Genomic DNA, 72,089 nt, shown 5'->3' with positions numbered 1-72,089 from the left:
ACTCGATCTCGTTAAGTTAACGAAACGAAGCAAGGAAAATACAGAGCGAAATAGAATTAATATAAGGGTTAATTCCAAAAGAAACCCCTCGTGGTTACACAGTTTTGCATATTAATAGCTGCAATACTTTTTTTTTTATCAAAACGAGGATTGTGCTTGTCAAAATTTGCAAATCAAGGCCTTTTGGATTGACATTGCCAAATTTGACTCTAACGACCTCAAAATGATTTTTTTTAAAAAAATTAAAGTTTTTTAGTATCACATTTACTATGGAACTAAATTTTTTATTTTTCAAAATCATCATTTTAAGATTTCTCTCTCTAAACATTAACTTTCTCTCTCCTCGTTAAACAACACCACCTAAATGACCTTAAAAAATTAAAGAATTAAATTCTTGAAAAATTTCATTTTGAGGTCGTTAATGGCCAAATTTAACAATATCAACCCAAAAGTTTCCAATTTGTAAATATTGACAAGCATAGACCTCGTTTTGACAAAACAAAATACCATAGACCTTGATGCATATTTTACATATACGTGCATATGAAGGCAAGTGCACCTTAATCGTGTATCAAGTAATAAAGTGAAACTAGAATATCGTTCCCACAAGGATGGTGATCGTAATTACTAGTCTTTTTACTCACTATCTATTATTTAAACAATAAAAAATTAGAATTTGTTGGGTAACCAAATTAAGATTTATTTAACAAGTGAGATGAAAATTACACAAATCGAGAGAGATTACTTATAATGGAAAAAACTAAGGCTTTTAGCATCATTTAACCCCTTTGTTTAAAATAAAATAAAACAAAAAAAACACAAACAAAAATCAAAATTTTCACAATCAGAAATATAGAATGAAATAGGGACTGTATACAGTTATCCCCTTAGCGATCCGTTATGTTAGGGATTAACCGTTTGGATTTCAGTCAATGGAACAAGCAACTTGACAGAGTAAAGAAAAGGGAACCACAATTGAAAATTAAGCTGCACAAGCTTACAAAATATAGCATTCTAGTTTAAGTATACATATGTTGTCAAAAGTCCAGCCTCCTAGAAGAAGGAGATAATCAATCCACGATAGAATAATAAAGAATCTTGATACCATGTGAAATGCTTTTATTGAATCAACTCAATTAACAGGAGTTACAACCAATGCAATTTATATCAAGATCAGGAAGTTAGCTCATGCTCTTCATGACTGAATCAATTCCCGCTCAAATCAATTTAGTTGTTAAGTCTACAACTAGCTAAGTACAATAGGAGAGTGAGAGTGAAACCGCAACAACTTGCATTTTCCACACATTTCACATTAGATTATCCAAACAAAAGAGAAGAAGAAAAAGTAAACAAATAACCGTTTATAAAAGATCTGTTCATTAACCAATCGGCACACTAATCTCAAAACCCACAAAATTAAAGTGCATAAGAACAACAATAGGATCTGAAATAAATCTCCTTGGATTCATCCATAGCTTAGCTACGGTGCATTATCAACCTCATTGCAGCATGGTCTTTTTTGTGAATTAACCAAATTAATTGCAGCAACTAAGAATAAGATGGTAATAGGAAAAACTAATGAGTAATATATTGGCAAAAAGAAAAAAAAAATTTGAGAAAAAGATTACCATTAGCGAATTGAGAATGAGAACTATCATTCTAGAAATGTCCTACAGTATGCTGTTAAGGTAATTACCAATAGTTCAAGTAATTTTGTTCCAAGTGGACCGCAAATAAAATCAATCGGCCGCAATTGCTGATTCTCTTGCATGCAGGTGCAGATCTGCATAATGCAAGAGAAATGAAAATCAATACTATACATTCAAATGGAGAAATAAAATTAAAAAAATCAAAGGCTCTAACCTTGACGAAACCTCAGGAGCGACTTTGGATAGGTAGAGATAGTGATAACCACAGATCAGAAACGCGAGAACTAAACAGATTTTGGCTAAGAGAGGAGTTATAAAGGTAGTTCATTCTCTGATTAAAGAAATTGGGTAAATAACACTGAAAGCAAAGAAATAGAGGAAGAAATTGACTCATTATGAATAACACGAAAAAACAAATAACAATAATTTTTAAATAATTTCAAAAGGCTGACAAAATTACACATCAACATTAGTCTTCCTGATTTAATATAGATATATTTTGAACCCCTGCAAGTGGACAAAGATAGCCATAAATCAATTCCAACCTCATCTAGTGTCATCTTCTAAATTTTTATCATTACAGAACTCTGATGATCATTTTGGGCAGCAGCAATGAGCACGGATTAACAAATGCAGTATCCATCCATAAACTTTGCACAATCCTTTGACAGTCAAGCTGCTCGGAAAATAAACATGAAATTAGTTGTTTCAATTTACAATTTAGGTCAAATTTCAAGACAAAAAAAGGACATAATAAATTTACCACAATTTCTCAATATCCAAACGATCTTAATGGAAATACAAGAATCGTCTATAGTACCTCAATATTTTTTCTTAAACATTGGCAGTTGACTTCTTTTCAGCTCCACTCCTATGCTTACCAGTAGTCATTGCAAGAACAGAAACCATCTTTGAAATGATGAAAACGAGTAGCATCTCTCACAATAATTTCTCTACCAGCAAGTTTGGAGATATATTTAATAGCTGAATGACAATCATTACAGACTCTGAGATTCTTCATAATTCTCAATGTACTGTTTCCTGGGGTACTTATTAGCCCAAATGCAATGGCAAGTTTCTCGCTGTGATATCTAAGCATTTTATCCTTTACCTCTATCTCAAGGTCATGTAATACAGATTCAAAATGTGGAACAAAACCCATCTTTTTTATCTCCATCCACATCTTGTCCATCATTTTATAGATTTCCGATTTCAGTGGATGAAGATTATCTTCAGCTCCAAAGACATGAACTTTGTTCTGGATCTGAACCCAACTATATCCTTGCTCTTTCTTAACTCCTCTATCCTTCATTAACTTCCTAATTTTAGCAGCATCTTCCCATTTTCCACAAGCTGAATATACATTAGCAAGGGCAGAGTATGCTCCACTATTGCCAGGTTCAATAAGAAGTAATCTCTCTGCTGCAAATTTTGCCATATCTGCATTTTTATAAATCCTACAAGAAGATAATAGTGAACCCCAGCCTATAACATCCGGTTCAATAGGCATACTTTCTATAAAATCAAATGCTTCTTGGAACAACCCAGCACGACCAAACAGGTCAATCATGCATGCATAATGGCTCAGAGTTGGCTCAATTTTGTGCACACTAGCCATCAGATGGAAATAATTGCGGCCTTGCTCAACGAATCCCACATGTGTACAAGCAGAGAGGACACCAACATAAGTTATATGGTCAGGCTGAATACCCAGCATCAACATATTCTCAAACAGCTCTATAGCTTCTTTTCCGAGACCATGTTGAGCTAAAGCTATAATCATAGATGTCCAGGAGACAGTATCCGTATTTGAGCATATGAGATTAAAAACCTGGCGTGCAGTAGTTATACTTCCAGCTTTTGCATACATTGTAATCAGTGCATTCCCCACAGAAGTAGATGAACCTTCCCCTGATCTTATAGCACTTGCATGAATTTGCTTCCCATGATTCAAAGAAGCCAGACTTGAACAAACACTCAACATGGCTGCTAGAGTAAAACTGTTCGGTCGTGGTCCTTTTCTAGCCATTGTTCTGAAAAGCTCCATGGCATCATTATTTAAGTTATTTTGTACATAACCTACTATCATAGCTGTCCAAGATACCACATCCCGGTCTCTTAATGTGTCAAAAATCTGTCTGGCTGGGGTTATATTCCCAAGTTTGACATATCCATCTAATAGAGCTGTAAATGCTATAACATCAAGATCTGAAATCCCACTTTTCTCTACAATCCTTCGAGCAATTTCAACACCTCCAGACTTCGAATACATTGAGATTAAAGCATTTTGAACTACCCCAGTTATAGCAAACTCTGTCCTAATAATATAATTATGAATTTGTTTTCCAAGATTCAAGTTCTCAAGATTGGCACAAGCTGATAAAATACTTGCTAAGGTGAACCTATCAGGTCTTAGAGAACAATCCAACAACATGCTAGGAAAAAGTTCTAGTGCTTTCTTCTGAAAACCATGTTGATTATATCCTGCTATCATTGAATTCCATGTAACTATATCCCGTTCACTCATTTGCTGAAATAAAGTGAGGGCATGATCAACTCTACCACATTTCATATGCAATGAAATCATTATGTTCCAGCTTGAAGTGTTCTTCAATCTCATCCTTTTAAAAACAATATTAGCCATTAAAAACTCTCCCGATTTTGCATACATATTCAGAAGTGAATTTGCTACAGGAACATTCCCACTAAGACCTAATTTCACAGCAAAAGAATGGACCTTTTTACCAATGCTTAAAGCCCCTAAAGCAGCACATGAAGAAAGGACATTCGTAAGTGTAAACTGCGTAGGTGGAACTTTATCCTTCACCATCTCTACAAACAATTTTATTGCACTCTCAAAATGGCCCATTTGATTATAGCTGGCAATCATTGTAGTCCATGAAACAGAATCGCGATAAGGTATTTCATGAAACACTTGATGGGCTTTGTCTATCATTCCCTGTTTTGCATATCCAGAGAGAATTGTATTCCATGAGAATGTGGTTTTTGCAGGCATTTCATTGAATACATTATGGGCATCAATAATATACCCGGATTTTGCGTACAAGTTGATGAGGTTGTTTGCTAAATAGACACTGAAGCGAAGGCCTAACTTAATCATGTGGGCATGGATTAGTTTACCCATTGATTGGTTCTTGGATTTGATGCTTGCTTGTAGAAGAAAGGAATAAAAAACTGAACCAAAAGAGAAAGAAAGCAAAATCTCTGTCAGCGACCAGATTATGAAAAAACACCAGGAGTGATTAAAGGAATCAATTTCACAGAATTTCTGAAAATTGAACGCATTGGCACTTTACAAGGGATGGTGCGTCATGTCTAATATATACTAATACACTACAAATAGTCAGATTTTTTTGGTTTTTTGGATGGAACAAATAGTCAGATTTAAAATCCTGCGTGTAAGGAAAAGCCGATAGGAATAAGATTTCCATTTCTTAAAAGAGAAGTCTGTATTGGAGTGTTAAGAAATGACACAATTCATCGATTCTTCATAAGGCTTTATTTCTTGGGAGAGAACTAGGCTTCCTCATGGTTCTTCTGTACAAGTTTGCACATGTGCATAGTCATCCATTTTGGCCACATCAATTAGTCTAATAGAATTCTAAGAACATGCTAGCATTTAAATAACTGAATATATCTGCTGATATATTTTTTAAGTAGCAAATGCTAATCTAGATATTAGAATATGTTAAAAGCATAAAATTTAGTTCGCTGGGTCTCGACTGGAAACAATTTGGAAGATGCAAAATGTTCGACGGCAATGCACACATACTCAGAAGTACAGGGAGAAATCTTTACTTAATCTCTCTATCCTAATGCGGCAGATATCATAAGAAAAGAAAACGAACAGAGTTTTCATTCAGAAAGGCAAGTTCATGGAAAATTACTGTCATTTCGTTGCTGCACTGCTTTCGAGCAACCAATCAAGTGGGATCCAACATTAGCCAAATGTGGATGATGCTTATTTGTTTCAAGTACCTTCAGCACTGCAAGTTTCCCACCACAATCGGCAGGATTCCGACTATATGTATTAAATTGAATTTGCTTAGCCATCATAGTTGCTCTATCTGAAGAACAAATTGCCAATTCCATGAAAGATGCTACCTGTAATAAGTTCTAAGTTTATTGAAGATACCCAAGATCAAATATGACATATTTTAATGCATATAACGGAATTGAAGTAATTAATCCTCACGAATATGAAAAATTGAAATTGAACTGTGAATAAGGCTGAGGAGAAGAAAAGAAAAAACCTTTGCCATGTCAGCTATGTGAGGAATGACTCCAAGTATCTGAAAATGCTAATAATCACTTTCCGTGCTACCAAATCTAGCTTGGACTCCATTAGTAATGCGGTTTCAACCTTGCGATCGATGTCATGACCCATTTTCAAGTTTCCAGCACTGGATTTAAGCATAGACAAGGCACTATCGGCCTCCCTGTCCAAGAGGTGTCTACACGAAGAGGCGGCCAAATCACAAGAATTTTTCTTTTCAAAATTAGGCCTAGGGATTTCAGCTAAGAGCATCTTTAACGCTGGAGTGTTTTTACCATGCATCACCAAATAAAACAATCTTTTCCCATTAAAAAAAGAAAAAAGAAGTAAGGTACCAAAATAAACTTTGATTGAATTGTTGGAAGTATCAATTTAGCTCTATGTAAAATTGTATTAATATAAGTTTAACGTTTAAAAAAAAAAAACCAATTTAGATCTCGATAACGAAACATGATATGTCATTCATATTTAGTGGCCAATCCAGGATTTGAGGGAGGGGGTCAAAACTCTATGTAAAATTTTTTTTGACAAAATACATTAATTGAAAAAAGGGTCCTGATATTTACAGCCCTAAGGGCTGTAAATAAGAACCCACTAATTACTATTATTAGTGTTAATTTTGTTTTTTAAGATAATTTTATAATAAAATTTATTGATACTTTATTAAATACTCATAAAAACTAGTAAAGTAATTATATTTCCAATGCAAATAAATGCTTTGGAATTAAGATTTTGATTTTATTTTATTGAAAACATATGGAGAATTAATGCTTATATACAACCCTTAGGGTTGTATATATCATTTGCCTTGAAAAAAATATACTTTAATACATAATTGCTATTCGATACAAAATGTCTTAAAATAAAAATAAAAACGTCTAATGCTAAGTAGATTGATGAACGAACTGAATTTCGGTATGCTCAAGCTCATCTCATTTAAGAATCGAGCCTCGAAATCGTGCTCAAGCTCAACTCATTTATAAATAGAGCTGCATATGGTCGAGCTTCTATCAGCCGAGCTCGCCTCATTTACATCCTATTCTTCTCAACATATGAGCTATTCTAAACTAGAATTGCAAGAAACTAAGGACATGTTTGGTTCGAATGAACTGTTTACAAGTTAAAATAACAGCTAATTCATCAATAGTCAACATAAACAAAATGAAAAACCTATTTACAAGCTAAAATAACAACTAATTCATCAATAATCAACATAAACAAAATGAAAAACCTATGAAATGGAGCCCAGAAAATTACCCAAAAAACCTAATGGGAAACCCAGAGCAACACAGAAACTATTTGGAGTAAAATTAGGTTGAATCTCATTCCAACACAGAAACTATTTTGCAGGAATTTCATTTGTGGCCCAGAAAAATTCCCCAAAAAACCCATAAATTTAGAAAGTATCAATTCATTCATATGAGCTACTCTAAACTAAACTGGAATTGCAAGAAACTCATCAATTCAACCCACAAAAATCTCTCCCATAATTCCATAGAACAACCGCAAATTGAGAACAATTAGGTTTGCAATTGAATTCAATTGCTCTCATAGAACATGATAAAATTACAGGATAATAGAAATTGGAAGGAAAATCAAGCTTTCAATCACGAAGAAACAACAAATCATCAAAATTAGCATCGATTACAGAAAGAAAACAGTGAAAAAATAGGAAATATTACCTAATAGCTGAATCGAGGTAGAAATCGAGAAGAGCAGATAGAGAACTCGGTCGGTCGGAGAAGGAAGACGGCCGGACGGAGAGAAAGGAGGAGTTCAATCAAAGCTTCGAGGAGGAGAGGATGGAGCGTCGACTGCTGGCTGTCGGTCGATCGCACCTGCTGCTGTTGCCTAATACGGCTTGTGTTTTAAATTAAAAATCACAAAACAAAACGACGTTGTTTTGAGGGGAACCAAAACGACGTCGTTTTGGAGTTAAAAAAAATTTTTTTTTTTGGATGAAGAGGGGGGGGGGGGGGGTGGGCAAATGCCCCCTTTGACCCCCCCTAAATCCGCCCATGTTCATATTACTCTGTTAAGATCTTTCAATTGCAGAGAAACCATAACTTAACGGATTAATATGAATAGCGTATCACATTTCATTATCGAATCTAAATTTGTATTTTTTAAAAATGTTAAACATGTATTAGTGTTATTCTGTACGTGGAGCCTAAATTGATACTTCTATAAAAAAAACATTACACTTATTTTATTGCATTATCCCACAAAAAAATCTCACTTTTTTATTATAGCACTTCTAGTGGATGGTACGAGCGCCATGTTGGCCATTGAATTTAGATAGTTATTTTAAAATGGTCACTCAACTTCAATTCGTATTAATAAAATCACTTAATTTTGAGTTTTGACTCAATTAGGATCGAAATGATGATATGAGTGACGCATCAATATGAGTCAACTGAGATATTTGATCGAAACGACACATGTCATCCATTTATACACCACCTGGCAGCTACATATCATTTAATTTTATGAAAAAAACACAATTTAGTTTTTTTTATAAAAATAACTGACATATGACTGTCACGTATCGTTTTGGTTAGACATCTGAGTTAACTCACGCTCACGTGTCACCATGATATCATTCTGATGAATTTTAACCACTGAAATTATTGGAGATATCTAATTGAGACAAAACTTAAAATTGAATTATTTTATTGTGACAAATTGAAATTGAACGACCATTCTAAAACAAACATCTAAATTTAGTGATTAACTTTACATTTAACCTGTTACGAACTTGTTATAAAAAACAAACTTGTAACGCCCGACATTGGATTTCAAAACTTGTTATCTTAGTGTTCCATATTTAATTTAAGTAAGTTACATATTGTAGATATAAAATGTAACACCCCTTTTTAAAAACCCTAAATATATAGACAAAAATAAATTTCTATTCAATTTATCATCAAATTGATGCTCACAAACCAATAAAATCCTTTATGAAATAAAAGAATACACTTAAGAACTGATGACTCTACATACTGGTCGATCCAAACGAGCATCACGAAGCATTTAATGACATTAACCTGAAAAGAAAACTGGTGGAGAGTGGGGTGAGCTTGGGAGGCTCAGTAAGATAGTTAACTATATACAAAGTACAACCACACGTGCATACAATTCAGTTTACATGCATTTAATAATTATTAGTTATCAAGCAACACATCCAATAATTAATGAATTACTATTAATTTATTCAAGGGCCCTGCTTACTCTAGTCCAGTAATACTCAATGGTTGCTTGGCCATAATATCCATATCATGGGATACTCTGTCGTAACAAATACCCGGTATCCCGTTTTCTATCTCTAGGTACCCTATCGTAACAAATACTCGGTACCTTAACACCATGTCGTAACAAATACCCGGTGTTTATATTCATTTTTCTCATTTCAATCGCAACCATTGAATATACTATCCCAGTTAAGCTTTCTTAATCTCTTACATTTTCCATAATCAAAATTTCACATCTCATATCATTATCATCATCATTCTCAATATATTTATACCAACATGACTATTGTCAATGTACCAAATACACATGTTAAACACGAAGATCAAACCAATAGACAATTTATCTCAACAAATCAACACGACAACAAACATACAATTAACTCACATTCATTACAAGTATAACAGACAATTAAATAGATATATGAACAAGCAAACAAGGAACTTTGTATATAATTAACTACTTACTTGATATTTACATAATCGAAAACAATTATCAAGCCATGTCCGCTACCTTCAACTCTATCACTACGTATGACAATCTCTGTAAATTCTCTCTTCTAAAAAGGGTAGGCGGCTATCCTTTTTTTTGTTGAAGGAATAATATCTTTCTTATATATAATGCATTTAGGGTTGAGTAAAATCAAGGTTTTATTTAATTATTATTATTTGTTTAAACATGGCATTAATATATGCAAACACAATTTTAAGTATGATTATATTTCGTACTATGTTTGAAAGACTCCTCAGGAAGTAGATAATAGAAAAAAAAATTATTTTAAATATTAAATTAAAAGAAAGAAAACGGTTTTTCAAAAAAAAAAATAATTAAATAATTAAATAAAAGAGACCATAAAAATTAAATAAGGTACATCATCTTCCAAACGAAATTGACAAACAATTGTAATTAATTACAAAAACTAGTAACCAAATAGATCCACATCTCTTTTTGTTATCAAATAATATATTTAAAACTATTAATTACTAATATTAATAAATTATTTCAATTTGAAGCTGAAAAAAAAATCACCTACATACTATCCTGAATATAATTTTTTTTTATAAAATAGTATATCATTTATTTCTTTTGACCTCCTAATTATAATTTAGATAAAACAACATAATATTTAATATTTATAATTTATAATTTATTTTTTTTTATCTCAACCTTTACTACTTCTAACAACTTATTTTATATCTTTAATTAATTATTTTAAGATTCCAAATTTAAAGATTTATGAAAATATAATGAAACCCAAAAGAAAAAAATACGGGCGTTACAGTTCTTTCCCCCTAAAAAGAATTTCGTCCTCGAAATTTATAAATGTTGTTTATATCCACAATTCATATATATAGATATGAAGAAAAAAAAATATACTACCAAGCATTCTACGGTAAAGAGATGAAACAGAAGAAGAAATCTCTAATATTGAACTTAAGAAAGAAAATGCACAAAAGAAGTAACACTATAGTTTATTTATTTTTTATATAATTCAATATGCACATTGATAATCATATAATACATTTATTTATTTAGTAAATCAAAATTTAGTAAATAAATAAGAAATGGAAAATATACACACAAAAATAAAAATCTTGTCTCAAGACCCATAAATGGTTATTAAGATCAGTTAGGCAAACAAACCTCAAATAATGACATAATTAAGTATTATTATATATACTAGGAAAAAACTAAACATCTCATTAACTCCATTACTCAACATAACTTATATTTATATAATTACTATTACTATAAATTTGTAGTTATTCTCTTTTTATTCTGAAATTCAACATACTACACATCACATTAACTATAATTAATAATATTTATCTATCATGTTTCCGTTATGCTATTCTGACAGTATTACATCATACTAACGTTCTATTAGATGCACAGCTAGTACAATCCTTCTTATGAATTATTCATATGTTTTAAAACCCACACATGTAAATACTCGTGCCATTTTCTAATTTCCAAGAATACCACAACACTTCTTAATACTTCATTTTGATACTATAATTGTGTACAATATCTTATAGGTTGAAACCTATTACTAGAACAAAATCAAAATTAAATAAATAGTTTTAAATTGAAAGTCTTATCCTTTTATCACGTAAATAGTTTCGGCTCATCCCAATTTTTTTTTTAGAGGAAGAAAGAAAAGAAAAAAAAAGAACATGTATGTACTCTAATAAATGGCCAACCCTAGTTATATTAGTAACAGAGTCCTGTTTCTTTTTCAAGCAAATCCCCTTTTATCATTATTATAAATAAATCATCGGAAATTATGAAGTAAAAAAATAATAATTAAATAAATAAAAGAAATTCTATAGAATATTATAACACTATCTAATTCCATGTGGTCATATATACAATGATGCAAACTTCTCTAAAATAAAATTTACTATTTACACTTATTAAAATTTAAAATAAATTTTCATGATTTGTTAACCATCCTAATTAATTATTTTAGGAACATCATTTGTAAAGATAACTTCGCAATTATTATTTTTTTTACATATAATTAAATGTCTATAGAAATTACTTTGCGAATGTTACGGTTCTTTTCTAAAAGAAAAATAAAAATTATGTCCTTGAAATTCACAAACATAATATATATCTTATGATAAAATAAAAACATTCACTTTAAACCCTCGGTTAGTATGTGTCTTTTTTTTTACGTGATCCTTGTAGTGTATGACACTAATACTAATGTAATAAATAAATTGACATTTCGTATCCTTAACCCAAAATTAAAAAGAATAAGTTATATTGGATTTATGATCAAATAAACTAATTTTGTCCCAAAACATAACTAACTCAGAGGAAAATTTCGTCTAAACTTATGAAAATACAACTATCAACTACAATAAGTTGTGTCTACCCCATTCCACTTAACCTACCTTACATTTCTATTATCTTACATTTCTATTATTATTCTTATAATAAATTTATGAGTTGCTATAGTGTTTTACTCGGGAAAAACAAAATTGGACCTTGAAATTCACAAACAATATATAGTTATACTATGGACAGTCCCCTTCTTTTTGTCAATATCTATTATATTCTATCTCCTAATGCTAGTATTATAACAACAATTAATGCTAGTCCAATGCATTTGATAACACATCATCCATCCCTAGAATCGTAGACCCGCTCTGATACCATTAATGTAACACCCCTTTTTAAAAACCCTAAATATATAGACAAAAATAAATTTTTATTCAATTTATGATGCTCACAAACCATAAAATCCTTTATGAAATAAAAGAATACACTTAAGAACTGATGACTCTACATACTGGTCGATCCAAACGAGCATCACGAAGCATTTAATGACATTAACCTGAAAAGAAAACTGGTGGAGAGTGGGGTGAGCTTGGGAGGCTCAGTAAGATAGTTAACTATATACAAAGTACAACCACACGCGCATACAATTCAGTTTACATGCATTTAATAATTATTAGTTATCAAGCAACACATCCAATACTTAATGAATTACTATTAATTTATTCAAGGGCCCTGCTTACTCTAGTCCAGTAATACTCAATGGTTGATTGGCCATAATATCCATATCATGGGATACACTGTAGTAACAAATACCCGGTATCCCGTTTTCTATCTCTAGGTACCCTATCGTAATAAATACCCGGTACCTTAACACCCTGTCGTAATAAATACCCGGTGTTTATATTCATTTTTCTCATTTCAATCGCAACCATTGAATATACTATCCTAGTTAAGCTTTCTTAATCTCTTACATTTTCCATAATCAAAATTTCACATCTCATATCATTATCATCATCATTCTCAATATATTTATACCAACATGACTATTGTCAATGTACCAAATACACATGTTAAACACGAAGATCAAACCAATAGACAATTTATCTCAACAAATCAACACGACAACAAACATACAATTAACTCACATTCATTACAAGTATAACAGACAATTAAATAGATATATGAACAAGCAAACAAGGAACTTTGTATATAATTAACTACTTACTTGATATTTACATAATCGAAAACAATTATCAAGCCATGTCCGCTACCTTCAACTCTCTCACTACGTATGACAATCTCTGTAAATTCTCTCTTCTAAAAAGGGTAGGCGGCTATCCTTTTTTTTGTTGAAGGAATAATATCTTTCTTATATATAATGCATTTAGGGTTAAGTAAAATTAAGGTTTTATTTAATTATTATTATTTGTTTAAACATGGCATTAATATATGCAAACACAATTTTAAGTATGATTATATTTCGTACTATGTTTGAAAGACTCCTCAGGAAGTAGGTAATAGAAAAAAAAATTATTTTAAATATTAAATTAAAAGAAAGAAAACGGTTTTTCAAAAAAAAAATAATTAAATAATTAAATAAAAGAGACCATAAAAATTAAATAAGGTACATCATCTTCCAAACGAAATTGACAAACAATTGTAATTAATTACAAAAACTAGTAACCAAATAGATCCACATCTCTTTTTGTTATCAAATAATATATTTAAAACTATTAATTACTAATATTAATAAATTATTTCAATTTGAAGCTGAAAAAAAAATCACCTACATACTATCCTGAATATAATTTTTTTTTATAAAATAGTATATCATTTATTTCTTTTGGCCTCCTAATTATAATTTAGATAAAACAACATAATATTTAATATTTATAATTTATAATTTTTTTTTTATCTCAACCTTTACTACTTCTAACAACTTATTTTATATCTTTAATTAATTATTTTAAGCTTCCAAATTTAAAGATTTATGAAAATATAATGAAACTCAAAAGAAAAAAATACGGGCGTTACATAAAAACCTTTTTTTAATTAGAAAAAACAAATAGAGAGAATCTGTCACACCCGACCCTAAACGACATCAATCGGCATCGGGCGTGAAATAGAAAGATCAGAATTAATACCTATAAGTCTCCAAATTATCCAAATATTATAAATTTCAAACTTTTTCAGAATTCCTCTCAAATACATTTAGACTATATACATAATTCTATTACATTTAAGTGCCAACAACATAACCAAATCTCCAAATTACTGCAAAGATAATTGTCCTAACTAATGACAAAACTGATGACTTGATACTTCAACCTTGTTTATCAACCAGTGACTTCTCCTATACCTTGCTCTTTCTCGCCTAAAACATTAAACCATTTAAAAAGATGAGATAGAAATCTCAGTAAGCAATTATCAACTACATAAAATACTTATACTCAAAATAACTATATATATACTTTAATTTCCAAAATGTATCATATAAAATTCATGTTCTTAAAGATGAACATTTTATGGATTAAACCATAATAAAATACTCAAAATAATACTTTTAACCGAATATGCAATTTAAAATATCATAAACTTGTTATAAACATTATTTCTCAAAATACCACACATTGTCCAAAACGTAAATCATTGTATTAAACACTTAATACCAAAACTTATGTTCAAAATAGTTATATATATATTTATTTGTTTAAAATCTCAACCAAACAAAATAAATAGGTTTGCAATTAACCATTTACTCAAATCATTCGTAAATCAATAATTACTTCATAAACTGTATCTCAATAAATACTTCACAAATCGCATATCAATATATTCTTCACAAATCGTATCCATCCGAGAGATAATCCCCGTATGTATCAATCCCCACAATATAATAGAACCGAGATATCTCATAATTTGCCTAGCCCGCATGGTCTTACTCAACACTTCTTTGCCATACCCGATAGGTCTTTCAACTGTGTACACATGCCGTATTTCTCACTAAATACGGACTTTAATTAAAGCCACCTATCCGGATTACCCTTGATGGATACTAAAAATATTACAATTTCATAATATAATTTAAAATCAGAAATATATATATATATATATATATATATATATATATATATATATATATATATAACTCATAAATCAACACCATAGAATTTCTCAAGTACACTTCTCAATTAATTTTTCCAAAATATTCAACCATAAATCATCATTGTACTAAAATCGGCAATAATTAATGTAAAAATATACTTCAATACTAACTTCAATTTCTAAAAATAAGCACATAAATCATCATATATAAAAGCTTTATTTTATAAATCTTAAGTTATCAAAACCACTAATTTAACCATCTCAAAATCAAATATTCACTTTAAGAAATAAAATTTTACCAAGATCATTTAACATATATGTATATATATTCAAAATCATAAAAGGGTAGTTGATAAATTACTTACTTCGGTAATTAATCGATGGAAAACACAACCCGAGTCTCAAATCTGTCTAATATATATACAACCCCGTCTTAAAGACTTTGCACTCCGATCTTCACCATTTCAACTATGAAATAAAGTGTCTTGGTATTCTTAATCAACTCAATTTACTACTCTTATAAAAAAAAAACTCAATTTACTACTAACTTTTTCTTATTCCTACTCTTAATTTCATTTTCTTAGGCTCTCTCTCTCCCTCCTTTCTTTTGTTTTCCTGAATGAAATAATATTTAGATAGGGATATCTTTTTCTTATTTTTTTCAAATAAATTTTTATATATACTAACCTTTTTTTTCTTTGTATGCATGAATGACACATCTCATCATGCATGACATATTTTTTTATTATAAAAATTTGCATGCATGACACATTTCATTATGCATGATATTTATTTATTTATTTTTATTATTCAAAATTTATGCATGAAATTCACAACCTCATTAATTTAAAATATATATCATAATAACAATTTATAAAAAGTTTAGTAATTACTTATTTTTGAAATAAAATTTAGAATTTACTATATTTTCTTTTTATTTTCATAATATAAAATTCTAAAATAAAATATTGCTTAGAGAAAAAAAAATGGCATAATCCAATATCTTAAATCAAAATCATTATTTCTATGAAAATAAAATAATATATATATATATATATATATTAAATAAATACTAAATATTTAAATGCATAATAATAATAATAAAACATTTATTTACATGTGGCAACTTTAGATATATACATACATAATAGAAAGCATGCATGTTGAACACTTGTCAAGTCTTAACTTCATGTAAATATTGATTTTTATTTTGCATTTTTTTTATATAACAATAATATGACATTTTGGTAAAAAAAATTCACATTTTGCTAACCATTAAATTAACTATGAAAACACAAATCTTGATTTGTGTTATTGATCTTCCCAATAAGGGAAATAGTCCATTTTGGTCCTTCTAAACCTTGACTTCTTTTAAAACTTACACTAAACTTTTTAATTTTACACTTAAAGTGTGAAATTGACCTCCAAACTATATCTATAATACCCAATTAAGTCTCCAATCAATAAATAAATATAATATAACCTAATACTAGGATATAATAACTAACATTAAGGACACGGATGTGACAGAATCTCAATGATCACTTTATTATTTTATTATTTTTTATTCTATTATTCTATTTTTTTCGTTTTTTATTATATGACGTTTTATACTTTTCAATTTGTTCATTTTTATATATTATTTTGTATTACCAATGCACTTTTATCATGTTTTCTCTAATCTACCCTTATTTATGGTAAGAGAGATCAACTATTATTACAAATAATCTTAATTAAGCCATAAAAGTTAAAAAGAAAGAGAAGTTTTGCATAGAAATTAGAGATTTAAGAGATAAATATTAAGAGTAAATTAGTCACTTTAATACTCTCATTCATATTGCAATGGTTTTGATGAAAAACCTTAAACGACGTATAAAAAAAAGAATGGAGGGAGTATATATAAGTATTGAATGAATTTTATAAAATTTTAAAATAACAAAGGATTATAATGATGTGTTATTTGGAGGTGTTTACCTGTGTCTATGTTGCACCAAATTGTAACAATAGTTTGTTAAACCATTGTGGGAGTATGTTGGGGTTTAGTGTCCTATAGACAATTGTTCCAGGATATAAACCTACTGTAAATGAATTGTTCTTTATGTCATTTGTTTTAATAAGATATGGTTTCATAACTGTATAAAGACAACCACTTTTAAAGAACTAAATAAGTCTAAATGAAAGGAAATCCCTAAGTTTATTTAAAGTGATTATAAAGTGTTTATACAAGCATGAAGTGAGACAAAACATTATAATAAACTAATAAACTTAAAACCACCCCAAGTCAAGTGATATGTTTTGACTTGCATGTAACAATGTTTTCTATCGAGACAAAGAGCTGATCTCACAAGCTTCAGATATGTAGATATCTGGACAGTTGCATGGATCCAACGAAAGGGTTCATTAGGATTGGGGGCCCGACTTGAGATAACAGGATGAGTAGATTTATCCTTGTCACCTGTTCATCTCATTGGTATTAATAGGTATAATCCTCAGACTCAAAGGAATGTTAATTAGTGATTTTGGATTATGGAATGTGATGCTTTGATCCTTTTCTAACACGATCCATAACAGGGATGACTTTGGGGTGTGTTCGGCAGACGTTGGGTATCACATGAAGTAATTGCAGGGTAGTTAACATTTGATTGAGTATTTGTCACTCCTGATAAATGGGAGATACGTCCAAGGATCGCTTGTGGAAGACTTGACTCTAAATCCTTGCAAGGTGATAGCTTAAGACTTGAAATAGAGATTTCACTTAACCTATCTAATTGGAGTTAACTCGGCCTGTACAAGTAAAACGAACGTCTCGCTATATGTGACTTGACATAATCCATAGTCATAAGATTCTGTTCAAGGATGTAGTTGATAAAGGATCGAATTATACTGTAACTAATACGTAAAGGTCAACGACGGAATCAACCTGTCTTCTTATATCTCTGGGGGAATGTTTCGGATCTGCCAATCACAGTTCGCGTACTCATTCCGTTATACAAAGATTGAATGTAATTTTGAAAAATTAATTTAATGGTTGTATACGGCTAGAAGCAATAAGAACCTAATGGGTCACACATAAGACTTGGAACCCAAAAGAGAAACAAATGTTAATTAATTGACGGAAGCCCAACTGAGTCCACTAAGGCCCAATTATAGAGGTGGGCGATTTTTATGTGTAGGGACACATAAGAAATTAATTTAATTTCAGACAATTATAATTAGATTACGATTATGAATTAAATTAATTATAGGATAAATAAGTTAGGAGGTTTATTGAGATTAAATTGCTTCTAATTATTATCCTATTAATAAGTTATTATTATCTTTATATTTAGATATAATTATAGATAATAATAATAAGAGTATTATTCCGAATATAACTCTTATTCAATAACCTAATTCTATCTAACTAGGGTTTAGATACGAGAGGCTATATAAACCCCCTACTACTGAGAATTTCGGCCATGCTATCTGTTGAAACACCTTTCCACATGATTTTGATTTGACAAAATTATTTAAGTTAATCCCATGATTAAGACAATTAAATTTAAGTGCTTTGATTTAATTGTACTAATGTGTTTGTTCAATGTTGAGTATATTAACAAATGAGAACAGGAATAAAAAGTAAGACAGAACAAAGTCAGCATGAGCCATATAAGCTGAGTAGAACACAACTCAGCATCATAGAAGAAAAGTCTTCTTCAGAACAAACGCTTGAAGACGAAGCTGACCGAAGAAGATGAGTAGAACTTAACTCAGCCTCGTCAAAGGAGATCTAAAAAAGCAACGTCAATTAAGTCAAGCTGAGTGTTCGTCAAGACAGCACCTATGATCCGTTGACTAGAAGACAAAGTCCGACAAAGGTCTGCACCAATTCAGAAGCCTCGAAATTATGCCAAGAGACCTTTTCGAGACGCATGGATCACCTGGCGTTTGGTAAGAAGACAAACCTGTCGCTAGAAGACGAAACATGGCGCAAGAAGACGAAACTGGCAAGCCTGGCGCCTGCTAAATTCAGACGACAGGATTGGCCTGCAATTACTGAACGCTGACCTATCAATGACGAAAGAAGATCGTTTGAATTCAACGGATATGTCCGAATTCAAATCATTGGAGCTTCAGAAATTGGTATAAAAGCAAAAGTTCATCACTTGGATCCTTTGCCGAAAAACAAGAAAGCACAGACAGAAAAATAAATCTTCACAAGAGTGAAAATCCAAAAGAGAAGCTGTCTAAATAGAAAAAGCAAGTTCTTACACCTAAATCCAATCTCTGTGGAAAAGTCTATAGTGAATTTGTATTCATCTAAAGTGTTCTTCATCTAGAAAGAACAAATCTTATATCAATTGTAAAGGTTGAGAGAGTGAAGCTGAGTACTCGGTTTTAGTACTCAGCGGTAGAGAAAATCTGAGTGTTCGGTTATAGCGTTCAGTAGGATTGAGTAGACGAATAGAGGACGGTACTCTTGCATACTCAATTGCTTTGTAAACGCTTTGTGCTCTACCTTTAAAGAGCTCAGTAGTGGATTGAAAAATCCCGGAAGGACTCTAGGGACTGGACGTAGGCGGTGAGGCCGAACCAAGATAAGACTGTTGAGTAATCTCTAACCCTTCTCTTGATATATATGTATGCGTTGCTTGCTTAAATTACTCAGTATATAATTTGTATAAGCCGTCGCTCAGTAATCAGAGTGCTGAGTTGGAAGCTGACCTTAAGTGTTATTTCCCAACTCACAAGTGAAACAGTTCTAGTCAGCCTCTGACTAAAGTTGTCTTACATCACGCTCAGCCTTGCTGACCAAAACTGAGTGAAGTTATTTAAACAATTAATTAAGTCAGCATAATTAAGCGAAAAAGTTACATTAGTTCCTAACCCCCCCTTGGAACTAATCCTATTACATTACACGGGACCAACAAGTGGTATCAGAGCTTAGTAGCTCACTACTCAAAGATAAAACTATCTTGAGCTGATCCCTGTAAATGGCTGAGAACAGCACTCGTTTCCTTCCAGGAATCAAACAACACAGATACTCCCTGAGGGATTATCTATTAGTCGGCCTCCCTTGTTCTTCGGGTCAAATTATACATTTTGGAAGAACAGGATGAAAAATTTTATTCAGGCAACAAACATGAGTGCATGGATTGCAATAGTCCAAGGCCCGTTTGTTCCTTACAAAATTGTAAACAACGAGAAAGTTGTTAAGAGTGAGACTGAGTGGTCAGAAGATGACCTTAAAAAATTACAGAATAATGCTTCGGCTATCAATATGCTTTACTGTGCTTTAGATGCTGCAGAGTACAACAAAATCTCAGGTTGTGAGTCAGCACAGGAAATATGGAAAAAGCTAGAGGTGGCCTATGAAGGTACTAGCAAGGTCAATGAGTCCAAGGTGAATTAACACATGAGACTATACGAGCTGCTCGAGATGAATGAAAATGAAGACATCTCTGAGATGAACTCAAGGTTCACTAAAATCATCAATGAGCTTAAGAGAGTCGGCAAGAACTTCACAGAAGAAGAACATGTGAAGAAAATCTTGAGAAGTCTCCTTAAGAGCTGGCAAGCTAAGAAGACAGCTGTGGAAGAAGCTCAAGACCTGACCCCATACAAATATGATGAGCTCATAGGATCTCTGCTGACCCACGAGATCTCCATGAAGAATTTTGAAGCTAAAGAAAAGTTAGAGGATAAGAAGCAAAAATCTCTGGTCGTGAAAGCTGACTCAACAGGGAAGATAAGTCAGCCTACCGAAGATGACCCATGCTCAGCTTCCGCTGACCAAAATCGAGCCACTGAGTCATTACCACACGGGCTGACCAAAGGTAAAAACGAACCTGAAATTACCTTTGCTGACCAATCTAAAACTGCAGAGATTGTTGAAACACCTGCTCCTGATAACTCAACAATGCCCAAAGAGATCAAAATTCCAAGAGGACACTCAGAAAAGTCCATTCTTGATGCTGCTGAGAACAACATGATGATAAGAAATCAGCTCAGGAGATATCTGATGCGTCCCCACCTGGGTTAGAGATGGGAACTCACTAAGGGATAAGTGTACCCCGTCGTTATCAAGTAATAAATTTCTGGGTTTAAGTCCAGGTTATCGTCCACAGGATTTATTTCTGCAAGTACCGAATTACTAAGTCTCGGATGTTATCTAAGCTTAAGGGGTTTGAGTTGGTTTTGTTTAATTAATCTACTCCTAGGTTGGATTGCACTAATCCTAACTAGATTATCTAATTCTGACTAAGTTATTCTAACCCTAACTAAATTACTCTACCCCTAATTAAGTTAAACTACTCCTAAGTGATCTTTTGTCAATACAATTATCTAAAGGATCATGGAGGGATACGATGATAATGGAAATAGATTGTTTAAACAATTGAATTAAAACCTAAGTCACTTGTGTTCGAGGCGATTAACCCGACCTATCCTCCTAAAGTTCCTAGTTCGTGATTCCCTTGTAAGGCCGAAACTAGCTCTAAGGCTCAGTAATTTAGGCTTAATCTTTTATAGGGTCGTCAATCCTATAGGCACTGACTAGGTCAGATTCAGCTCGCAATATGTGCCAACTTGATTTTGGGATTATCGAATGAGTTAAACCAATCAAACAAAGCGTAAGACAAAGATTCAAAGCATTAAAACAATTGAAGTAACAAAACTATTATATTAATCAAAGATGGAGAACATTGTCACGAAGTTACAATAAGCCTAAGATTCATAGCATGTATCATAGGATAAACAAGTTATAAAAGAAGAAAAATCCCTTTCAGGGAACCTGTCAACCAATGCAGGCGTCTTCCTAGGACTTAAGGATGGAGCTCGAGCAATCCTCGGTGAATGGAGCTTCGGAGGCGTCTTCAATGGAGGTTTGAAGGTTTTTGGAGGAGGTGGAGAGGATTTCTCGAGGTGGAAGATAAGAAAATTACAAAAACAAAAGATATCTAATTTACAATTGGAAATTCCTATTTATAGCCGCGTCTCGGGTCTCGTTTTGACCTAATTTCGTGTCCTTGTTGGTGTAGGAAGATGTGGGGCCGAACGTGGCTTCGTGGGGGCGGAATTGGTCTTTTTGACCAATTCCCGCAGGTCTGCTCGCTGAGCAGGAAAGGCTGCTCGTCGAGCAGGATTGCGGCGAGCAGGCCTCTGGCGGCCTGCTCGGCGAGCAGAAATGGCCCGGGAGGCCCTGCTCGCCGAGCGTTTTCGCCCGAAGCGCGCTCGATCCGTGCCGGATGACTTCCAAACCCTTTTTCGTCCGAACTTACACCTGCACACGCATAAAAACTCCAGAAAACATTAGTCCAAAAGCCAAATTGATCCGTCAATCGCTTATTTTGAGCAAACGCTTCGTTTGGTGCGACTTTTGACGGACCAATTAGCTTCAAAAGATAACGGAATTCTAATATGCATGTTATTTCAGCCGTATTTGCCTAAATTGATCACAAAACGAGCCTAAACGACGAAAAGTAAATAGAATGTTTCCAATTTCTAACTAACTCACACAAAAGCATTTAAATGCGAGAATTGCTCGCTTATTAGCCAAATAAACCTAAAAACCATCCTAAAACCGTACCCAAAGATAGGGGTTTTTGACCCCTACCAAACCTCCTCGCACTTAAAACTTTACTTGTCCCCGAGTAAACTAAAAAAAACTAAACTCGCCATCACAAGCTAGCTAGAAAACTTCCCAGTTTGAATAAGTGCTTGACACAATTTCGAGCATCTGTAATTACATGCATTCGGAAATACAAAGTAGAGACACGATATCCAAAAGCCGCATTTCAATTACAATAGGTCATAGTTTTAAGTAAAGGGACACATGTTCAATTAAACGAGCTTGAGGGGATCGCTAAGTAAAACACCTCACCATAGGTAGTTCACTCATTCACACAATTTTTTGGTGGCTAAGGTGTTTACTCTCGGCTTATATTCTTGCTTAGGACTACGTTGATTTTGCACGTTCATCCGAGTTCCTCTACTATGCTATATGACTCCGATGATATCAAAAACAGCCTCTAATTGGGGTTGTAATGTGGTTAGAGGGTTAAAGGTACAACAATGGTTAAAACGTTCTAGCGTTATAAAAACAGAGTTTAAATGGCTTTAGCAAATATGAAGTGACTGAGCTTTTTATTCATCCCTTATTTTGGATTTCTTTTTGAGACGTTTAAATTTTTAGGAACTGGGGAATGAAGTTCTTCCCTTTTGTTCGTCTCTTTTCTTTTCTTTTCTCCCCCTTTTTTTTCTTTTTCTGTTTTTCCTTTCTCTTTTTTTTTCTTTTGGGATAGTGATGCTCATTCACTTCTTAGCCTTTTGGCTTGCTACTATAATGCCATAAACAATGATAAAACGCTAGAAGAAAACAAAGGCTCAGTTCGAGCTTTGCAAAAACAAGGGTTAAGTGGCGAACCAAGTTGTGGTTCGCAAAAACGGGTTAGAACGAAAGAAAAATCTACAAACTACAAAAATATCGGCTCAAAGGGGCTTTCTAGAGTGGATGAAAAAGAAAAACAAGGTAAAGAAAAGGGTTAATTCTAATGAGGCTGATTCATCGTTTATCATCTCAAATCATCGCATGTAGGTTTAACACAGTATTAGGTGCAAAATCTGTAATCTTCCACAAGTCAAAGCATTCACACAAAAATGTCAAGAAAAAGAGCTTTTTGATGTTCGCTCTTAGGCTCAAATTCAACTCACAATTCTTTGGGTTTCAATTTTGTGTTTACTAGTTTTCCCCAAACTCAAGTTTAATATCACATGCCTTCAATTCTTAAGTTATCTACCTAAGTAATGATTTTAGCATTTCTTCAAAAGTAGGGTCTAAATGCAAACTGTAGCTCATGCTTTTACAGATACAAGAGTTGTGTCCTACGCCTAAACTAGTTGTCATGCAATTTTAGATTCGGTTTTCAGCCCTCAAAGACAAATAACGAAGTTTAGATTCGAAGGAGGTTCACGGTTTTAGGTCCTAAACATGCAAAAACATAAGTAAAGCAGAAATAAAACACCAAAACGCAAACCTAAACTAGACACGACGCAACAAAAATTTAAAAATTTGTACAATTTTTGTAAGTTTGTCTACCCCTCCTCCTCACACTTAAAATATGCAATAAGTTCCAACATTGCATCATAGATCATGAAATACGAGTGTAAAAAGTTAGGGTGGAGAAGACAACTTACTGGTCGGCCGGGGGGTAAGGCCAAGGCATGTTGTAGCGCTCGCAGTAATCAGCCGCTACGTATTCAAGACCCGAAAGCCTTCGGTCCATATTCTGCTCAAAGTTGGTGAACCGTTGGTCCATCTGTTGAACAGTGTTAAAGGTCCGAAGGTTAAGATCCCGCATTTCTGCCATCATGGTGTTGATGGCTTGGAACTGGGCCTCCGTCCCCAGCGATTGGTGTTCCCTTTGGTCTCCTGCCATTGCAGGTTCTTCTTCCTCAGGTTCTTCATCCCTTCTCTGTTGTGGAACTCGTGCTCTCTTTCTTCCTCCTCTGCTGGAGCTTGCTCCTCCAGTTGGGTTCCTGTTTAAAACTTCTTGAAAAGTAGATTTCCCCAAAAACTTGGAGTTTAGCAGAGTAGGATAAATAGCAATCTCGGGATTATCTAAGTTCTTGAATTGGCTCTCAAGTAGGTTGGTAACTAGATGCCCAAGACCTAGGGAACCACGTTTTCTACTTGTTTGGCTTGAGAAGCCTTCAAATATGGCTTTGACAGTGTCCACGGGTTTGTGGTTGGCCACACACCATAATATGAGCAATTCCGTCTTTGAGACTTTATTGCTCTCGTTTTTACCCAACAAGTTATGGGCCACAAACTTGTGGACGAGATTGAGAAGTGGGTCTAGGAGAGCGCCTGGGCTAGCAGTCTGGGAGTTAAAGCTTGATATGCCTGTGAGTTGCTCCCAAGCTATATCTTTTGTTAGAGGCAATTCAAAGTCTGAGATTGCCTCTGGGTGATTATAAACCCCCATTAAGGCTGCTAGTGTGGTAGCATCAATGCGGTAAGGTTTACCGTTTAGCCTAAAGGAATGCTTCCCACCGCCCAAGGGTAGCTCCTTTTTCCAAGTTGTCAAGAATTCTATGGTAAAATTGTGATAAACCGGAGTCTGGGTTGTGGCTAGTCTATACCAGCCGTGGAATTTGAGGATTTCATTGAAATCCTTCTTTAAACCTAGACTCGATAGATAGGTTTGATCGACAATTATATGTGTAGCAAGGTCTTGCTTGGAAAACCTATCATACAAAAGACCCTCACGCTCATCAATAAGGCCAAAGGGTGGATCATACTTAGCTTGGAGGCTCTCGTCGAACTCGACCTCCGATTCGGCTTCGTTCTCGACGACGATCTTAGCTTTTCCTTTCCGACCCATATTTCCTGAGGAATAGACCAAAAATGGGAGAGTTAGAAAATATTTACAAGCTTCAACATAAACCCCCCCATTAAATCATTCATAGGCATAATCATAGCTTTAGGCACTTAGGGACTAAATCATAAGCATTTGGTCCCTAAGTGTTTTACCCGAAATTCACAAAATTTATGCAAAATTAGAGATACCCAATGACTAAAACACAAAAAGAATGTAATTCCCAACCTTTTTGACAAGTTTCTAACTATAAATTGAATAGTTGAACTTTGAGCTAAAATGGGGATTTTGCCCAAATTGAGCAATTTCTCCAAATATTCACAAATTGGGAATAGAAATCACACCCAAACTATAGATTAATCATTATGTTAACATAAATTGCAAGGAAATCAAGAATTTAGAAGCAAACAAGACATTAATTGGAGAAAAGGAAAAAAAAAAATCAAAACTTAGGTTTTTCTCAAATCTCAAAAATTATCACCCTAAGCTAAAATCTAAGCCTATAAACATGTTAGAAATCAAAAATAGGTAAAGATTCATACCTTATATCTTGAATTCGGGTTAGAATTAAGGATTTGGGGGGTTAGGTTTTGAAGAAGCAAAAGAGAAGGAGAAGAGAAGAAAAGAAAAAAAATTGTGATAAAAAGAAAAGAAAGAAGAGAGAAGGGAAGAAGAAGGTGGGGAAGGGGATGATGAGTCATCCCCCCCCCCCCCATTTTTTCTCTTTTTTTTTTTTATTCTTTTCCTTCTTTCATTTATTTTTGGCTCGGGATTTTTGAAATCCCGAACAACCCTTGTTGGCTGAGCCGGCTGGCTCGGCCGACTAACCCGGTGAGTTGGGCAGTGCCCAACTCGCCTAGGCTGGGCGAAATTCTCTTTTTTTTTTTTTTTATAGAGTGCGGGGGAACAAAGTTTGACAGTAAAAACAAACGAGATCAAAATTTAATTAACCAAAAATAATAAAAGGAAATAAGAGCAAAAGATAAAAACGAGGAAAGAAAATGCAGAATCAAATTGTTCAAACTTTGGATTAAAACCGAGGGGAACCCGATTTCTCCCCCTTACTCAATCCTTTCTCAGGATCTTTGGATTCTTCTCCGTTGTGCTCGGGAGAGAACCATGTGGCCTTTCCTGCCTGTCCCTATTAATATGAGCCACCTGATTGCTCAAGTCCTTGCAGAAGGCTTCGTTGTTGGCAAGCCTAGCTGAGATCTCCTTCAGAAGAGTGATCACTTCGTCAGATTCCTTAGGGTGTTGCATTGGCCCTTGATTTTGCTGTTGGTATGGGGGCATGCCAAGCCCTTGCTCTCTATGCTCTTGAACAAATCCGTTAGGAGGTCGGAGCACATTCTGATTTGAATTCCCGTGAGAGAGGTTCGGGTGTTGAGGCCTCCTGTAGTTGCCATTGTTGTTGTAGGAGTTGTAGTTGTTGGGGTTACCGTTGTTGTAATTCTGATTGTATCTTGGTTGCCCCCCAACATAATTTACCATCTCCACCCCATCTCCAGCGAAAGGGCTACCTGCTTGACAATCCTTACCATTATGGTCACCGCCACAGTGCACACAGGTGGGAGGTCGGCTAAGCGTAGCCAACAGTACATCCATCTTCCTACTCAAATCTGCAACAACTGGATTTTGCTCCTGTTCTTCCACAGCAAATACCCGCTGCCTAGTAGGGCCGGCGAGCTTCTGTTCTTGCCACTGCACACTCTTTCTGGCCAGCTCATTGATCATGTCATATGCCTCTGCTGCTGTCTTTCTAAACAAATCTCCACCCGCTGCGGAGTCAACAATGGCTCTGTTGGTGGGTGTCAGTCCGTGATAGAAGACGCTCACTAATTGATGCTTGGGTATGTCATGATGAGGGCACATGCGTAGCATTTTCCTGAATCGAGTCCAAGATGTGTGGAGCGCCTCATGTTCAGGTTGGTGGAAGGATGTGATCTCACCCCTGAGCATTGCTGTTTTTGAGGGAGGGAAGTAGTAGGACAAGAATTCCTTCTCCAACCCTGCCCATGTTGTGATTGAACCAGGCTCCAATGTTCTCATCCATTCCAAAGCTTGCCCCGTCAGAGAGAATGGGAAAAGTTTCAGTCTAGCAGCATCTTGGGGGACCCCGTTGGTCCTTGCAGTGTCTGCGCACATTAGGAAGCGATCCAGATGATCATTCGGGCTTTTATGTGCTTCTCCTCCAAACAATCCAGTCTGTTGGATCAAGTGAATTATACCAGACTTGATTTCGTATGTGTTTGCCGGAATGTTTGGAGCAGCAATGCCTGACAGATGCTGATGTCGGTGGGGTGCCAGGATCTCACTCATCAGACGAGTGTCGCTCTCTGGTCCGGTGTTCTCATTGTTCCGTTCATTGTCAGTCATCTTGACGGGCTCGATAGGCTCGATGATCTCGTCTTGCTTCAGCTTTCCGATCTGTTTGCTCCTGTGAAGAGTACGTTCAAGTTCAGGGTTAAGAGGGACAACCGGTATTTTTGCTGATCTCGTAGGCATACGCTGAGAAAAGATAAATACAGAAATAAATGAAAGCTGAAAGAAAATCATACAAATCATACAGTTTTGTACAAGTATAAGAATGGTACAGATAAACATATACAGACACGTATAGGTGAAGTTGATAGCTATATATTCGTACAAACGAATATACACAAGCGTAAGTATAAATAAGGATGGCTATCATAAATGAGTATATATAAATAAGTGTATACAAACAAATATAATCGGTATAGGTATGTAGTACAAAGAATCATGATTATAAACAAGTATATATGATATTAACAAGGAAAGTATTCACAAAGAATGCCTAAACTAACAAGTTGACCTTTGGTTCGATATTGCAGAAGAAATAAATCCCCGGCAACGGCGCCAAAAACTTGATGCGTCCCCACCTGGGTTAGAGATGGGAACTCATTAAGGGATAAGTGTACCCCGTCGTTATCAAGTAATAAATTTCTGGGTTTAAGTCCAGGTTATCGTCCACAGGATTTATTTCTGCAAGTACCAAATTACTAAGTCTCGGATGTTATCTAAGCTTAAGGGGTTTGAGTTGGTTTTGTTTAATTAATCTACTCCTAGGTTGGATTGCACTAATCCTAACTAGATTATCTAATTCTGACTAAGTTATTCTAACCCTAACTAAATTACTCTACCCCTAATTAAGTTAAACTACTCCTAAGTGATCTTTTGTCAATACAATTATCTAAAGGATCATGGAGGGATACGATGATAATGGAAATAGATTGTTTAAACAATTGAATTAAAACCTAAGTCACTTGTGTTCGAGGCGATTAACCCGACCTATCCTCCTAAAGTTCCTAGTTCGTGATTCCCTTGTAAGGCCGAAACTAGCTCTAAGGCTCAGTAATTTAGGCTTAATCTTTTATAGGGTCGTCAATCCTATAGGCACTGACTAGGTCAGATTCAGCTCGCAATATGTGCCAACTTGATTTTGGGATTATCGAATGAGTTAAACCAATCAAACAAAGCGTAAGACAAAGATTCAAAGCATTAAAACAATTGAAGTAACAAAACTATTATATTAATCAAAGATGGAGAACATTGTCACGAAGTTACAATAAGCCTAAGATTCATAGCATGTATCATAGGATAAACAAGTTATAAAAGAAGAAAAATCCCTTTCAGGGAACCTGTCAACCAATGTAGGCGTCTTCCTAGGACTTAAGGATGGAGCTCGAGCAATCCTCGGTGAATGGAGCTTCGGAGGCGTCTTCAATGGAGGTTTGAAGGTTTTTGGAGGAGGTGGAGAGGATTTCTCGAGGTGGAAGATAAGAAAATTACAAAAACAAAAGATATCTAATTTACAATTGGAAATTCCTATTTATAGCCACGTCTCGGGTCTCGTTTTGACCTAATTTCGTGTCCTTATTGGTGTAGGAAGATGTGGGGCCGAACGTGACTTCGTGGGGGCGGAATTGGTCTTTTTGACCAATTCCCGCAGGTCTGCTCGCCGAGCAGGAAAGGCTGCTCGCCGAGCAGGATTGCGACGAGCAGCCCCTGCTCGCCGAGCAGGCGCCTGGTGGCCTGCTCGGCGAGCAGGCTCCTGCTCGGCGAGCAGAAATGGCCCGGGGGGCCCTGCTCGCCGAGCGTTTTCGCCCGAAGCGCGCTCGATCCGTGCCGGATGACTTCCAAACCCTTTTTCGTCCGAACTTACACCTGCACACGCATAAAAACTCCAGAAAACATTAGTCCAAAAGCCAAATTGATCTGTCAATCGCTTATTTTGAGCAAACGCTTCGTTTGGTGCGACTTTTGACGGACCAATTAGCTTCAAAAGATAACGGAATTCTAATATGCATGTTATTTCGGCCGTATTTGCCTAAATTGATCACAAAACGAGCCTAAACGACGAAAAGTAAATAGAATGTTTCCAATTTCTAACTAACTCACACAAAAGCATTTAAATGCGAGAATTGCTCGTTTATTAGCCAAATAAACCTAAAAACCGTCCTAAAACCGTACCCAAAGATAGGGTTTTTTGACCCCTATCAATATCTCAGTAATGTTGCATTCGTCTCAGTTCATGAACCAAAGAACTTCACCGAAGCTGAGCACGATGAATTCTGGATCAATGTGATGCAAGAAGAGCTTGATCAATTCAAGAGAAATGAGGTATAGGATTTAGTGCCAAAACCTAGGAATCAAAAGACCATAGGAACTAAATGGGTCTTTCGAAATAAGCTAGATGAACAAGGTAATGTAGTCAGGAACAAAGCCAGACTCGTAGCTCAGGGCTACAGTCAGCAAGAAGGCACTGACTATGGTGAGACCTTTGCACCCGTAGCTAGGTTAGAGGCCATAAGAATATTGTGTGCATACGTTAGCTTCATGAACTTTAAACTATTCCAAATGGATGTCAAGAGTGCATTTCTTAATGGAGTTATAAATGAAGAGGTATATGTTAGTCAGCCTCTAGGGTTTGAAGATCCAAAATTTCCAAACCACATTTATAAACTCAAAAAGGCACTGTACGGCCTGAAACAAGCACCACGTGATTGGTACGAAAGGTTGACTAGTTTCCTGCTGACTAGGAACTATGTCAGAGGTAAAGCTGACACAACCTTATTCATTAAGAAAAAGGGTAAAAGATACCCTGCTGGCACAAATATACGTAGATGATATTATCTTTGGTGCTACTAATGAATCTATGTGCAAGGAATTTAGTAAGCAGATGCAAACTAAGTTCGAGATGTCAATGATGGGCGAACTCAACTTCTTTCTTGGACTTCAAATTAAGCAAGGGAAGAATGGCATCTTCATTAGTCAGTCTAAGTATGCCAAAGAAATATTGAAAAAATTCGATATGGAAGAATGTAAGCCCATATCTACCCCAATGGGTACTGACACTATGCTTTGCACTGACGAGAAAGGTAAGTCAGTAGACAGTAAGTTATATCGAGGTATGATTGGCTCTCTACTTTATCTAACTGCTTGTAGGCTAGACATTCAGTACTCAGTATGTTACCGTGCGAGATATCAAGCTGACCCCAGGGAATCTCACTATATAGCTGTAAAAAGAATTTTTAGATATTTGCAGAGCTCAGTTAATGCATGTTTATGGTATCCAAACACAAATGACTTCACACTCATTGGATACACTAACGTTGACTATGGACGAGACAAGCTGGAACGTAAAAGCACCTCATGAGGATGTCACTTCCTTGGAAGCTGTCTAGTGTCTTGGTTCAGTAAGAAGCAATTGTCAGTGGCCCTGTCAACAACTGAAGCTGAGTACATTGCTGCAGGAAGCTATGTGGCACAAGTCCTATGGATTAAGCAACAGCTGGAGGATTATGGAGTGCAAACAGAAACAATCGAAGTCAAATGCGACAACAAGAGTGCCATTGACTTATCCAAAAATCCAATCCAACACAGCAGGATGAAGCATGCCAGCATTAGGCATCACTTCATCAGAGACCATGTACTCAAGGGTGAGATCAAGTTGGCCTATGTTCCAACAGACGAACAGCTTGCAGATATCTTTACGAAGCCATTGGCTCCTGAGCAGTTTAACATACTAAGGGAAGCTATCGGTATGTCTAATACTCTTCAATAGATTTCTGCGCCTAAATGAATGTTGAGTGATTATTACATGCTGAGTGACTATTAAATGTTGAGTGATTATTACATGATATGCTTAACTGACATGAATAAAATCACCTTATGCTGAGTAAGACATACATACTGAGTGATTACTATGAGCTGAGTTACTAAGCATGCTAAAATCCCTTCTACGAAAAACTGAGCACTCATAACTTCAAACGTTTAGTATTCTAGATACTGAGTAAAGCCACTTGCACAATAAATGCTAGCACGTGCATTAAGTAGCCACCTAGGATGACGTAAGCATAATAAATAGAAAACACATGCGCCGAATGTGTCATAAATGTCAGAGATAACGGTCGATTGATCAACTCGAGGTGAAACCGCCATTCCGACCTATCAGAATAACTCAAAACGACTATAAATAGTGGACGATTTCCCACTAACTTCTCTCTACACTTGAAATATTTGGCACTCGATTTCTCTCTCTCTTAAAATCCCAAAACTTCGGCACTTCTCTAATTCTTAAGAAAATCATGTCTAGCGATTCCCAGAACCATTCCGGTCAAGAATACGATGACAATCGCTCCGATCTGAATCCTCCGTCTCCTGCTGAGCAGGACTATCAAGAGACTTCCACTGAGTCTCAAGAACAAACCCACGGTTAGCATGACTAATCTGTCACCAAGGTCAGCATGAACCCTAAAGCTGATCGGGCAACTCCGTCGAAAAATAAGGAGAAAACCAAAGAAAAGGTGTTCCTCCCAGTCTACAAAAGCGTGAAAATTTTTAAAGTCTTCCATTCCCGTTGGTTCTCCAAAGGATTCGTAGAAGCTGAGAAAACTCCAAAAACGGTTGAACCGAACTCTTCAAACTCCCCGGTACCACTTACCCGTAGCTAGTAAGAGAATTTTACTCAAATCTAAGGGTTGCCGAAGATGATGTTGACCACCTAGTTACCAAGGTCAAAAACAAGGACATCACCATCACTCCGTCCTACCTCGCTAAACTGTTAAAATTGACGACAAAAGGATCAGAACTCAGATCCACAAACGATTACTTGCGCGTTGATTACCCTGTTGAGTTCTGTAAACCAAAGAACCATAAGGGCGAAATCGCCAACACCTGCATGGGTCAGCCTCAGAAAATGGGCCACTATATTCTAACCAATTTCCTATTCCCCAAGATCAACGCCTCCTCCTCAGCTTCCCATGTTGAGCGGTGCTTCATCTGGCACATGCTGAACTACAAGCCGCTCAATATGCCCGTTTTTCTCATCGGCGCCTTCCAACGCAGTACCGGGACACTCAGGATGGGTTCTCTCTGTTGGTCCCGTGTGATTAGTTCCAAGGGGGGGTTAGGAACTAATATAACTTTTTTGTTTAATTATGTTGACTTAATTAATTCGTTGAATTACTTGACTCAATTTTGATCAGCACGGTCGAGAGATGTAAGATAGCTTTAATCAAAGGCTGACTAAAACTGTTTTACTTGTGAGTTGGGAATTAACACTTAAGGACAGCTTCCAACTCAGCACTCTGATTACTTAGTGTCAGCTTATGCAATTTATATCCTGAGTAATTTAAGCAAACAGCACATACATATATATTGAGAGAAAGGGTTATAAATTACTTAGCAGATTTATCCTGGTTCGGCCTCACCGCCTACGTCTAGTCCCCAGAGTCCTTCCGGGCTTTTTCAATCCAATACTGAGCTCTTCAAAGGTAGAGCACAAACCGTTTACAAGGCAGTTGAATATGCAAGAGTACCTTCCTCTATTCGTCTACTCAACTCCTACTGAGCGCTATAACCGAACACTCAGATTTTTCTCTACCGCTGAGTACTAAAACCGAGTACTCAACACCACTCTCTCAATTTTTACAATTGTTACAAACTTGTTCTTTCTAGATGAAGAACACTTTAGATGAATACAAATTCAATCTAGCTTTTACACAGAGATAGAAATTTGGTGTAAGATTGTTTGAATGTGCTTTGTATGTATGCTCTTTTTCTCTTGTATTTTCGGCCTAGGATCCAAGAGATGCTTCTCGTTCTTTTATAGTTGATTCTGAAGCTCTAATCATTTGAATCTGGAAGTATCCGTTGGATTCAAATGGCTCTCTTGCGTCACACGCTTGGTCAGCATTCAGAATTCGCAGTCCAATCCCGTCTTCTGAAATTGGCAGGCGTCAGGCTTGTCTTCTTCCGCCAGGTTCATCTTCTAGCGCCAGTTTCGTCTTTTAGCCAAATGCCAGTTGTACCATGCATCTCGAAATTGACTCTATGCATAATTCCAAGGCTTCTGTATTTGGCGCAGACGTTGTCGGATCTTGTCTTTTAGCAAACGGATCATTCGTGCTGTCCTGACGAACACTCAGCTTGAACTTATAGACGTTGCCTTTGATCTTTTATCTTTGGCCAGGCTAAGTCATGTTCCACTCAGTTTCTTTGATCAGCTTCATCTTCAAGCGTTTGATTCTGAGGAAGACTTTTCTTCTAATATGCTGAGTTGTGTTCTACTCAGCTTCTTTGGTCAGCTTCATCTTCAAGCGTTTGTTCTGAAGACGGCTTTTCTTCTATTACGCTGAGTTACACTCAACTCATCTTGTGCTGTGTTCTCATGCTGACTTCGTCCTGTCTTACTTTTTATTTCTGTTTTCATTTATACTTACACTTAACATTGAACAAGCATATTAGTACAATTAAAATCAAAGCACTTAAATTTAATTACCCCTTAATCATGGATTAACTTTAAATAATTTTGTCAAATCAAAATCATGTGGAAAGGTGTTTCAACACTCTCATCACAAGGATACTGCAGGTTCACAAGGTCAGCATGGTAGAGGAAATTGAGATTTCGGGTACGGAAATCACCACAGCAGTACTGTTCGGCTTAGCCTACAACCAACCGATAAAACCTAAGAAAGGAAAGGGGACTACGGTTGAAGAAGAACCCCCTGAGGAAGACATAGAAGGGGATAATATGGTTGAAGCAGCACAGGATGCACTGACCAATAAATGGAAGAAAGTGATGGGTGATAAAGAACCCGCTGACCGTACTAGGCAGGACAAAAAGTGGAAAGCTGACCAATCCGCAAAAGACATTAACACAGCCCCGAGGAAGCTTCGGATAATCTCTAGTGCAAAGAAAGCTGCTGCTAAGCAAGCTCAAGGGGAACCTAAGTCAGTGGAGAAACAGAAAAGGCAAGTTGAGCCTGAGGAAGAAAGTGAGGAGACACCTGATCAGCCCCTGAAGAGGAAGAAAACCTCTGGGTTGAAGCCGATTGAAGCTGACCCACTTGACTTCGTGATTACAAAGGAATCACACTTCGTACGGAGTTAAAAAATTGATCTGGAGAAAACTCCCTATGATCAGAAGGAAGAACTGGGTAATACTGAGGGACAACCTCCAGCTAATAAGATGGGTCATGCTGAGCAACGTAAACCAGTTGATGCTGAGCAAGCTGAGAACCCCGCTGAGTCACTAGTGAAGGACAAGGTTGTGGAAGGCCTTGATGCTGACTTAGGACTCAATTCTTCTTCCGAATCCCACGACTCCATTGCTGCTGACCCCTCTCCACCAGCCAAAACTCCCAAGGACAGTGCAGAAAAGAGCCCAAAAACCCAACCTCATCGATTTGTTGGATGACTCCCACTAAGAGATCCAATCACTGACTTAACCGGGCTTCAGTTCCAGTTCTTCACCACCATTGTTGAACCCTCTCTTGACCAAGTGAAGGAAAAACAAGCCTCTGTTTCTCACGCTGAGGAACAAGCTGACCCGAAAGCTCCTAAGGGTCCAATCTCTGCCGACACCTCTGCTCAACCTTCCACTGAGCAAGTGCTCGAAGTCCATGCTGCTCAACCAAACGAGCTAGCAAAGGAAACTCCTGCTCAAGACTGTTCTGAGTTGCCTCAACCTCCAAAATCTACTCAACTTCAGACTGACACTAAGCAGGTTAATAACTCTGCTGATCCACCTCTTCCTACTCCTACAAAGCAGAAAGAAAATCAGTCAGCACCTGCTGCTGACCTGAATACAAGTGCAGCTGCTGACCAAGCTGGCACCTCGACTTCCCAGCACCAAACACCTCCTCCATCCGGTGCTGACAAGATTCCGGCCCTTGAGCAAAACATCGATGATTCCTATGCCTATCTGAATGCTTCTGAGTCTGGAAGAAAAATCATCGACTCAGCTCAAGCTCTACTTCAGGATATTCATCAAACTCACGCCGATGCTGCTGGGCCTGTTCCTACTGAGCCAACTCAAATATCCTCTGTCACTCAACTTCTGACCGAAATCAAGGGTCTCAAAGATTTGATGAGTGTCATGACATCTTTTGTATCTCAACAGCCCAAGCAAGAGTCTATAGTGAAGCTGGCTGAACTCCAGCTGATGATGGTAAATCATATGAACTCCATTCAAGGTCAACTCAATACCTTATCAGTTGTGAACTCAATATATGCAACATCTGTTGATGTTAATCAACTCTTCTCCCAGCTGACCTCTGAGCTGACTAGAGCTCGTGACTTTATCTCCTTCTCCTCTCAATGCTCCATCGAACACATTGGTGAAGCCATTCGCCTACTCAACCTGAGCAAAGAGGAAATGGACACTGACCAGGTCAAGACAAATGAGATTCTTCAATGCATGCAAAACACACTTGTGCAAGTCCGGCACATAAATGCTCAGCATCAAACATACGATACTGCGCTACTCAAGATGTATCATCAATCCTATGCCCGGATGACAGAATCAATTACTTGGATCGAGAAATCTCAAGAGTATCTACTAAGTATGCTCAGTGCCAACATTAAAATCCCCACTTCAAGTATGGCCGATGGTATGCAGGTCTTCCAAGGTCTACGAGAGAGTACGAGTCAACTGCAACTGTACTCATCCAAACTGACTCGTGCTGTTCAACAGGGAATCTTCTATGCTCTTTCTCCTCCATCTCATGATGCTGACAAAACGGGGGAGAAAGAACGACCAAAGCAAGCTGCTGGAACTCAGCAGAAAACGGGGGAGATATCTAAGCCAGCTGCCGAAACTCAGCAGAAGCCTGGTTCAACTTCTGCTAACCCGAGCACCCACACTCAGCAATAACGAACTGCCCAAACCAAACCTAAGAAATAGTGCTAGCAATAGTCTACATAGTCTTTGCTTGTAATTTATATTGTATGGCATGTTCTTGTTAAGCTGAGTAATATTATTTATAATCATCCTTTATCCACACTGACTTTATATATGCGATGCTTACTTGTTGTGCTTATATGCTGATCTGTCATACTTAACTACTCATTGAACAACAAATTAAAACTTGTGAACATAAGGAATATACAAGTAAATCATACTCATCATAAACTCTGATATCTATATTTGACATTGAGTAATAATTATATGTTCCAAATATTGACCCTCTTCTGAAAGCTGACCTAGGCTCATCTGAATTAGATCTTGGAAGGTCTAGAATTGAACTAAGTCAGTAAAGGCATGTCTTAATTTCACTCGATTAGATCTTAGAAGGTTTAGAGTTAAATTAAGTCAATAGATGCAACCCTTACGGGGGAGTAACTTCAGAAGTATAAAAGGTAAAACAATCATGGGGAACCTCAATGCTGAGTTCCATAATTAAATACTTTTGCCAACATCAAAATGGGGGAGTTTGTTGAAACACCTTTCCACATGATTTTGATTTGACAAAATTATTTAAATTAATCCCATGATTAAGACAATTAAATTTAAGTGCTTTGATTTAATTGTACTAATGTGTTTGTTCAATGTTGAGTATATTAACAAATGAGAACATGAATAAAAAGTAAGACAAAACGAAGTCAGCATGAGCCACAGAAGCTGAGTAGAACACAACTCAGCATCATAGAAGAAAAGTCTTCTTCAGAACAAACGCTTGAAGACGAAGCTGACCGAAGAAGCTGAGTAGAACTTAACTCAGCCTCGTCAAAGGAGATCTTAAAAAGCAACGTCAATTAAGTCAAGCTGAGTGTTCGTCAGGACAACACCAATGATCCGTTGACTAGAAGACAAAGTCCGACAAAGGTCTGCACCAATTCAGAAGCCTCGGAATTACGCCAAGAGACCTTTTCGAGACGCATGGATCACCTGGCATTTGGCAAGAAGACAAACTTGGCGCTAGAAGACGAAACCTGGCGCAAGAAGATGAAACTGGCAAGCCTGGCGCCTGCAAAATTCAGACGACAGGATTGGCCTACAATTACTGAACGCTGACCTATCAATGATGAAAGAAGACCGTTTGAATTCAACGAATATGTCCGAATTCAAATCATTGGAGCTTCAGAAATTGGTATAAAAGGACAAGTTCATCACTTGGATCCTTTGTCGAAAAACAAGAAAGCACAAACAGAAAAACAAATCTTCACAAGAGTGAAAATCCAAAAGAGAAGCTGTCTAAATAGAAAAAACAAGTTCTTACACCCAAATCCAATCTTTATGTAAAAGTCTAGAGTGAATTTGTATTCATCTAAAGTGTTCTTCATCTAGAAAGAACAAATCTTGTATCAATTGTAAAGGTTGAGAGAGTGAAGCTGAGTACTCGGTTTTAGTACTCAGCGGTAGAGAAAATCTGAGTGTTTGGTTATAACGCTCAGTAGGATTGAATAGACGAATAGAGGACGGTACTCTTGCATACTCAATTGATTTGTAAACGGTTTATGCTCTACCTTTAAAGAGCTCAGTAGTGGATTGAAAAAGCCCGGAAGGACTCTGGGGACTAGACGTAGGCGGTGAGGCCGAACCAGGATAAGACTGCTGAGTAATCTCCAACCCTTCTCTTGATATATATGTATGTGTTGCTTGCTTAAATTACTCAGTATATAATTTGTATAAACCGACGCTGAGTAATCAGAGTGCTGAGTTGGAAGCTGACCTTAAGTGTTATTTCCCAACTCACAAGTGAAACAGTTCTAGTCAGCCTCTGACTAAAGCTGTCTTACATCACGCTCAGCCTTGCTGACCAAAACTGAGTGAAGTTATTTAAACAATTAATTAAGTCAGCATAATTAAGTGAAAAAGTTACATTAGTTCCTAACCCCCCCCTTGGAACTAATCCTATTACATTACACGTGACCAACACTATCTATCCCGGAGAGTGCAAATTTCGACCCCCAACTGTTGTGGATCGTTTTCTCACCGCTTGCTTCCGAATCAATTGATTTCATCTCTTTCTTTTATTCCTTGATCTTGTGTTGATTAATTAGAGGCAATCTATCTTGATTGCTATTATTCGGTTGAGTTCTAATATCGTTTGATTTGTGTTTTTGTTTTGTGCTCGTGGACTCGGATTAAGAGTTGAGGGCACTTCGCTAGCAACGGTAGATAGTTCGTCAAAAGGTATTTCCTTCTATCCCTCTTTATATGAAATAACGATTAACAAATCTTAGTTTAAAGGAAATAGGTTAAAAAATTTATATTTCCGTTGCCAAACGTTTGCCTATTTTCCTTTACGTGAATATACCAAAAAAGCATAACATGTGTTAATATAACTTGAAAAAATACAAAAAATTAAGTACGGGTGGTGTTTCGGCCCTATTTTAAGGGAAACGGACAGGCCACTCGTTTCATCATAGACAGGAACGGGCAGCTTACGCCCGTTCGGCCTATGGAACGGGCAGCATGCGCCACCCGTTCAGGCAAAAATCATGAATTTTTTTTTAAATTTCAGATTTCGAATTATTTTTGAAATGTAGGATCGTAATATTACCTCGTGTTCGAAATCATCTACTTCGGGAATGCTCGGTTCCATTTTCGTAAAATTCGAATTTTTGGCTCGGGAGAGAGATGATTTTGAGTTTTGGATGCAAAATAATGAGAAGGGCGGAAAGGTAAAAGAGGGAGCGGTAATAAATAATTTGGGGGTGGTGAATAGTAAAACCCGGAAATATATTATAGTTTGAGGCTGATTTGACCATGGTTAATCTTACCCTTTATGCAACTTCAAGAACTGCATTTATACTCAGATTTAGGAGTTCTTATATTAAGTATGTGGTCTATCATGTCATTCGGAGGACCTCAATTCTTATTTGGACACGTGTATAGTGACCACGTAATAACTAAAATAGTGTAACCTCTTATAATATTTATGGATCCATACTATAAGTGTCAAAATATATATGGAAGATCCTTTATTTAAAATGGACAACCGGATGCTTCTAATAATTTGATGATTCTAATAATTTGACCTGATCTAGGCTAAATTGAACCTTAATGCCCACTGGAGGGCCAATTTAACCCTTTTATTCTGTAGAAGAACTGATGGTAAACGTTTGAGAGAGAGCCTCTCTGATAGGCTGCGATTAGGGGTTTGATTTCCCAACCCAATCTTCTACTTTGCCATCCCGACTGCGATTTGCTTGCTTCCTATTCTTCTTATCTCTTGCGGTTTGCTTCCTTTGCTTTGAGTCGCGATTTTCTTCTCTTCCCTCCCCTTGCTGTCTGGTCTGGATTCCCGTGCGGTGCGGTGCGGTGCGGTGCTGCTCCTGCTTCCTTTCGATTTGCTTCCCGTGTGCTGCTTCTCCTCCATTGCTGTCTAGTAAGTAATCTTTGCATTTTAATTTATTATTTAATTTCTTAACTTTTTCAATAGATTAAGATGAGTTAAGTAGTTTTAGTGTTTGCTATACTATTACTGTTTTTTTGCATTTGATTTTATTTTAAAGGAGTTATTTTTTTTATTTACATTGAATTTGAATTGAATTGAATTGATATGTGTGGAAGCTCTATTGATCTGAGACTACTTGAAGATCCCTGGGTTCCTTCCTTAGGAAGTCGATGATTACACCACTTAGATATGGATTGAGAAGACGGCCCCGCCCCAAGCTAACAATTGAACTCTTAGATAAGAGCCCAGGCACAAATGATGATATCTTCCTTGGTCAGTTTACCGAAGAAAGAAACTTTGTTCCTCTACGAGACAAAACAGGATTCGTCCTAAACTAAACAGAATCTGGTTGTTACCACCAACACTAACCTCTTAGACATGACAGAGGGGGACTATAGGGCTTAGACCAGTAGGATAGCTCCTTAACGTCTTACACCGGTCAATAAAGTACTTAGACCAGAAACCATAGCTCTTACACCAGAAAGAGTAACCTGCAAAACCATCACTAAGGTCTAGCTCCGTAACCTCTTACTGGCACCCCGTAACCATCACTATACCATAGCTCCGGAACCTATTACAGTCAGTGCTGGGGAAGCAAAGAATGGAATGTCTGTTCTGTAACAAGCTTGATTGACTCATATACAAAGTAATTTTTTTTTTATTATTGCATACGTCAATTAGAGATGATCTCAGAAGGTTGGAAAAGAGTTAGAAAATGAAGTATATCAACATAGAGACAGCTCTTTAGTGGTTTAGAACAATTTCGATTTTGTTTAGCACATTTTGAAGTTTTATTCTTAACTATTTTATTTTTTTTATCATTGCCTATTAATAAAATTAGACCTAGGTGTTTTGGGGGGTTCGTTTGGGGGTGCAACCTAGTTCGGATGCCCGACAACCTCTGTTTCATCTAGGTTCTCGTCTTTTAACTTTTAAGGATTTTTTTTTTTTTAGAATTGTGTATGAAAGGGCCCAAATTTATTATCTCGCCCCGGGCCTACAAAAGGTCAGGAACGGCCCTGGTAGGGCATACGCCTTTTCCCATTATTGACCATCAAGGATCATAAATTTTTGGCTCTTTGGATGATGATTTTAATGATTTTGGTATACTCTTTCAGATTGTTGTAATTCTTTCTTCTGTTTTCTGTACGTTTCTTTGCAGTTACATATCTTGGTTTTGTATTATTTGAATTAGTTCTTAATCATCGAACGTTGTGTAGTCTGTTCAGTTATAATTCCTTCTGAAAGTAAGAAATAACGAGAAAAAGAAATTAGCTGACAGACGCTAGTGCAATCCTTGCCAGTACACAAATTTCAAATTGGTGATTTTTTTTTAGGTTACAAAGAGAAAAAAAGTTCACGTACAATACTTGTATGAGATTAAGTTCTACAATTCCTTTTTTTTTTGTAGCTTTAGGGGGGTCTATTTTCTAGGTAAATTTATCACACTCTTCTTGGATTCTTATTTTAAATGCTGTTTTAATTGTCATTATGTACCTCTAAGAGTCCCTTGAGTTTAACTATGGAGATATACAGTTTAAGCTTTAGTCTCATTTCTCCCCATCTTTTCTCCTTTGTCTTTTTACATGCTATCCTACATCCACTTCACAAGGTAAATTATTTCATTCATTAATATTAAGCCCTTCCTTTTTTTTGTTAGGTTTTTTTTTGCCTCCGATTTACATTTCTCGGGTTAGATCTGTGCTCTGGTTGCTCATTTGATTTGGTTAACAGCCAACATGCCCCGGTATGAGCTTCTTCTTATTTTTTGATGTTCAGCACCCTTTTGCCCTTCATATTGATGGATTGCTTATTTGTTTGGTTATATTTCTGGCTCAATATTGCAGGTACTACTGTGATTATTGTGACACTTATTTGACCCACGATTCTGTAAGTATTTCTGTTTATTTTTGTTCAATCCTTGTTATTTTCGTATGGCATTATCCATGTTTACATTGCTTAGGATTTCACTTGGTAAGTTAAAGTTTTGAAAAAACATAACTTCTTTATCCCTGTTTAATCTGATACTTGCATATTTGCAGCCTTGCAGGTGAGTTATTTTTATCCTATTGTTTGATAATTTAAAGATGTAGAAAATGTTTTTCCGTGTAGCAATCTCCTTTTGCGATTATCTTCTATTTGTTCATAAAATTTTGAAAGGAATTTTGTTCCATGGATGAATTTGGGACCAACCAAAAAGTTTGTACTTTCCTGTTCAAATTCCAATGCTGAACTTAGTCCAAACAAAGGGTTGTGAGTTTCCATTCTCAAATTGTAATCTTCACTTCTTCTTTTGGCAGTACAGAATTACTTTGTTGAAATGCATAGTATTACAATTAGTGGCAATCACATGATATTTTTTTTCTTAAAGAAGGGTTGTCATTTGAAGTTCCAGCTTTACTAAAACTGTAGATACTTCTTTTCAACTTACAAAGGCTACCCATATTGATGAAAATCAAGTTCCTATGTCATCATTGCTTTGTTTTTTACTGCTCATAGTTATATTCCACTTTTTAAACAATCTTTTTTGTTAAAATCTCTAAATTTGTCAATGCTTCTTTTACCGTTATCCCTTGGCCAGAGACAAGAAAAATCCCATCAGTACGATGTCCAAGTCTTCAAGTTGTAATACAACTTCTTGCACTGGACTCTTAGGTCCCAAAAGTACGATGGATAGTGATTAATTGATTACTATTTATTAAATAATGCTTATGGCTAATTCTATGAATCCATTTCTTTTGTTGATAATTTCCTACTTAAAAATTGGCTTGTTATAGAAATCAGTACCCACTACAGGCTACAGCTCATGTTCCAGATAGATCAGATGACTATCTCTCCTCGATATAGGCTTGCAAAGAAATTTTTGAAGGATGAGTGACCAGATAAGACTGCGAAAATTGAAGAACAACTTATTTTCTTAGCTCTTCAGACCTTCTGAAGATTTAGAGTTTGGAGAAAGGATTTGGAGTAGTAGAAGGAAGATTATTAAGTTTTAAGGCTTACATATAGGTTTTAGTACAAATTACGAAACCTTATTTTTTCAGTCCGAGCAACCTAAATGAAGCAGATTTTTGTTCGTATGCTTTAATCACCTTCAAACCATTTGCTGCATATATTCTGGTTCACTTGCCTATTTTCTTTCACCATTGATAATGCAGTTATCGAGGGTAGGACTACAATATACCTGTGCTTTGAGTAGATTAATGGATGCTGGATGGCTCACTTGTATGTTACCAAGTTTCATTAATGCATAAGGACCATCAAGTGTAAAGTCCTTGACATCACAATTTGAAAGAAATGCAGTTGTTATGTTAATGGATAATGTGATAGCTGTGAGTTTTGGTTTATAAACCACTAGAAGAAATAAGCAGTGGTCATCCTATTATTTAATTTCTAGTGTATTACACAATGGAATGTTTTTGTATTTGTTTTATTCAACAGATCTCTTTCTCTCTCTCATGCATAAACAAACATATTAGTCCTGTGAGCAATTATTTGTTGCTTCACGTTTGAAGAATTTGTAATCTTAGAATAATTACAGTCTCCTTTTATATATTTAAATGAATTGTTAAAGAGTGAATGACAGTAGTTGCTTGGATGTATGTATATTTCCATGTTCAAAGAACTAACAATATTAAAGTGAGCCTTCGATGTTACTGATGGTTTTCTTTTAAATATTTCAGCCATCTGTTAGAAAGCAACACAATGCAGGTTACAAGCACAAGGTGATTTATACATTTGATCTTAGTTTATTATTTATTATGATTACTATCAATGATATCAAGGGTTGACTGAAAATCAAATGCTGGTTTTTGTGCATAGGCAAATGTAAGATCATACTACCAACAGTTTGAGGAGCAACAAACTCAAAGTCTAATTGACCAAAGAATTAAGGAACATCTTGGCCAACATCTTGGCCAAACTGCAACATTCCAGCAGGTTGGAGCTGCATACAATCAGCATTTGATGGTGCAGAGGCCTCGCCTTCCTGTTCTGCCAACACCTTTAATGCCTGGGATGAGGCCTCCGCTATTACGACCTATTCCTGGTGCTCCAGGTAAAGTGCAGCATAGAAACTGCATTTTCTTTTGCATGCAACAATATCATTTGCTCGACTGCTTTATGTTATTATTGTATTCCTTTCCGTTATAAGCTTGTTCTGCAACTGTATTCATTTTGTTCTGTTTGTTTACGGTAGGTTATATGTCTGCTCTACCAATGCCACCAATGATGGCACCTCCTGGTGCTCCTTCCTTGCCTGGTCAAGTAAATGGTGTTTCAAGGCCTCCGATGGCTCTTCCCCCAACTACTGTTCCTGGAAGTACTGTAGCACCCCCTCCTTCAAGTGGTGGCTCGGGCATGGTTCCACCTGCTAACTATCCAGCACCACCCACAAGTGGAGGTTTTGATAGCTACAGTAATGCCCCTGCTCCTGAAGCTAATCACTAGTTGGTTGTTTCTGTTTCTCAGTGTAGAATAGAAGTTGACATCTGAAAGAAAGAGCTCAGAAGTGTGTTTTTGGGTAGAATGCTTGGTAAAAAGAAGCCTATATTTTGCCGAATTAGAATTTTTTTATTGGTGATTTATTTGAACTTTTGCACTATCCCCTCAATATCAACTTGTTAGAGGAACTGAGAAAAGATATATAATGCATTTCGAAACCTTAAATTTCCACTACCCTCATCATTCAAATGCTGAACTTTGAAATTTCTCTCTTCATTTTCTTAAAATTTCCATTTAAAATTAGGTTTGTTTTTTGAGATTCCCAGTCTAATAATCACTTACAAAAGGGATGATGCCAAGGTTTATAACTTCGCAAACTGGTTTCTAATTCTAGCTCCATTTGATTTGTGTTGCTTGCTTGAGTCATGGATGATGGATGTGGTTTATGTTCATGTTAGCGATATTTTGCGAATTTGTGAATAATGCTAATTTTCAACCTTGTTACGTGTGGTTAGGATGTGGGCGTGCTAGAGAAATTGCTTCTGAAAAATGGGTTAAGTTTATAGAATTTGCGCGTCAAAACTTGAAATCTAAATGAAATGATTGACGAGGGATGCAAGTATTGAAAAAGTCCATCTTGGGCCTCTAGTGCCGTTATAAACGTTATAAAAACTTGATTTAATTTTATTTAAGGCTGTAATGAATAAATTAAAGATGAGTAAAATAAAGAAAATAGAAGTGCCAGATTGGTGTGAGATTTAAAAAAAAAAGTATTTATTGATATAAATGTAAGTCGGAATACATATAGTTAAATCAATTGTTTTTTTTGAAACCAGAGAGAACTTTATTAAACTTCGAATGCCATGTCTCTTACAATAGCTTCACCGATCCAACTCAGTTCAGAAAAAGAAAAATAATCGTTAGCTAAGGAACCAACCTGTCTCGCCATCGCGTGAGCAGCTGCAATCGCTAACCGAGGAGTAAAATAGACGAAGAAACCCAGATTTGAAAACAAAATATCCCTACAGTCTTGAACTATGCATCCAAACACAGAAAAATCTTCATTGTTGTTGAGAATACTAGAGACAACTCCTTGGGCATCTGACTCAAAAATAACTCTCTCCCATCCTTCATTTGCTATCCATACCAGCGCTTTCATGATTGCCAGAATTTCTACCATGCGTGGTTCTGTTATTCCAACAACCTTTGAACTACAAGCTGCTACCCCTTTTCCTTGACTATCCCGCATCACACATCCCAGGCCACCAGACATCTGCTCACGGAATACAGCACCGTCCGTGTTACATTTCAGTGAGCCTGAAGGGGGCGGACACCACCGGGCCTGGGGCCGAGGCGCAGTATCAACAGTAGATTGTGCAGGCGATTTGCATGATTTCCACTCCTCATAATAACTCAGGTTATGCATCCAGCATACTGCAGGTTGTTGAACAACTCCTTTCCACATTAGCAAATTTCGTTGCTGCCAAATGGTGTAAAAAACCACTACGGTTTTAACAAGATCAACTATAGAGGTCGAGACGCATAAGTCGAGGAACCACTCAGCTGTTGTGTCATAAAGACCACTCGGAGCGGCGACTCGAGCCTCATTCCAGCTGTGAATTGCGAAAGGGCATGCTGCGAATAAATGCCAGCTGTGTTCGATATCTGTCAGACACAGACAACACTCAGTTGGAATAGCCATTCTCCTAGAGTGTAACGTATACCTCAGTGGTAAACAACCCGAGCAAAACTTCCATAGAACATGCTTCACTTTTGGAGGTAAATTGAGCTGCCAAGCTCTTCACCAACCCGGAGAATCGACTACGTTTATACACGAAGCTTCGAGCGCTTTATACCCAGATTTTGGAGAATAACTTCCATTTTTAGTATGCATCCATATCATCCTATCCTCCATATCTCGAATACATATGAATTGAAATGCACTAATAAAAAATGAAATCAACGATAAACTCGGTGTCACAATAGCTATCTTGGCGAGGCATTGGATTTGATGTCGGTTTGAGATCCACGAGCATCGCGGTAGGTTGGCAAAGACGAAATTGATCTAGCAAATTTCTGATTGTAGTAGGTAAGTATGTGACAGATTTGACATCGACTTTGGAGGACTAGTATGAGAGCTTATGAACACGGAATTGAGTAAAGTAAAAGGCCAAAATCAAGTCATGGAGCCAAGAATGAGCTCATATGAAAATCTGGGACAGGAACGAACTGTAGATGCTCGGAAACATAAAAATGAAAAATGAGGCAGATTGTGATGAAAAGCTGGAAACAGAAATTGTAAAAAGATTTGAGGTGTAAAGATCGGTTTGTAAACTGAGTTTCTGGATACGAAATCGAGTAAAACGAAAGACACAATTTAACTTCAGGAAATCAGAAACAAACAATTAAAAGCAATCGAGAGCAAAAACGGACTTTAAATGGGCTGAAATGGGTTTGGAAAATTACTGGACAGATTATTATGAAAACTGGAAAATTAATTGAAATGTGATTCTAGTTAATGAATTGATGATTCCAGGTTTAGGAATGATAAATTAAATGGAAAGAACTTGAAAACGAACTATTAAGGAATTGAATTGAAGCTAAGACAAACTAGAAAAAGGAAATTGGAATTAGGAATTTAGAAGAACAAAACTAAGAACTAAGCATTAAGAACTTAGGAATTGGAAGAGAATTTTGGGAGGGTTTTTGATACGTTGAATGAGTGATTTTTAAGGGTTCTATTTATAGTATTTTTGTGAGGGTAAATTGAGGCAATTAGCCACCCCACTACCCTTATTTTTCTCTCAGGTTTTGCTTACAAATTGACACCTCACTTAACTTCCATAACTTCCCCAACTTTCTTCTAACTTCTCTCAACTTCTATGCCACCTCATCCAACTAATTTGTGGTTAGAGATAGTTTAAGGCTAGACATAGGTGTGCAAAGGGAGTTAGACTTTATGTGTCAGCTTTTGATCATGTTCGGTGTGTGTTGGAAAAGCCGGACGTATTGAACCGAACCCCTAAAAAATAATTCCAGGAGTAGGTCTCGACGAGACATGTATAGGTCTCACCGAGGTCTAGACGATATTTTATTATTATTATTTTATTTCTTATATATATACTTTATTTTATCAAAACTTTACTCTAATAGTTAACCATAAGCTTTTTATTTGCATAAAAATAAAATTTATTTATTTGAGCAATTCTATATTGATTGGATGCTAAGATCAAGACATTTAAGATTTGTTTTGGAGTGGCAACGTTATTAATCTAGAATCAGTTGATCACTTTGTTAGCGATATTTTGTGAGTAACGATAATTTTCAATCTTGTCATATGTAGTTAGGGTGCGGGCGTGCCAAAGAAAATTATTTCTCAATTAAAGAGGTTAAGTTTATGGAAATTGCGCGCCAAAACGTGAAATCTAAACGAGGCGATTGGTGAGGAACGTAAGGATTGAAAAAGTCTCTTTTGGATCTCTAGCGCCGTTATAGAAACTTTGCTAGATAAATCGATTTTATTTAAGTTACCGCGAATAAATTAAAGACGGAAAAGTAAAGGAAATTAAAGTGCGAAATTGACACAAGATTTTGGAAAAATTGATATTTTATTGATATGAATGAAGGTTTGAATAAATAAATTCAGAGTAAAATGAAAAAAAAGTGAAATCGATTACAATTGAATTAATTCTATACTAAACATATAGATAAGTCAATTGAAATGTAAGAACAAATCAATACATAATTGAAAATATAAATAATAAAAGAAAAATGAAATTCAACGACAAACTTGGAGCCACAATAGCTATCTCGGTTGGACGTTGAATTTTGATGTCAACTTGAAGTCCTCAGGGGACCGCGGTCGATTGGCAAGAGCGGAATTGATTTTGAAAACTTCTGACTTGTAGTAGGCAAGAATGGGGCAGATCTTACCTTCAATTTCGGGAGAACCGTATGAATACTTACGAATACGGAATTAAGTGAATAAAAAGCCTAATTTGAACTTCAAAATGTCAAGAACATATGTTTAGAAGAGATCGAAGGCTGAAACGAAATTTAAATAGACGAAACGGACTTAGAAAATCACTGGACGAATTATGATAAAACCTGGAAACAGAATGTCTAAAACAATTTGGGGTGCAAAAATCAGCTTATAAATGGAGTTTCTGGATACGAAATTGGATAGATCAAAATGCTAAATTTAATTTCAGAAAGTCACGAATTTTTTTGTGGAAGGACTTGAAGGTAAAAACAGACTCTAAATAAATGAAATTGGGTTTGGAAAATAACTGGACGAATCTGAAAAAATTAATTTACAAAAACGATTCTAGCTAATGAATTGAAAATTTGAGACTTAGGAATGCTAAATTAAATTTAAAAAAACTTGAAAAGAGGCTATTAGAACCTGAATTAAAGCTAAAGCAAGCTAAAAGAAGGAATTAAAACTAGGGAAAGTGAAGAACAAAAGGAAGAACTTAAGAGTTAGGATTAAGAACTAAGCATTAGAGCTTTGAGAGGGGGTTTTGTATGTTGAATGAGTGTATAATTATGAAAAATAGAGGGTCTATTTATAGTATTTTGAGATGGCATTTTGAGTAATTAATCACCCACTAATCCTTATTTTTCTCTCTAATTTTGACCACTAATTTGTCACCTCACTAACTTCCTCAACCTCCACAAACTACCACTAACTTCCTCCTAACTTCTCTCAACTTCCATGCCACATCACCTCACTACCTTGTGGTTAGAGAGACTTTTAAGGCTAGGGATATGTGTGGGGATGGACTAGGCTTTGTGAAGTCGGATGGACTGAAACGGGTTCCGGACGAGGACTGGCATCCAGCTCGCTGAGCTGACTGTCAGCTCGCCGAGTTAGAGATTAGTTTATATATATATATATATTATTTTTTTCATATTTTTCATCATTTTTATTTCTTTTATTTAGAAAAATGGAAACTATACCTAAAATTAAATATAAGCTTTCTATAGGCTTAATATATACGCAGCCCCCTTAAGTTGTCCATTTTATTCATTTAACCCCCTCAACTTAAGGGACATCCTTTTAACCCCCTTAACTCAATAAAAACGCTATTACTAGCCCCGATAATCCTACGTGGCATTGACTTGGACCATGATTGTGTTTCACGAATTGTAGGCGCGTGAACACTGCAACGGTAAAAAAAACAAACCACACCCATATTAATACACAATTAATAAAAAAAATCCCTAAATCGAAGTTCAGCAGATCGTCGTCTTCTTCTTCATCCTGTCGACGAATTCCACAGAGGTTTCTTCTTCTTCTTTTTCTTCACGAATTTTTCTCATTTCACTTCAGTAGCTCTTCTTCAACAGCTCTTCTTCAACAGACCTTCCCTAATTGAAGTCGACTTTAACGGATTCTCATCTTCGTCTTTGCTTCTTCACGGATTCTCATCTTCGTCTTTGCTTCTTCACAGATTCCATTTTTCTAGGTTTTTGTTTGTGTTCAATTGATTTTCATCCGGTCAAGCAAACTGAAAGAGAAACCTTCTCATTCGGTCATTGGGCTTAGTGAAATCGAAATCGAAATCTGTTAAACCGGCCATTCTAACACCGGCGACGATGGAGAGAGACCATGTGTGCTTCTGTGGTGAAGTTGCTTACATGAGAGTATGTCGGAAACCTCCAAATCATGGTAGACGTTTCTTTGGATGTCCTAATTATGGCAGTGAAATGTTTTGTGGTTATTTCAGGTGGTATGATCAAACCTCTAATTTCCAGACTAAGAACATGGGACGGTTTAAATGGTTGAAAGAGAAAGAAGAGAGTAATTCAAGAAGCAATTCAGTGAAGATGGATGAGAGTGGAGAGTGTAGACAATGGCTTAAATTGATAGGGATTTTGTTGTTGGGATTTGTTTTAGGATTGTTGTTTAGTTCCTGAACTGGTTAAGTAATGTAATGATTTTGATTGTGTACTGAATTGGTGGGATGAAGTTGTAATGCATTGTTATGGTGTAATGAAATGGTTTTGATTATGTAATGGCAATTGGTGGAATGAATTTGTAACAATTGATTATGATGTTATGGTGTAAAGGCAAATGTTGTTAGTGATTATGCACTGATATAAAACAGACCATATATGCATTTAGCCATATGAAATGATCCAAAAACCAGACCAGAAAAACTCCATAGAAGCCAATTCAAAAAACACAAATCATTAAGCCATAAATGGTCTAAAAAAAGACCAGAAATATGCATTAAACTAGCTGAAACTGTGTCAATACATAGTTGTCCAAAAGTAAGGCAAACTCCTACAATCCACATAGCACTAAGCTATAAATTGTCCCAAAAAACAGACACAAAATATGCACCAAGCCAGAAATATGCCATAATGTCCAAAATAAAGGCATATTCCTAGGAGACAAGCATTCCAAAAAACAAGCATTACAAAACACAGACATAAAACTTAAGGCATCCATCTAACAACATTAGGTTGAGAAGCTGATGTTGTTGCTTGTTGAGAAGCATTTGCTTGTGTTTGAGTAGATGTTGCTGCTGGTTGAGAAGTTGTTGCTTGTGGTTGAGTAGCAGTTGCAGCTGGTTGAGAAGCAATGGTGTGTGGTTTGAGCCCTCTATTCCTTAAGTATACATGTTTTTCCCTGAACTGCATTGTTTCTTTCCATTTCAGTTTTGGTGCTTCAAAACCAAGGTCCCCTGTCACTTCAGCAGAGTTTTTCAGCTTATTTGCACCAGTAGAGATGACAGTTTGTTGACCTCGCAAGTTCTACATGAATATGGAATCCCAAGTCATTCAAACAACCAAAACTGAAAACAACTTAAAACAGAACATATATAAGCAATTACCTGAGCACATGTCCAGCCAGTTCTCTCTGAAATGAAGACACCAACTCCTGAAACTTTTTGTTTTTTGGGAGACTGCTTTTTATTAGAGCTTTTTACTGTCTTCTCAGCTATGTTCTTGGGATCCTTTTGTAGCCTCTGTTTCCTGCGTGGTTGTGGTCTCTATAAAGCAACATCTAAATTAGTAACCATGGATAGTGTACTTAAAAAAATGAAAACGTTTAACAAACCTCTACGACATGTTTTGTTCCACTAGTACTTGCCCCTGAGGATTGAATTGAACCACCCTGCACCTTACAACCTTTCTTGTTGTGCCCTTGTTGTTTGCATTGGGAACACCTAATGATTGACCCTTTCTTAGACATCTTCCCTAATTTTTTCACCTCATCCTTATCTTTCCTCCTGTTCTTTTTCGGCCTGCATGGCATGATCCTAACAGGTGGAGGTTCAACTTCAGGATTTTTACTCTCTGGCCACATCTTCATATTGAGAACAGGTTGTATGTAATGAGAATAGGTAAGCTTGTATTTCTGAATACCATACCAGCTGCTTACATAGTCCATAGGATCTTTTTCTGCTTGAAGAATTGCAGCACATGCATGAGGGCATGGAATGCCCTTTAACTCCCAAGACCTACAAGAACATGATTTCTTTCTCAAATCCACCCACTACTAGAAAAAGTTTGATTGCTGACGGAATTTTTTGACGGAAAGAAATCCGTCAGTAAATTTTGACGGAAGTTCGTCAGAATGTATTCCATCAATATATTTGACGGATTTTTTGACGGAATGAAAATTCTCTCAAGGTATTATGGTTGGAACTTTCCCCCCATTATTTTTGACGTTATATTTTGACGAATATACATTCCGTCAAACATTCTGACGGATTTTCGTCAAAACATTTAAATCATTATTATGTAATTAAATTAATATATTTTCATATTTTTTAAACTAAAAATCATATTATTCTAATTTGAAAAATTTATATATGTAGTTGAATTTAGTTTTTATTGTTAATGTGTTTAATGACTTTTTATTTATCAAAATTAATTTTTCATATGAATTTTAAATTAATGTGTATCGCCTCATTTTTTTATTATATTTTGTAAAAATTATAACTAGATATTTGTATATTAGTAATCTAATTTTCTTTCAAAAATATATGGTAAAATATATAAAAAAACATAAAAAAGTAAAAATGTATGATAAACGATATATATATCAAATAAACAAAAATAACTTTATATTATCTTGTTATTAAATAAATATAATATGAGAAAATCTGAGAATTAATTTTGGAGAATGAAAATGAAATGAAAATTATAATGAAATTTAATTTAATAGGTCAACTAAACACAAGTTTAAGTAAAATTTAAACACAAATATATCGTAAAATAATAAAATTATTTTAGAAAAATGTGAAATATAATTAGGAAATTAGAATCGAAAATATCGGGAGATGAGAGTATAATATATTTTATTTCATTGAAAAATTGAAAATTCATGGTATTCTAACTTGAATTCTTAATTTTATTTTGGTTATTGATAAATTTATGAAAATAATATTTATATTTGAATATTTTTTTTTATTTTTTATTTTTTTTATTGGGATAAGGTACCACCGACCCCGAATCATTTCGGAACTAAGGCTTTGTTGTTGTTGTTGTTGTTGTATTGGGATAAGGTACCAAAATGATTTTAAAGTTATTAGAGAAGTGTCAATTTGACCCGACATATAAAGTAACACCAATTTAACTCCAATGTTTATGAAATTATGTTAATTTAATTCCACGTAACAATAAATTAATTTATAAAAACTATTTTAACTAATAATTAAATTAAATTGAGTTTTGAAGGTGCTTGTTCGATATTCATTAAAAAAAAAGGCACCTGTTTTGAATTTTAAATCAAACAGGGGGCAAAGAGGTAGCTTTTGCATCTTAAGTTGATATGGACATTGATCATGATTTGATCCAACGGCTCATATCAAACCCTAATCTTATCCCTATAAATTCTTTCTTTTCACTCTCTCTCTTCATTCTAACGTTCGCCCCTCTTTTGGCTTGCCGATCTCTCTTCTGTCTTTGTTTCCTCTCCCTCCATAGTGAAAACATAATTTTTTCTCCTCATTTGACCGATGATCGATGTTCTGCTTCCCGCTTCTAATGGTGACAGTTGCCTGATTTGGTTAGAGGACTTCTTGTCTGCACTTCCTTTCCAGAATCCCTCTGGTAAAGAAAACTAACTTGTTTTCATGTTTATTCTTCATTTCCTCGATTTTTCTAATTTTGGCTTTGGTTTCGCATCATTTCTCGTGAAGTCTAGGTCATGTTGCTTATGGGACTATTTGGGTTGCTTCCAGTGAGAGGTTATCTCTGGATTCTGAGGTCGCTATTGTTCTTGTGCTTTTGGCAATTATAGCTTGCTGATACAGATGGCTCTTCTTCACGCTTTTGCTATTTCTTGGAATCGTCTCTATTTCTCACTTCCAGTTAACTTCATTGTGAGATTTATTCTCTTTTCTCTGGTTAAATTTCCGGTTTACTTTCAAGGATTAATGTTTGTTTTTTTATATGTATGTGATCAGAACGTGATATGTGGTTGAGCTTGAAAGCTATCGGCATTGTTACGATACAAAAATTAAGCTTTTATTGTGAACTTTAACAGACTGGTTTCAAATTTACTATCTTGTACCAGTATACTAGATAGTAGACAGTTTAAAATGTTTTGATTGGGTTGGGTAAGGTTATCTATGTTGATTGCTCACATACTTCATCTACTATTTTGTCTTCGCCTATTATATATCTACTTTGTACTCTCAGTTTGTTTTTTCACTTCCTTATATAATTTTTTTTTAACTTGCCTGCCTCGCTGGCCTCATTTAGTGGTCCATTTGTTAGCAGGGAAGTCTTTCCTGAAATATTATTTGGCTGCAGAATGCATTTAATGATATTTTTGCATTTTAGAAATTGCTGCAGGTGATTGTTATAGTTGTTTCACTTAGATTCTAGTGCTTCAGTGAAGTGGATTATGAGCAACTAGTGGAGTTTGACATACCCAAAAGAAAAAAAAGGTAAAGATAGTACCTTTGAAATTATTGTTGAGAGATGGTTGCTTAGTTGACTTTATCATTACTAAACCTTAAGATGAATATGTGGGTGAGAGAATTTCTCAAAGTCGAAAAGACTATAGATAAGGTTGAGACCATGAAATGATTATATTCATTTCATATGTTGTAGAAGTGTGGATTAAATTAGATATTGAAGGATAATTCATTTAGCTATGAAAAGTTTATTGGGATAAGATGTAGTTACAGAGGACAAACAAATTAGTAAACTAATTATTATCTTAAATTTTTATCAAGGATTACACAAATATATATATATATATATATATATAGTAGCTTTTATGGCATTTTCAAGTCAATAAAATAAAAGGGCTATTGGTTATAACTAGATAAATAGCATATCAAATGCACAAGAAATAGTTTAAACTTGAAGCTTGGACTTGAATAATTGAGAGCATAGTTATTAATGGCGCGCCTAAGGTGCACCTATGGCGCATGGCGCACCAGGCACATGCCTTAATTAGCGCCATGGGGCTGCCATGGCGAGGTGCAATCGCCATGGCGCTCGCCTGGTGCCAAATCCCCTTTTATAAGTGGAGTGTTGATGAGCTGATAGCTGATTTGTTACCTGAAACTGCTGTTTGGCACAAATTAATTTGCAGTATTTAATTTGTAAAGGGTTAGATCTGTAGCCTGTAGGGATCACAAAGGGAAAATTCAGGTAACCATACCTCTAGGAGGAGAGCCTAATAACTTCTACTTAAAACTTCCGTCTTGTATATAGAAAACTACAATTTTTTGGCAAAGGATTAAGCCGGAAAAGTAGCTAAGAAGTCTTCTTGTTTGCTATCTTTAAACTTCTCGATTCTTTGAGTCTTTCTCTTTGTCATCCTTTGAGGTGCTGATGTGTTCATTTTGGATTACCATGTGAAATTTGGGGAAATTTGACTCTTCCTCCACACTCATTTTATTGACTTTTTTGATTATGCACTTGTTTTCTTGGAAGTTGTACTTTGTACCGTATTATGATACCCACTATTATGCAGCTCTGGTGAAATACATGAGGGGGAAGGCCCTGTCACAGAAAATGATTTGGAACATCTACTGCATCTTCTTGAAGGCAAGGATGGACATATGGAATGGCAATCTATGATGGAAAGATCCACCTCAAATATGGGATACCAAGCTTGGCGCCATGAGCCTCAGGTAGATTCTCAACCTTGGCAGTGGAAAATTCTTTCCAGCACTATTAAGCTAGAATCTAACTATACCCTTTTCACTCCTTACCCATAGAGATAGATCATAGATGCATATATATATAGAGAGAGACAGAGAACACTCCCTCCATTCAAATCTATATTTATGTTTTCTTGCTGATCATATATTGTATCCATTTAACATGTCACCGTTTGTTCTCTTTAGTGGCAAATTCTTAAGTTAATAGTCTATTATGGTTTTTTTAAATTGTTATTATGACCTGCCAATAGCTGATTTGATTGTTTTTAAATATTTTGTGCCAAATCCCCTTTTATAAGTGGAGTGTTGATAAGCTGGTCAAAACTTAATCCCCATTGAACTAAACTGTAGGTTTGGTTAAGTATCATGTGGCAACTTAAGTAAAAATGCTTCATAAATATATTTTTGCATCTCAACCATTCAATTCTCTTGGTTAGGTATTAAATTTATTAGCTAATTTAAATGATTAGATGTTAAATTGAAATTATTTTTTATGTTGAAATTGAGAAAGATATGAAAAACTAGTGATATTTATGATAAATATATGTATCAAAATTGAAATATTTTAAAGTACAGTTTTATAATATATGTATGTATTTATTGTGTATGCCTGTGTAGAGTTGAGGGAGAAGGTGCTTGTGTTGTATAGTAACTTTTTTAGCTTGCGCTCATTGCTAAAGTTCGTGGTCTTTTTAGTAATAATTCGAGTTTGTGCATACTTGACTATAGGGCTTCAGTTAGGCAAAGAAGGAATCCGAAAGAAACTGCTAATCTTACTAGTGTTCAATAGCTTATTAATGATCTTGATCACAATTGTCATTCTGGTAAATCTGACTGCATATATAATGTTGTTGTGATAATTACCCCTCACATCTCTTATGCAGGTTTGCTGGACTTTATACGGCAGCGTAAGCAACTAGTGTGGGTGCCTAAAAGAGTTGGTCAGATTGTTCCTTTTAATACATACATTTGGAGGAGTGCAACTTTTCTAATTTGGTGGGTTGCAGAACTAAAAATTACCGTTGCAGAAGCAGAAATCTATGTTTTAGATTGGTTTCCTTGCAAAGGAAACATAAATTTGTTGATATAGAAGCTCCCTTCAATCCAAATGTTGAAATATAATAATATTTATTTTTATTTATGAATTGTAATTATGAAATTAGTGCTAATATATTATTATTTAAGTAAAAGTCATTTTTTATTAGCTGACGGAATATTCCGTCAGTTATTTCGTCAGAGGTTTAACGGTTTGTGCGTTAATTAAAACGGACAAATTTCCACGGATAATCCGTCAGCAAAAACGTTTGAATATATTGACGGAAAGTTTCCGTCAATGACTCGTCAAAATGAATTCCGTCAGTATTCCGTCAAAAGCTTTTACTGACGTGTGGTTATTTGATGGTTTTAGTTCCGTCAGCATTCCGTCAGAAATGCATTTTTTGACGGAATATGATATTTTCTGACGGAATTTTCCGTCAGGAAAAAGGTATTTTCTTGTAGTGACCACATGCCTATAATCCCCATCAATAACCTCATAACCTGCATCACCATTCCATTCAATTCTGCATCTCATTGCAGCACTACTGTTCGCATTTAGAGTCTTCATGGCCATTGGAGATATCACAGAACTCCACTTTTCTGCAAATTCCCTCATCTGAGTGTGTCTAAGCATACATTGAACTCTAATTTCTTCTAACATGGTGATTATAGTCTTATGCCTAGCTGCTAAGATCCAACTGTTAAAGGTTTCTGAAATGTTATTGTCAATGGCATCACAACAAGTACCTGTAGGGAAATACACTCTACACCATCTATCCTTATTGCAATTCAACAAATCCTCAACACATTTTTTCCCTCCTATCAAATTCAACTCATTCAGATTATCCCTCAATTGAGCTTCAAAATTGGACTTGCAAATCTTCCAAAATGATATTCTTTTGTCAACCCCTCTCCATGTCTTGGCCCATGATGCCAATATGTGTCTCACGCACATCCTGTGTTCCACCACTGGCAATACTTCTTTTATTGCAGCATCTAACCCCTAATGAATACACATAATGCAAGCAAACAGCCAACTTGATAAGCAACAACCAACTTGATAAGCAACTAAGACCATTAGCAAGCAACTTCATAGACCATTTAAGCAAACATATAAGCCAACTTCATAGGGACATAATCATAGACCATTAGCAAGCAACTTCATAGACCATTTAAGCAAGCAACTTCATAGACCATTTAAGCAACCAACTTGATAAGCAACTAAGACCATTAGCAAGCAACTTCATAGACCATTTAAGCAAACATATAAGCAAACTTTATAAACCATTTACAAGCAACTTGACATAGTAAACAGCCAACTTCATAGTGAATTTAAGCAAACATAAAAGCAAACATAAAAGCAATCTTAATATAACAACTTCAAAACATGGTAATACCTTTTGCATGTCACTGACAAGTACATAGCCTTGCCCTTCATCTAGATCCAAATATGCCTTAACCAAATTAAGGAACCACTTCCAAGTGTGCTTAGATTCCACATCAACAACTACCCAGGCAATAGGATACATTTGGGAATTTCCATCCTTGGTAGTCACAGAAAGTAGCTCTCCTTTGTTAACTCCTTTCAAAAAACACCCACCCATACCCATGAACTTCCTGCACCCAAGCTTAAAACCCTCTTTCATCGTCTTTAAACAGATGTAGAAACCTCTAAATATGTGTCTAATGGGTATATCAACTGTATCAACAAGCACAACGCATGTTGATCCTGGGTTTGACCTCAATATCTCATCCCTATAGTCATAAATCTTCTTGAACTCCTCCTTGTAGTCACCCACCAGTTCGTCTAAAACCTTCAATTTGGCTCTTCTACACATTGACTTCCCGGCATAAACTTCATACTTCTCTTTAACCATTTCTTGTAGTCTCCAAATCCTTATGCTAGGATTATCAACTATCTTGTCCCTCAAATACTTGGCAATGAATTTAGAGTCACACTACCTATTCCTGTTTGTCTTGAAGCAATTGTGTGTTGGGTTGTAGGTCCTCACTACAAAATCATGAGTTTCACTATCTAAACTACCAAACAAATGCCATTTACATCTTGTGCATCTAGCCCGAACCCTGTGGAAATCATTCGGCTTAGTCTTCAAAATTGCTCCCCTCTTAACTGAATACTTTGCTAGTGCCTCCCTAAACTCATAAACATCCTTAAAAACCATCCCAATCTCAAAAACTGGCATCTCCGTGTTAGGATCATAGTGAACTCTTCTCCCTCTTCTCCTCTGTGGACCATCTTCATTTTCACTATCAGAATCAAAGCTATCTACGTCTGACGAGCCAATATATTCCTCATCACCTCCCAATAGACCTTCCCTATTTTGCACAGGGAAATAATGTTGAAACACCTTTCCACAAGATTTTGATTTGACAAAATTAATTAAGTGAAATTAAATATTCTACAACACACTAAGTTTAAATGCTTTGATTTAGTGTTACTAATGTGTTTGTTCAATGTTGAGTTTATAATTTATCATAAGACATAAAGATCATAAGGCTCAAGCCCTATATGGAAATCAAGGCCCAAGTCAAACAAGCCAAAGACCACTCAGCCCGCGTATCTCCAAAACGTCGCCGTTGAAGTGATGAAACGCATGCTGAGTAAAGAAGGATCGAGAAGATCCACGTAGACAACTTCGGTATGAAGCTGCTGAGCTATCTCGACAAAACGTACAAGACAGCTGCTGACCATAAGACAGCTTCCAGACAAAGTATTTCCCCATTTAGTAAAGATCAGAAGACACAACAAGCTGTCTGGTTGACGTTACCCAAAATGGTGGAACATACTGACACACTGACCGAAGAACAGAAGACGCTGGAATCTGATTGGCTAAAGAGAACTGCTGGCAGACTCAGTGAAAGCGACTTGTAGCCGTTTCCCTCCAACGGTTATTTTGAAATTCGAAATAACCAGAAGCTCTCATAGCTCTCTATAAATAGAGCATTCAGAATCCACATTCTTCAAAGAACTTTGAGCAAAAGCCGTTACGCTGACCAAACGTATATAAAATTTCTCCATCAAAAGCAAAGCAAAATTCTTACACTACAAAGTCTATTCATTTGTGTAAAAGTCTAGAGTGATTGTTTTTCAATCATCTAAGGTGTTCTAGCAATTGTTGTTTAGGACAAAATCTTTATCATTTCTAGAAGTAGAAAGGAGAGGCTGAGTACTCGGTTTTAAGTACTCAGCGGAGAGATTAGGATTGAGTAGAAGTATAGAGGAAGGTACTCTTGTCATACTCAATTGCTGATATTGTAAAAGGTTTGAGGCTCTACCTTTAAAGAGCTCAGTAGAGGATTTGAAATCTCGGAGGTGTTCCGGGGACAGGACGTAGGCTTAGAAGAAGCCGAACCTGGATAAATCTGCTGAGTGAAGTATTTCTAAACCTTAACTCCTTATTCATATTGCTTTCTTAAAACAAACTAAAACTGACCAAGTAAAAGAGGTCAAGCTGAGTTGTGCGCTACCAACGAGAAGGTTCAGGAATAGACTCTGAGTTGTGCACTCGGTTTCTCCCTGGAAACCAGACAACTCAGATATTACCTGAGGGACTGTCCATTACCAGGCCTCCCCTATTCTTCGGGTCAAACTATACCTTTTGGAAGAATAGGATGAAAAACTTCATTCAAGCTACAAACATGAGTGCCTGGCTATCTATAGTCCAAGGCCCGTTTGTACCTGTGAAGGTTGTTGCTGGCCAGTCAGTTGTTAAAGCTGAGGTTGAATGGACAGAGGATGATCTTAAGAAGCTTCAAAACCATGCTTCGGCTATCAATATGCTTCACTGTGCGCTCGATGCTGCAGAATATAACAAAATCTCAGGTTGTGAGTCGGCACAAGAGATTTGGAAAAAGCTGGAAGTCACCTACGAGGGAACAAACAAAGTAAAAGAATCCAAGGTGAATCAGCAGATGAGACTGTACGAGCTGTTCGAGATGAACAATGATGAGGGCATTTCAGACATGAACGCAAGGTTCACCAACATCATTAATGAGCTCAAGAGACTTGGGAAAATCTTCACCGAGGAAGAACAAGTCAAAAAGATACTCAGGAGTCTTCCAAAAGACTGGCAAGCAAAGAAGACAGCAGTTGAGGAAGCTCAGGATTTAGCCACCTACAAATATGACGAACTCATCGGTTCATTGCTGACCCATGAGATATCAATGAAGAACTTTGAGGTGAAGGAAAAATCTGATGACAAGAAGCAGAAGTCACTTGTCATGAAGGCTGACTCCACTGACGGGAGTTCAACTGATGATGAGGAGATGGCTATGTTCACAAGAAAGATGAAGAGGCTGTTCAGGAAGAACGACAAATATTCAAATGGGTAACGCCCTGAGTGATCTCTATACACTTGTTAAAAAGTGTAACAGGAAGATTAAAGCACTCAGCCGGCGCTGTGATGAAGTAGAAGAGGTCAAACTGAGTGACCTCAGATACCTTCTTCAAGACAACTCAGTTTTGCATGAAAATATGAAAATCATTCATGAGTCTGTCTCTGAAGTCCAGTCAGTTTCAAAGAAACTGAGGAAGGATGTCACAACCATTCAGAACCAATTAAAGGTTCCAAACAAAAACAATTTTCCGCTGAGAACTCAGTATCAAGGTACACAGTACCAAGGTACTCAGCAGAGAAGAAATCCCCAGCGAAAATTCCAATGTGATTTTTGTGGGAAGTTAGGACACACTACTAAAGTGTGCTGGCACGCTCAGCACTGGGGTGCTGACAAGTCAGTAAAAAATCCTAAACAGAAGGTCAGTTGTGACTTCTGTGGAAAGAATGGCCATACTGTCCATGTATGCCGCCATAAAATAAAATATGATGATATACCTGTTGCACCTAACAAGTCAGGACCCAAAAAGAGTTGGGTACCTAAAAGTAACTAGTTACAATGCAGGTAAGCCTGAGATTTGCCGAGAAGTCAAAGATGTGGTATATTGACAGCGCATGCTCAAGGCATATGACGAGTGATGAAACTCAGTTCATCACGTTTGAACGTAAACGAGGAGGGAGTGTAAGTTTTGGAGACAACAAGAAGGGTAAGATAGTAGGCTCAGGAACCGTCGGAGGTAACCCTACTATTGAATCTGTCTCCCTAGTCAGCGGACTCAAATATAACTTACTCAGCGTAGCTCAGCTATGTGACAATGGGAGAAAAGTTATATTTGATGCTACTGGATGTAAAATATATGAGGGAAAATCAAATGAGTTAATTTTAACTGCCCCTCGGATAGACAATGTCTTTATGCTAAACCTCGAAAAGAAGTTTTCAAAAACTGTATGCTTAGTCACAAAGGAAGAAAATTTCTGGCTATGGCACAGGAGACTTGGTCATGTAAGCATGGACCTCCTGGCCAAATTAGCAAGAAAGCAATTGGTTGAGGGACTGCTTGAACTTAAATTTCAAAAAGATCAATTATGCCATGCCTGCCAAGCTGGAAAACAAACCAAGCAATCTTTTCAAAGTAAAAACATTGTCTCAACTAAGCGTCCGTTAGAAATGCTACACTTGGATCTCTTTGGTCCAGTCCAGCCGCTGAGTCTGGGTGGAAGAAGGTTTTCCTTGGTTATTGTAGATGATTTCTCTCGGTACACATGGGTTATCCTGCTGACCAGTAAGGATGAGACCTTTGAGACATTTTCAAACTTGGTTAGAAAAATTGAAAATGAGAAAGACCTAAAATTAGCTCATATCCGTAGTGATAATGGTTGAGAATTCAAGAACCAAAAGTTTGTTGAATTCTGTGAAGCCAGCGGCATTGACCATAATTTCTCTGCTCCTAGAACGCCTCAGCAAAATGGGGTTGTTGAAAGGAAGAACAGAACTCTGGTTGAGATTGCTAGGACAATGCTGGATGAGCATAGGCTTCCAAAGTATTTTTGGGGAGAAGCTGTCAACACAGCATGCTATATTCTGAATAGGGCTTTAGTTAGACCTATACTTAAGAAAACCCCATATGAACTTTGGAAAGGACGAAAGCCCAACATTGGATACTTTCGTGCCTTTGGCTGTAGGTGTTTTATTTTAAATACCAAAGATAGCTTAGCCAAATTTGATTCAAAAGCTGATGAGGCTATCTTTCTAGGCTACTCAACAAACAGCAAAGCATACAGAGTTTTTAATAAGAGAACTCAAGTATTAGAAGAATCTATACATGTGCAATTCGATGAAACTAACCCTGCAGGAAGATACCAGCCGCTGACAGAAGATGAACCAAACTCAGCACCTGCTGATCAAGAACCAGCTACTGAGTCCTTCATAAAACGGCTGACCAAGAGTAAGAGTGAACCTAAAATTACTTTCACTGACCCATCTACTTCTGCAGAGAATGTTGAAACACAGATAGATCAAGACACAAGTCTACCAAAGGAGATAAGAGTCCCAAGAGGGCATTCAGAAAATGCAATTCTTGACTCAGCTGGAAATACGCTGATGACAAGAAATCAACTAAGGAAATATCTCGGCAATGTAGCTTTTGTCTCAGTACTTGAGCCGAAGAACTTTGCCGAAGCTGAGGATGACGAATTCTGGATGAATGCCATGCAAGAGGAACTCAATCAGTTCAGGAGAAATAATGTATGGGAGCTAGTGCCACATCCTAGGAGCCAAAAGACCATTGGAACGAGATGGGTCTTCAGGAACAAGCTAGATGAGCAAGGAAACGTAGTCAGAAACAAGGCAAGACTTGTAGCTCAGGGCTACAGTCAGCAAGAAGGTATAGACTACGGTGAGACCTTTGCCCTAGTGGCAAGGCTAGAAGCTATTAGGATTTTATGTGCATATGCATCTTACATGAACTTTAAACTGTTTCAAATGGATGTCAAAAGTGCCTTTCTTAATGGAGTAATAGACGAGGAGGTCTATGTAAATCAGCCTCCAGGGTTTGAGGATTCTAAGTTCCCAAACCACGTTTACAAACTCAAAAAGGCTCTGTATGGACTCAAGCAAGCACCACGTGCTTGGTATGAGAGGCTGACCAACTTTTTACTGACTAGAGGTTACGTCAGGGGTCAAGCTGATACAACCTTATTCATTAAGAGAAAGGGTAAAGATACCCTGCTGGCACAAATATATGTGGATGATATTATATTTGGTGCTACTAATGAATCTATGTGCAAGGAATTTAGCAAACAAATGCAGACTGAATTCGAAATGTCAATGATGGGAGAACTCAACTTCTTCCTCGGACTTCAAATTAAGCAAGGAAAGAATGGCATATTCATCAGTCAAGCCAAATATGCCAAGGAGATCTTAAAGAAATATGACTTGGAAAATTGCAAGCCAATATCCACTCCTATGGGCACTGACACTGTCCTTTGTGCTGATGAGAATGGTAAGCCAGTAGACAGCAAGTTATACCGAGGTATGATTGGCTCTTTACTTTACTTAACAGCAAGTAGACCGGACATTCAGTTCTTAGTATGTTATTGTGCTAGATATCAAGCTAACCCTAAGGAATCCCATTACATAGCTGTAAAAAGGATCCTTAGATATTTGCAAAGCTCAGTAAATGCAGGTCTGTGGTATCCAAATACTCATGACTTTACACTCATCAGATACACTGACGCTGACTATGGACGAGACAAGCTGGAAAGAAAAAGCACCTCTGGAGGATGCCAATTCTTAGGAAGCTGTCTTGTATCTTGGTTCAGCAAGAAGCAGGCGTCAGTAGCCCTGTCCACAACTGAAGCTGAGTACATTGCTGCTGGAAGCTGTGTTGCTCAAGTCCTTTGGATTAAGCAACAGCTTGAAGATTATGGTGTTCAAACAAAGACAATTGAAGTCAAATGCGACAACAAAAGTGCAATTGACCTCTCAAAGAACCCAGTTCAACACAGCAGGATAAAACATGTCAGCATAAGACATCACTTCATCAGAGATCATGTACTCAAGAAAGAAATCAAGCTGACTTATGTGCCAACAGACGAACAACTTGCTGATATCTTTACAAAGCCTCTAGCAGGAGAGCAATTTAGCATACTGAGAGAAGCAATTGGTATGTTTAATCCTCTTCAGTAAATTTATGTGCATAAATGATTATTGAATGCTGAATGAATTACATGCTGAATGATTCATTGTTTGCTGAGTATGTCATTGAAACTGACTGAATATACAATACTGAGTAATCTTGCACACTGAGTAAATTAGTTTTCGAACTTGACCTAAAAACCATCCTTAAAGAATGCACTGACTACTTAGAATATGAAACGTTTATATCAACAAACGCTAAGTAAAAGCACTTATTAGCATTTAATGTCACTACACGCGAAGTGACACCTGTACTGCGCGTGCGCCGAATAACGTCTTAATAGTGTCATAAGTGTCAGGGTTTCTGCCGATTGGACAACCCAGAGCAAAACTGGATAAAATTCAAACGGAACCCTAAACCATAAAATCTATAAATAGTAAATACTAACCCACTACCCTCGTCTCATATACATTGAACTCTAAGAAAGCTTCTAAATTTTCCAAAGAGCTTCAAAACTTCAAAAATGTCTTATAACGAAAGTTATTTCTCTCCAACTCTCAAATCCTCTGACCAGGCTGGTCCTTCAACTAGCCTAATGAGAAAAATGATCAAAGTACACTCTTGGGCCAAGAATCAAGAGGTACTAAGGAGTCGATTCTTCCATCCTGATTTCATCTCTTCAGAGACTCCATTCTGTGAATGGATCAAAAACAACAAATGGACAGGTCTCTTCTCTCTTTCCGGTCAAACCTATCCCACAATGGTGAGAGAGTTCTACTCCAACCTGCATGTTGATGCAGATGACTCTGACTACCTAGAGACCACAGTCAAGGGTCAAAAGATAGTGATAACCCCTGAATATCTAACCACATTGCTAGAGATACCAAATACAGGGATCCAGTTCAGAACAACAAAGGAGCCGATACCGAAAGCCACCGCAGAAAAGATGAAGGGGTTCTGTAAACCCAGAAACTACAAGGGAGAAGTACCCAGCACCTGCATGGGCAAAAATCAGAAGATGGCCCACTTCTTGCTGACCAACTTTATCTTCCCTAAACTCAGCTCTCCCTCATCTGCCTCTAACTTTGAACAGTGTTTCATCTAGCATATGCTGACCAGCACTCCATTCAACCTACCTGTATTTCTGGTAGGAGCCTTTCAACGAAGTGGAAGGAAGCTCCGCTTAGGTTCTCTCATCACCAGGATAATACAAGACCAGAACATAGAAACTGTTGATGAAATAAGTTCAACAGGAACTGCTATCACAGCACGTCTGCTGAATGGACTATCACATAGCCAACCCCTGAAAGGGTATGATGAGAATGAAACCTCTGAGGAGGAGGATCCTATGGCTGAGGGTGAGCAACCCATTGGAGAAATGGAAAATCTGACAAACCTGGATGCCATTATAGATGATGTTATGGCTGAAGCTGCACACACTGCTGACGGTACAGAACCAATCAATGAACCTCCAACTGAGAATCCTTCTACTATGCCATCTGAGGTTGCTGAAGCTGAGAAGAAGAAGAAAAAGGGAGCATGCTCGAAGGATATTCATACTGTCCCGAGAAAGATAAGGCTGATGGAAAGAAACAAGAGGAAAGCTGATCAGGACCTAGCTGAGTCAGCTGAGAAGAAACTGAGAACAGATGAAGAACCTGTTCTTGAAGGCCATGCTGCTCCAGAAGGGTCTCCACAAAATCAAGCCTCTGTTCCTCCAAGAGAGAAACAAGCCAAGACCCCTGCAAGTCCAAAAGAAGCTCCACTTCCACCTCAAGCTCAAAGCGACTCAGCACCTGCGGTCAACACGCCTTGTAGTCCTGTCACTACACAAGGCACTCAGTGTGAGCCCACTCTTGCCAAATATGCACATCTAGGTGCCACTGAGTCAGGACGGCGTGTCATCGCCTCAGCTAACACTCTGCTTCAAGAACAAGCCCATCCTCCACCAACTCATGCTCAGTCCTCTCATCCACCTGTCACTCACCATATTCTGCGTGAAATCCATGATTTGATCAATCACTTCTCCTCTGTCCAGCCGCAGCCACCAACACATGCTCAACTGACCAAAATGACCGAACTCATGCTGACTATGGTCAGTCACATGAATTCCTTGGAGGGTCAAATACATGTGCTGCAGGATCAGGCCAATTCTCCTGCCCCTACCGTTGATTTGCCTACTGCTGATGCTGGCAAAACGGGGGAGAAAAGTGGCAACTAAGGAGAAGGAACTCTAAGTGAAAGAAACTAGAGTGTTAGAAGTTAGGAAGAAGAAGTTTATTTTGTTATTTCGTTATCTTGTTTTGTAATGTTTTTCTTGTTTGTTGTTTTGTTTTAAACAATATGCCTAACTTCTGAAATACTTGCATTCGTATTTAAATTATTGATTATTCATCCATCAAATGCCAAGTATTATATAAATGCATGCTGCATATAAATGTTTGAACTTGTCAAATATAAACCATTGAACAAATGATTTACTCAGCGCTCCGTCACTATACATCACTTCCGCTGAATACTGAGTAAAATAGAATATGACCCATAAGCTGACCTATAACTGAAAACTGATCTTAGGCTTATTCAGCTAAACCTTAGAATGTTTAGAATAAAACTAAGTCAGTAGTTCTGTCCTCACGGGGGAGTTCACTTAATTGAAAAGGTTAACTATCATGGGGGAGCACATACTGAGTTCCTTGCTGATTAGTTTTGCCAACATCAAAATGGGGGAGTTTGTTGAAACACCTTTCCACAAGATTTTGATTTGACAAAATTAATTAAGTGAAATTAAATATTCTACAACACACTAAGTTTAAATGCTTTGATTTAGTGTTACTAATGTTTGTTCAATGTTGAGTTTATAATTTATCATAAGACATAAAGATCATAAGGCTCAAGCCCTATATGGAAATCAAGGCCCAAGTCAAACAAGCCAAAGACCACTCAGCCCGCGTATCTCCAAAACGTCGCCGTTGAAGTGATGAAACGTATGCTGAGTAAAGAAGGATCGAGAAGATCCACGTAGACAACTTGGGTATGAAGCTGCTGAGCTGTCTCGACAAAACGTACAAGACAGCTGCTGACCATAAGACAGCTTCCAGACAAAGTATTTCCCCATTTAGTAAAGATCAGAAGACACAACAAGCTGTCTGGTTGACGTTACCCAAAATGGTGGAACATACTGACACACTGACCGAAGAACAGAAGACGCTGGAATCTGATTGGCTAAAGAGAACTGCTGGCAGACTCAGTGAAAGCGACTTGTAGCCGTTTCCCTCCAACGGTTATTTTGAAATTCGAAATAACCAGAAGCTCTCATAGCTCTCTATAAATAGAGCATTCAGAATCCACATTCTTCAGAGAACTTTGAGCAAAAGCCGTTACGCTGACCAAACGTATATAAAATTTCTCCATCAAAAGCAAAGCAAAATTCTTACACTACAAAGTCTATTCATTTGTGTAAAAGTCTAGAGTGATTGTTTTTCAATCATCTAAGGTGTTCTAGCAATTGTTGTTTAGGACAAAATCTTTATCATTTCTAGAAGTAGAAAGGAGAGGCTGAGTACTCGGTTTTAAGTACTCAGCGGAGAGATTAGGATTGAGTAGAAGTATAGAGGAAGGTACTCTTGTCATACTCAATTGCTGATATTGTAAAAGGTTTGAGGCTCTACCTTTAAAGAGCTCAGTAGAGGATTTGAAATCTCGGAGGTGTTCCGGGGACAGGACGTAGGCTTAGAAGAAGCCGAACCTGGATAAATCTGCTGAGTGAAGTATTTCTAAACCTTAACTCCTTATTCATATTGCTTGCTTAAAACAAACTAAAACTGACCAAGTAAAAGAGGTAAATCTGAGTTGTGCGCTACTAACGAGAAGGTTCAGGAATAGACTCTAAGTGCTATTTCCTGACCTAAGCAACGAAGCTGTCCTAGTCACTAGTTGACTAAGCCAGTGTCTTGCTGAGTGTTAAGTGCCGCTGTTTTATAAACTTTTCCTAAAGAAAAGAAATCTGCCCAAATTATTTTAAAAAGGTAAAATAGTTCCTAACCCCCCCTTGGAACTATATTTGCAACCTTACAAGGGACCAACACATAATCCCTCCCATCAGCTCCTTTGTCAGTTCCTAGAGGACCTAGTTGAACTTCTGCTGGAGGTTCAGGCCTTTTCCTTTTAGATCTATATCCCTCTTCTCAACTAAGATCTTGGCCCTGACATGTGCTAGTTCTTCATCGAAATCACTCGCATTAGAATCCTCATTTGGCTCAATGTAGTTTTCATCCTCATCTGAATCTGACTCTCCTTCAAAGCTTGAACCCGAGCCATCTAGATCTTCTCGGTTTGAATCTGAACTGTCCTCCTTCCCTGGGTCTGCATTGCTCTGTTTTGCTTTTATTTCCTCATTTAAGTCTTTAGTAGATATAGGTGTTGTGTTAATACACATGTTTGCCACACTGTCAATCCCACCCATCTCACTTTGCTCCTGGGTCCCACCCTCTTTTGCATCCACAAAAATCCACAAATATCTCGATTTCATCACTTACCCCCTTACAATTAACCAATTTCATCAATTCTAAGTCATTACTCACAACAACTAACTCCCCAGACAACCCATTCTTAACGTAGATAGAACCACAATTCTCATAACCCAGATATCTCACACTCCACAGTATTTCAAGCCTACTAAATTTATCTTCATCTACATCTTCATCTGAAATACTCCCACCTACGTATTTCAGACAACTTCCTTATTTCACAACCCTCTCACCATGATGCAATCTTATATAAAGATATCCCATCTGAAAAGTACACAAAGGAACAAGCATTACAGTAAGATTCTCATTTCTGAAAAGGCAATAAAGTAACAGCTATAAAAGTAGTAATAGCTATACAAGTATTGCACATGCTATTATTCCATAGCTACACAAATTCCAACTCAGAAAGGGAATAAACAAACCCTAAATTTTATCAGCCAACCAACTAATAAAGTGAATGAAACACATTATATCAGCAAACATCAAGCATGCAGAGCTAACGTATCATCATACAGAAATGGCAACCAACCTCAATCATTCCAACAGAAAAATTCCATAAAAAAACCCTAACTTTCATCAACCAACCAACTGATAAAGTGAATGAAACACATTTTATCACCAAACATCAAGCAACTAAGAGATAACGTATCAAAAACAGGAAAGGAAACCAACCTCAATGTCGTAAGTTCTGCACGGGCTGAGTTGATACTGAAATTCGCGATGAACTCTACATGAACCCTAATTCGTTTTCCACAGAAGCCGATCGAGAGAAAGAAGTTGAGGAGATGAAGAGCTTTGTGAATGAATCGACTGAATATGGAGAAGAGCAACGAACTGAAGAGTTTGTTGGTGGGAAATGAAGAGACTTTCGAGTTTCACACTGGTTCAATCGTCTTTTCACCCTAAATGAACGAGGGTATTTTACACTTTTCACTTCCCATGCTGGCGTGGAAAAATCGTTTGCCAGGTGTCTAGCGCGTGTCGTTCAATCCTCGGAGATCAACTCATGCTTTCGAAAAAAGGGGCTAATAATAGCGTTTTTATTGAGTTAAGGGGGTTAAAAGGATTTCCCTTAAGTTGAGGGGGTTAAATGAATAAAATAGACAACTTAAGGGGGCTGCGTATGTATTAAGCCCTTTCTATATACATGAAAATAAAATTTATTTATTTTGACCAACACACTTAATGACATATTACATGTTACTCTTAGTTGAAACTGTGTAAGTAATTTAAGTGGATTACTAAACCAAGCCACAATTTTCCACTTCTAGCCCCATGAAAAGACGAAATTACCCTTGCAACAAATTCACTAATTTTCTCAAATTCCCGAATCCTCTCAAAAACTCAAAACTCTCTAAAATCTAATCCGGACTAATTTGGTAAAGAAAAAACATGGGAAATGATTAATGATACGTAATTTTGTTCGAAAATATGTTTTATTTACGGTTGTTTATAGTAAAAGTGGATGATTTTTAAAATATCAATTTTTCGATGTCGGGGCATGTGAACAATATGCCTCCACCAGTGGTGGGGCGTGATGTTCATATGCCCCACCTGTGGTGGAGGCATATTGTTCACATGCCCACGTGTGATTTTTTTTTCAATTTTATATTTTAATTATAATTATTATAATTATTCTAAAAAATTCTAAATATTATAATTATTAATATTATAATTAAATAATATACACGAAGTATCAAATATGTGTTAAAAACAATAAGTTGTAAACAATTCTAAATATTAAAAAATTACAACAAGTTAATTCGTCCGGTTCCATGGAATAATAATAATTAAAATGTAAAATTAGAAAATAAATTCACACGTGAGCATGTGAACAATCTTTCTTAAATCTATCACACACCGATTCATTGAGGAATGGAACCGGAAAAATTAGCTTGTTGTAATTTGATAATATGTAGAATTCTTTAGAACTTATTGTTTTTAACATATTTTAATACATGTTTGATACTTCATGTATATTATTTAATTATAATGTTAATAATTATAATTCAAATTATAATGTTAATAATTATAATATTTAGAATTTTTTAGAATAATTATAATATTTATAATTGTTTAGAATAATAATAATTAAAATGTAAAATTGAAAAAAAAAATCACACGTGGGCATGTGAACATCATGCCTCACCACGTGGTGAGGCGTGATAGCCACATGCCTGGTGAGGCGTGATAGCCACACACCCGCGTTTCGTAAAGAGAATTTTTTTTTACAAAGACCAAAATCAATAAGAAAAGTTTCGTCATTTTACAGGGCTAAAGATGAGAATTAATGGCTTGATATAACAACACCCTATAAATGTCATTATCCCATTAATAACCTTCTATTTTAAACGTTGGGGAATTTATCAATTGAAGCATTCCTACGCATTAGCCATAGGAGTTTTTGCAAATATTTATCCAAGATTTCCTTACGGATCTTCCTTTATGATTTTTCCTATTGATATTCGCAACCTATCTTTTTAAACCTATGCGTATCAATTAGCTTCCCATCACAAAATGACTACAACTCCGCATGAGGTTAATGTTTAGTCGAATTATGATATAATTAATGTTTTGTCCTTATTTTATACTTTGTCATGATTTCCTAACTGTTTAATTTGTGTTGATTTCAATCATTTCATATGATTTCACCTTTAGTTGTCAATTTTAGTTCTTTACTTACAATTTTCAATTTCTATGTTTCAATATTTTAAAGTTTAATTAGCTATTAAATAAATAAATAATTTAACCTATTTTAATATCAGTTTTTAATTAATTCAACTTGTTTG

At 36.3% G+C, this 72,089-nt stretch overlaps 2 protein-coding genes and 1 long non-coding RNA gene across 10 annotated transcripts; 2 read left to right on the top strand and 1 right to left on the bottom strand.

Moving 5' to 3' along the window:
- Nucleotides 1-1,354: 1,354 nt before the first annotated feature.
- Nucleotides 1,355-7,786, bottom strand: LOC136204718 (pentatricopeptide repeat-containing protein At2g22070). Of its 7 annotated transcripts, none has more exons than XM_065995540.1 (7): nt 7,629-7,786; nt 5,924-6,206; nt 5,558-5,774; nt 2,470-4,844; nt 1,864-2,325; nt 1,629-1,783; nt 1,355-1,548 (listed from the first exon to the last, which is right to left on the bottom strand). In XM_065995540.1, exons 2-4 carry the CDS (start codon nt 5,930-5,932, stop codon nt 2,527-2,529), a joined length of 2,544 nt encoding a protein of 847 aa, XP_065851612.1. In that variant the 5' UTR covers nt 5,933-6,206; nt 7,629-7,786; the 3' UTR covers nt 1,355-1,548; nt 1,629-1,783; nt 1,864-2,325; nt 2,470-2,526. The 7 variants fall into 7 exon arrangements, with proteins under 7 accessions (XP_065851612.1, XP_065851615.1, XP_065851613.1 ...); XM_065995543.1 differs by having other exon boundaries at nt 1,697-1,783; XM_065995541.1 differs by having other exon boundaries at nt 1,355-1,783; nt 5,924-6,244.
- A 31,993-nt stretch (nt 7,787-39,779) lies between these two features.
- On the top strand, nt 39,780-44,833 carry LOC136204702 (U1 small nuclear ribonucleoprotein C). The gene is made up of 6 exons (XM_065995538.1): nt 39,780-40,089; nt 41,818-41,903; nt 42,004-42,046; nt 43,840-43,881; nt 43,979-44,213; nt 44,355-44,833. Exons 2-6 carry the CDS (start codon nt 41,896-41,898, stop codon nt 44,603-44,605), a joined length of 579 nt encoding a protein of 192 aa, XP_065851610.1. The 5' UTR covers nt 39,780-40,089; nt 41,818-41,895; the 3' UTR covers nt 44,606-44,833.
- An 8,666-nt stretch (nt 44,834-53,499) lies between these two features.
- LOC136210955 (uncharacterized) lies at nt 53,500-56,895 on the top strand. 2 transcript variants are annotated; one of them, XR_010678258.1, is made up of 5 exons: nt 53,500-53,671; nt 53,766-53,943; nt 54,407-54,513; nt 55,554-55,713; nt 56,628-56,895. It is a non-coding gene; the product is annotated as an uncharacterized lncRNA (long non-coding RNA). The 2 variants fall into 2 exon arrangements; XR_010678259.1 differs by having other exon boundaries at nt 53,761-53,943.
- Nucleotides 56,896-72,089: the final 15,194 nt, after the last annotated feature.

This window comes from Euphorbia lathyris, chromosome 1 (genome assembly GCF_963576675.1).
Source record: "Euphorbia lathyris chromosome 1, ddEupLath1.1, whole genome shotgun sequence".
Classification (NCBI taxonomy): Eukaryota; Viridiplantae; Streptophyta; class Magnoliopsida; order Malpighiales; family Euphorbiaceae; genus Euphorbia; species Euphorbia lathyris.
This window is presented reverse-complemented; position numbering and strand designations above follow the sequence as displayed.

What these genes read in the sequence shown, in the direction of transcription:
- LOC136204718 (XM_065995541.1), bottom strand. An exon ending in AGTGCAGCAACGAAATGACA is followed by an intron (nt 4,845 to 5,557) that starts GTAATTTTCCAT and finishes CTTTTGGTTCAG; the next exon opens with TTTTTTATTCCTTTCTTCTA.
- LOC136204702 (XM_065995538.1), top strand. An exon ending in ATGCAGGTTACAAGCACAAG is followed by an intron (nt 43,882 to 43,978) that starts GTGATTTATACA and finishes TTTTGTGCATAG; the next exon opens with GCAAATGTAAGATCATACTA. An exon ending in ACCTATTCCTGGTGCTCCAG is followed by an intron (nt 44,214 to 44,354) that starts GTAAAGTGCAGC and finishes TGTTTACGGTAG; the next exon opens with GTTATATGTCTGCTCTACCA.